The sequence below is a fragment of the Poromitra crassiceps genome (assembly GCF_964638095.1).
Source record: "Poromitra crassiceps genome assembly, chromosome: 1".
In the NCBI taxonomy this organism is placed as follows: Eukaryota; Metazoa; Chordata; class Actinopteri; order Beryciformes; family Melamphaidae; genus Poromitra; species Poromitra crassiceps.
In genome coordinates, this window is record NC_139623.1 from 109,245,636 (window position 1) to 109,317,724 (window position 72,089).

A 72,089-nucleotide genomic window follows, 5' to 3' on the forward strand; every position below is an offset into this window, starting at 1 on the left:
GCAACAGTGGGATGTTACAGATGTGGAAATGGCATTTTGATTATACAATATTGATTACATTATATGCTAATTTCCAGTATTAGCATTTCCATTAAAAAATAACAGCTTAAATACAAAAGTGTCAGTATCATGGGTTTTATAAGGTAGGATATTTTTGTATTGGGTTGGTTTGTGGAGATACTGATTTTCTTTTGCATTCTGTGCAGGTTTACAGGTTATTAATGAGTTGGCCTATTAACTATTCTTGTTTCCATGAGTTTACATTATTATAAATTAAGCACTTTGCTGCTTGGGACAAAAAGAAAGGAATTCAGTTATTGATATATAGGCTTGCCTAGACCTGGATGCAGCTAATCATTAGGCCTATTAGGCCTACAGTTAATGTGAAAGGTACGATACAAATGTAATCTGATACAATTATTAATTAGCCTACATGTTAAATTGTAATAACGTAATACAAGTATCACAATATAAAAGTAATGTAACGGATGACTTTCTGTTACTTTTTGATTACTTTTGAAAAAAGATCCTGCATCTGACAGCTGGAGTCTGGGGGCATGCTCCTCAGGAGGATTTAAAAAAAAAACAGCCCTGTAATCCTCATCTCAGACCTTATTTGTTGGTTACAGCAGGCTTGCAGCTAATATATCTAGTGTCACCTGTTTATCATTATAATAACAATATTTCCATTTTTCGGATTACAGTGCACTGATATTATCTGGTTTAGTGGTTTCTAGTCTCTCTCTTTTTAGTGGTTTCTAGTCTCTCTCTTTCTTCTCTCTCTCTTGCATTGGTCCTTTTTAAGGGCCAAGTGTGTTTTTTTCTCCAAGGTTTTAGGTTTTATTTATTTGCACCTACGATAAAGTAGATAATAAGAAGAGTCAATATTTACAGTGCACAGCCACTTGCATAAATATACAATAAATAACAAAATAAATGCATTTTGAGTTGTATTCCTGCTTAGTAATAAAAAAAAATACTAAATGAAATAATGATTGCATTTTTTCTGTAGGCTAACTGAAATATATATTGAACCAGCTCAGAGTTTGGCCATTTGCTCTGTATGAGAGAGAGAGATGGAGGGAGGAAGGGAGAGAGAGAGGGAGAAATTCAGCGCTCTTATGGTATGACTGCGTGTTAAAAAGTTGTATAATAGGCTACATCTATATACTGTATGATCTATTACGGTTATGCTATTTCCAGTAGGCCTATATTTCAATAAACATGCAGCCTTGAACATGTGTTTAAAGAGCTGCTTAAACAATCTCATCAGTCTGGGAATTCTATGATGTTGGGAAACATCCAAAAATGTTTGGACCCACTGCTAATACCCCATTTACTAAATGGGCTATTAGCAGTGGCTAGACTATTAGCAGTGGGTAACGTATTACTTTCATTTGAAAGTAATAAGTTACTTTAAAAATATTACTGTCTGTGTAGAGTAACTCGTTACTTATTAACTACCTTTGCATTACTTTTACCAAAACAACAGTGCCAGCAGAATGACATCGACATCCCGGAACATCCCGAAAAATAATTTTAACTGTCTTGAAGTCAGTGTAAACGATCCAAAATTCTAAATGTTATTATTTTCCTTTGTTATCATAGTGGTTATTTGCATAAAAACACACAGTTTGATTAGGAAGCGATTGTATCTTTTTTAAATATGTGCTTTGATTAAAAATAAATAAAAAGTAACTCAATTTGTAACTTGAGTTACTTGACAAAGTAACTGGTAGGCTATCTATAATATTACTGAAATCTAGTGGGACTAAACACAGCAATGTGTGACTGGATCCTGGACTTTCTGACAGACCGCCGCCAGGTGGTGAGAGTGGGCAACCTCACCTCCTCCCCACTGACCATCAGCATAGGAGCGCCCCAGGGATGCGTCTCCAGCCCCTTCTGGTACGACCTCTACACCCACGGCTGCGTGGCGACTCAAACCTCGAACACCATCGTGAAGTTTGCAGATGACACAGCAGTTGTGGGGCTGATCTCCAGGAGCAACGAGACGGCCTACAGAGAGGAGGTGGAGGCCTTGGAACAATGGTGCCAGGACAACCACCTCTCTCTAAACGTCTCCAAAACCAAGGAGATCATTGTAGACTACAGGAGGGGGGGGGCGCACACACCCCAATCACCATCAATGGCACAGTGGTGGAAAGGGTGGACAGCTTCAAGTACCTGGGAGTCAACATCCACCAGGACCTGACATGGGCCAGCCACACCGCCACTGTTGTCAAAAAGGCCCAACAGCGACTACACGGACTCAGGCGCCTGAAGAAATTTGGGCTAAGGCCAAAAATCCTTCCTCAGGGACTTCTACAGAGACTCAACTCCCTGAGAAATGTGTCCCATTGATTGGCGAAAAGACCTCTTTTTAACTTTCTATTTAACTTTCTATTTTGTATTGTTTATATTTCGTATTTCTATGTATTTAACAAGGGCTGTCACTACTATGATAGTTCTTGTAAATGATGTTGATTGCTTGCTTGTGCTGTGGCCTCACCTCCTTCTCTGTGATTGGCTGCATTGCAGCTTCCACAGATGCACTCCATCTGCTGATGTTTTTTTCAAGATGATTTGTTTGACCACACCTATATATATTACCCATTGTCATCTGTTCTGATATACACTGATGATGGCCTAAGGCTGAAACGCGTCTGTTTTGCCCTTAATAAAAAAACTCAAGATTTACTCTAATTCGAGTGCTGTTGCCTACCTCTGTTTCTGTGATCTCCCTGCAACCTGCACCGATTGAGCTGCTTAAGACCTGGAGCTGTGCGAGCTATTCCCTTGCTGCATACTTCTACAGAGGCACCATTGAAAGCCTGCTGACTGGCTGCTTCACCCAGTGGCGTGCCTGACCAAGTTGGTGCCCTAGGCAAGATTTTTGCTGGTGACCCCCCCCCTGCCCCCTCGTGGGCAGGGTGACCCCTGCCCACGAGGGCAGCGCCGAAGAAAATTTGACGTTTTTTGGACTTTCATCCATATTTAGAAGAATATTTAATTTTAAATTAACATTAGGATTATACTGTTGTGATGTCATTATTCAGTATCTTCTCCTTTTCTCACTCACTTTCATGTAAGCACCTGCTCTCCCTTTAGTCGTTTTACACTACAACAGACAGCAACACAGGCATAAACACTGAACTTATTATTATTATTATGGAAAACCAGGTTATGATGAAAATCAAACACTTTTGAAGAGAGCACAAACTGTTTTTTAATGCATCTTGTTGGTGGTATAAACACAAGACAGCCAAATCCAACAATTTCGAAAATCCCATTTCTTGCCACCAGGGGGTGCTGCAGCACCCTCAGCACCCACCTTTCAGCTCCCTTCCCCCACTCTGGGAAAAAGCTCCGAGCAGGTAGAAGGGGGCGCGGCCGCGCAGGGGGTGGGGTAGTATGGATTAGGGACCATAGTGAAAGTGCTGCAGCCCAGGCAGCCAGAAAGCCAGAATTAGAAAAATGATTTCACTATTATTTAAAGACTTAAGACGTTGTTCTACTATTGTAAAATAATAGTAGGCCTATTATCATGAAAAAGTATTTGTAAATTATTTTTATTTTTATTTATTTTTACCCTCTCTGGCGCCCCTAACGGCTCAAGAGCCCCCACCCCTCAGTGTATTTTACTAAAAATAATGCATTTGACCATCATTTCAAGTAGAATGATACCACCCAAGCAAGAATATTTCAAGTGTTTAAAGTGCTTTACTGAAATATTTGGACCATATAATGATAATACAATTATCTCAACCTTAAAAGGTTACATATAGGTGCCAAAAAGCCATAAAATCACATCAAAGAACAAAGAAAAACAACAACTATAATTCAAGTTTAAACAGTAAGTGTGCAGCTGTAGCATTTATTAAAAAAAATTTTTTTTTTTTTTTTTTTTTTACTTTTCAACTGAGCATGCAGACAATTAAAATAAGGGTGCAATGCATGCTTTTGCACCCCCGTAGAACCGGGCCTGCCGAGCGCCCAGCGTACTCTGGCACAAACTGGACCGTTCGTAAATTGGGAGCGCTGTTGGAATACAGCATATGGTTATTCAAAGCGCTACACTCTCGGAGTGGCAGAGTGCACTCTCCGCACGAGCGTCAGGGCCCGCTATGATATCTGTTAACTAAAATACCCCCCCCCCCTCACACACACACCTAGTTTTCACCTTAGTTCACTATAATACCCCTGCTCTGAACGTGTATAAAAGGGCTTCCTGCTGCTGCAACATTTGCTTACGGCCATACCACGTTGAACACGCCCGATCTCGTCCGATCTCGGAAGCTAAGCAGCGTCGGGCCTGGTTAGTACTTGGATGGGAGACCGCCTGGGAATACCAGGTGCTGTAAGCTTTTTAACTTTCTAAGCAGCAGAGGGTGCTCTGCTGCCTCTCCAGGGGAGACAGAGCCTTGAACACCATTGCTGGCCAGTGGCAGTGCAGTAACCTTTACAGAGACCCCGCTATGACATGTTAAAATGGCTGCTGTGGAAAAGGTCTTTTGAGTCAGTCATGTAGACATCCCAGTCTCAAACATGATGCCTCCTCATGCTTGTTTTTTATTTTAGTTTTGTAAGTCTACTGTAGCGTTTCAGGTAATCCAAGTATTACCTGTAATGTGATGTGCAACATAAGTGTCTGGATTGTAGCTAGGAACTAAGGTGTGTGGGTGTGTTCCTAGGGGGAAGGGGATATATGTGACCAGCGGCCGGGGCGGAGGCCAGTCAGGCCAGGGTGGGCGAGCTGACCGGGTGGTTTAGAGCTAGCAGCGAAGCTAGCTGCTAGGAGCGTGTATTGTGAAGACAAGAATAAAAAGCCTGTACCAACTTCAAGTCTCCAGTTCCTTGGACGAATACCCATTTCGTTACATTGGTGTCAGACAGTAAAGCGGTAACGCCTCTAATTCGGCCGAGAAGGGAGAGGGTGAGAAGGAACGGCAAAAGAGACGGGTGGTGCGGCTTTTTGGCTCTAGAAACTAGCGCTAGTAAGTTAGCTACCAGGGGTGCTAACTGCTAACTGCTAGCTGCTAAAACCACGTGCGATGGTGCGCGGAGAATCAAGTATCTCCGGAGAATGGCCATCGGTGAACGGGAGGAAAGGAGAGCTGACGGCGGGGATCAGCTCGATGCTGGCGGGCATGGAGGCCCGTGTGTTGAGAGAGGTCGGACGGCTGGTGCAAGAGACTCCTGCCTGGGCAGTAGAGGTGATGCGGGCGCTGCGAGAAGTCATGCAGCGGGTGGACTTGATGAGCGCGGAGGTAATGCAGCGGGGAGAGCGGCCGGAAGAGCCACGGAAGAGACTGTGTTGGACCTGCAGAGAGCCGGGCCACGTGGCGAGGTGGTGCCGATGCGGTTCCGGGAGACGGACCGGGTATGCGGGACAACGACATGGACAGCAGGGAGCCTGCTGGGCATGTAGCGCGATCGGACATCTAGCCAGAGAGTGTCCAGAGGCTGTCGGAGATCGGGGGACAGCGGGAGAAGAGAGACGTGCAGGCGGCAGACAGGTGAGACTCTGCTGGACTTGCCAGTCACCGGAGCACTTGGCCAGGGACTGCACTGAGAGTGTGGAGGCCGGAGGTGAGACGCAGGCTGGGAAGAGCGTGAACAGCCAGAGGGAAGAGAGGGACATCGTCTGCAGCGTTGTTACAGTCGGGAGAGCGACGCTCGTGTCTCCGAGTGAGCGAGAGGGGTTACCGCCGGGGGAACCGGCCCAGCCTAACCGCTATACACCCCCTAACGTTGCACTGCGGAGAGCCGAGGGGAAGATCGACGCCGGTGGTGTTCGCTCTGCTGTCCTCAACCCTGGAGGAGGGGGACGGAAAAACGAGCGGAGAGCCGAGGGGAAGATCGACGCCGGTGGTGTTCGCTCTGCTGTCCTCAACCCTGGAGGAGGGGGACGGAAAAACGAGCGAGTGCGAGGCCGGGAGGACGACGCCAGGGTCAGCTGGAGAGTCGACGGGCGCGAGTGGAGACCGGAGGACGAGGATGTCGATCCGGTGCTCGTTCGTGCATTTGCTACTGGAACAAACAAAAAGGGGGGACCGAAAAGAGTGCTTCAGGGGAATTGGTGAAGCTGGGAAAAGGGGGGATGGAAATGGGGTTTAAAAGAAAAGCTAAGGAAAATGTGGGGGCTTGTGTTTGAATTGAATGTGTGAAAAAGAAGGAAATAATGAAAACTAGACATTATGGAGTGCCTAATGGGAAACTAGACATTATGGGGGTACCTAATGGAAAACTAGACATTACGGAGTACCTGATGCAAACTGGACATTATGACGGGGGTGTTGGAAAAAAAGAAGGGACTAATTGTGGGGAATTGAAATGTTGTGGGGTTTGTGGGAATTAGATTTTGATGTGGTGATGGGAAAAATATTGTGTTGGGTGTGTTTTGGTACAGGGGGATATGTGTGGGTTGTGGGTGTTAACGTGGGCGTTAACAAATGTTGGGTGAGGAGTGTGTAGCGTTTCAGGTAATCCAAGTATTACCTGTAATGTGATGTGCAACATAAGTGTCTGGATTGTAGCTAGGAACTAAGGTGTGTGGGTGTGTTCCTAGGGGGAAGGGGATATATGTGACCAGCGGCCGGGGCGGAGGCCAGTCAGGCCAGGGTGGGCGAGCTGACCGGGTGGTTTAGAGCTAGCAGCGAAGCTAGCTGCTAGGAGCGTGTATTGTGAAGACAAGAATAAAAAGCCTGTACCAACTTCAAGTCTCCAGTTCCTTGGACGAATACCCATTTCGTTACACTACAATACCGTTTCACTTTTTTTCCTAACGGTTAGTTTTTATATCTGTTAACTAAAATACCCCACCCCCCTCACACACACACCTAGTTTTCACCTTAGTTCACTATAATACCCCTGCTCTGAACATGTATAAAAGGGCTTCCTGCTGCTGCAACAATTGCTTACGGCCATACCACGTTGAACACGCCCGATCTCGTCCGATCTCGGAAGCTAAGCAGCGTCGGGCCTGGTTAGTACTTGGATGGGAGACCGCCTGGGAATACCAGGTGCTGTAAGCTTTTTAACTTTCTAAGCAGCAGAGGGTGCTCTGCTGCCTCTCCAGGGGAGACAGAGCCTTGAACACCATTGCTGGCCAGTGGCAGTGCAGTAACCTTTACAGAGACCCCGAGAGCACCAAGAGATGAGTTACTGCTAAAATGGTAAACACACACACACAGACACACACACACACACACACACACACACGAAGGGAACGGAGGAGTGGAGCTGAGAGCAGATAATAGTGAGCTGCTTGTATAAGTGTATCAGTTAGCTAACTGCTAGCCAGTAGCATGTTAATTCATACAGAAAGAGCACACTCTGCCTTTGAACTTTGAACCATTGAACAGCCGCACTCTCATTTTCGTGCAGAGCGTCAGATTGGATTTCCGAACATACATATATTTGTCCAAAAAAAAAACTGGGAACTGCCCCATACCCGGAAGTTGAAATTAAATCTCTAACTCTGTTAGTTCTGGCTGAAAACCATAAGTCAAATTAATGCAGGTTCTGATCTGTCCACCAAATGGAAATCCATTCTGCTGACAGACAGAAGCGAGAAACAATTTTTGTGCTTTACGGGCCACCATAGAGAGCAGCACGCACGGACCGCCCACAGATCAAAACCAAAACATTCGATGACTTCTCAAAAAATGAAGTTGGCTACGGTAGTAGGTTAGTGTAGTGTGGTGATTGAAACGCCTCTCTAGAAGTGTCCTAGTGTGGATTTAAGAAGATAAAACTATCACAAATAAATGTCCAGGCTCGGGCTTGGTGGTTTTTGATGCTTGACAGCAGCATGGCCTTGCTGTCTCCAAAGTCTCCGCTGCTGTTCTGGTTCCTTGTTGCTCATCTCACTCTCATTGAGGCTTCAGGGAGACAGAGGCGGCGGACAGAGCTGACGGGAGACCAGCGCGCCGGCTATGAGCTGCTCGACAACACGGTGGTCACTCTGAGCTCCAGGAGGAACCACCGCCACCACGCCGAAAGCCCCGGCCTGGAACCTGGGGACGCCGCTGCCGCGTTCAGGGTCTGGACTCTGGACGGGGAGTTCGTGTACCCCCCGGGCGATGTGGGGGGTGGGGGCTCTCTGATCATCCACGCCTTCACCAATAAATCGGCGTTTGTGGAGAGCCTGTGGAGCTCTGACGCGTCCCTGGGCAGCCTGGTGCACGACCTGCCGGGCAGCGCGCAGGTGCTCTTCCTGTCCCTGGACGACTCTGCGACAAGCGACGCGTTGTGGATGAGGGAGCAGCTGCACCACAGGGCCGTCCTGCACAGGTGACCCACAGCCTGCGGAGAGACACACAGTTGGGGGGGGGGGGGGGGGGGGTGTCACTACAATTCAAAGTAGTAATAGCATAATGGAGAAATACTCGTTATGTTCTGCATTCAAAAGTTTACATAAGTAGCCTAATTTTTAAGATTGATGCATTATTTTAATATTGTAGGTACTGCTGTTTAGACTCTAAAACAATACATAGTATTTTATGAGCTTATGATATGTTTTACATGTAAAACCTTATTCTGCAAAGTAGTAACTCCAGCCCTCCGATAAATGTAGTGGAGAAAATAGTACATTTACCTCTGAAATGCAGTGGAGAGGAAAAGTAACTCTCTCACAAAATGAAAATACTTAGTGCCAGTAGGCTTATCTCAAAATTGTACTAGTGTGCGTCCTGGTGGCTCACCTGATAGCACGCGCAACACGAACCGGCTGCCCCGGGTTCAAATCCAACCCGCGGTCCCTTGCCACATGTCATCTCCGCTCTCTCTCCCCACCTTTCCCGTCTGTCTACTGTCCTATCTAAACCAAATAAAGGTGAAATGCTCCCAAAAAAATCTTTAAAAAAGAATAAGTACTTAGTCAGTGTACATTACTTATAATTTGAGTTCTAATACCGTTGGAGCACGCAATCACTGCCACAGTCGCACAGAGTTGGCATGCAGCCTCTTCTCTCTCTCACAGAGGGCTTTCAGACAGTAGCCCACTTCCCTGGCTGATTCCGACTCCCCTCAGGTGGGCTCCATCAATAACTAATGAATGGAGCTGTCCATGGTGCTGAACCCGTTTTTGGCCACTAATTAGCAATTTTTGCACATTTAGTCAGCCCTAATAACCTAATTGAAAAATCTGGCCCTGTCACCACCTGCTGGGGACTCCTGCCGGTACCCGTGCCAAATAGAGAGTCACTTCCTGCTTTTATCCCTGTACCAGCATGTGAAAAATATGAATGGTGGTGAACAGAGCGATACGCTACCTCTTTGATCCCGTTTGAATTGTGCCACGGGAGTAACACACGTCATGTTTGTCAATGTAAAAGATAACTCTGCAAGTCGAGAAAGTCGCAGTTTGTGGTAAAACAGTGGCACTATAAGTTATAAATCAGAAAGACTATACGCACAACCAGTCGGGTAAGTGACGTCTCTCCCGCCAGTCCATTGTTGATGGTGTGACGTATAATGTGCGACATGAGATGTAGTTGATTCACAAAACTAAAGCTTATGTTTCAGTTTCAGGACAAACTGCGACTTTCTTGACATGCATAGTTATCTTTTAAATTGACAAAATTTAATCATGTGTACCCCGTGGCACAATTCAAACGGGATCAAAAAAGTAACGTCTGTCTCCGTTCACCACCGTTGTATTTTTTCTGACGCTGGTAGAGGGAGAAAGGCAGGAAATGACGTTCACTTTGGCTCTCTATACAGTATGAAGGCTTTCAGGCCGACGGTGTCAGAGGAAAATGAAACAGACATAGTACAGATATCATACATACATATGTAGGTTTGCTCATTTATGTGTAAAATAGTGTTTAGAAAGTCAGGACAAACTCTATTAGAAGTGGAATTTAATGGAATTCAATCCTGTCATTCCAATCCAATTCTAGTTTGGTTTCCTTAGAGGTGGGTTTTGCTATTTACCATGCGTTACCATCAGTGTTGCGCAAGTTACTTTCAAAATGTAATATACTACATATTACTAGTTACTTTCATTTGAAAGTAATAAGTTACTTTACAATATTACTCTCTGTGTAGAGTAACTCGTTACTTATTACACTACTTTTTCATTACTTTTACCAAAACAACAGCAGCAGCAGAATGACATCGCCGCCCCGGAACCATCCCGAAAAATAATTTCAACCGCCTTGAAGTCAGTGTAAACAATCCAAAATTCTAAATGTTATTCTTTTCCTTTGTTATTGTCATCTATAGTGGTTATTTGCATGAAAACACACAGTTTGATTAGGAAATGATTGTATCTGTTTTGTGCTTTGATTTAATAAAATGTAACTCAATTTGTAACTTGAGTTACTTGACAAAGTAACTGGTATAATATTACTGAAATCCTATAAGTAATAAGTTATATTACTGAGTTAATGCTAAAAGTAATATATTACATGTAATATGTTACTTTTGTAATGAGTTACCCCCAACACTGATTACCATGCATTCTCTATTTACCATGCATTCTCTATTGGTATTGTATCCCTCCCCCCACCCAAAAAATTTAATAAAATAAATCATCTCTGCAGGAAGAAAGAGGTTCTGTCCCGGCTGCACTTCTGCCCTGTCCCGGTCTTTGCTCTGGGAAACTGGATCCCCAGTGTGCTTTACTCCTGGAGCTGCACAGGACACAACTGTGGTCTCTCCCAGGCTGTGTTCACCTCTCAGGGTAAGAGACTGTGTTGTGATCAGTCTGTTAGAACAGCAACATAAAGAAATGCCTCGTGCAGCTTTAAAGGCAAATGTTTCCTGGAGATTCTCTCTACCTTCTTCTCTACCATTGAATACATGTGGTGGGTAACCTGACACTGCCAGATGGTTTGTTACACAGAACCATCTGGGACTTCATCTTTGAAGCTGTTTTGAAAAGGCCAGGTGTTTTAAAAATACCTGGCAGGTGTTTGGATGAACCATCTATCACCGTGACTATCATGGGCTCGCTTCTCACTGTCATCACACCTAAATCCCACCCATAATGGGTCTCTGGATGCTGATTGGTTTGGCTAATTGCTAGCACGGAGTTAACCAATATAGCATGGAGCATGGCTAGATGGATTTCTCACGTGATCGTGATCTCGCAAATCCAGCTGCCCTGCAAGGTTAACCTTAAAGAGCTGCTGACACAATCATTTCATTAGTTTGAGTTTCAGCGAAGAGTTTTATTGTCACATCACATTATGATCAAAATCTTGTTTCAGAGGCTTCCACCCCGAAATATATACATTTGTATATGTGTTTTGGCCTTCAAACACCCATATTGGTTGAACGGTCCGTGGTGATGATAATAGTATTGATAGATTCTATTGCAACCATGCACTAAAGTGAAAGTGATAAATTGTCTCCGACAGTTGCATGTCATGCCATTTTGAAAGAACAGTTAAAATTGTCATCCTTTTTATTTAAAGTCTTTTAAAGTCAATACGATGTGCGTTCATAATACAAAGAGAGCATAACCAAAATAATAAAAAATATAAATGACTCGTATAACTTTGATACTTATACTTGAACAAGACCAGGCAAGCCTAGTTAAGCCGGACCCAGACTCCTGTCCTGTTGTGCAAGTTCACATAAGAGCTCAAAGTTCAGTTCACACAGCTTAAAAATAGATAGTTCACGTTCATAGTTCACAATTTTGAATTTTGAACTAAATGGCAAGATCAATCTGGGTAGGGAAATTGAAAAGCAGCGCTTGCCCTTCCTTCACTACCACCACTGAGGTGCCCTTGAGCAAGGCCCTAGAACCTTCCTATCCCTATGGCCCCTTTTCCCTTCCCCCCAACACACACATACACACATCACCCACACATACCCCTTAGCCACTAATCCTACCCACTAGGGTTTAATCCCGGGAAACGGGATTCCTGGGAAATGCCATCCAACCCATTTCCCGTTTCCCGGAAAATTAATGACGGGAAACCAGGATTTTTTTTTTGTATTTTTACATGCAGAACATATTGGAATAGGCCTATATTTAGAAATATGCCGACAGTTTACTTTCTTAAATGATGTAGCCTATGTTTTAAAAGAACATGTAATATATTAGGCTACTGTAAGCATTGTAAAGTCATTAAATGATCACGATGTAGGCCTATATGCATTTCGGAGACATCAAAGTGAATCAATCAACCAACAATCAATCAATTTTTTATTTATATAGCGCCAATTAACGAGGTATTGCAGGCAGATTTTAATACTAGCTTCTCTGACAACAATGCTATAGCCAGTAATTTGAAATTTGATATCCTTTGCAGAGTGGAATTAATTTCTGATTTTATTTCGGCGTGTTTTGGCCATGCGCCTTTGTGCGCTGTGCGCCGGTGGAACACACACTGAAAGCTTATTGCACATAGCCTAATAAACAAAAATCCCACAATGTTTGTTTTCTTTTCTCTACACTTCTGACTTGCTTGAGGGGATTGTGCCAAGACCGTTAATGCAGTAGCCTACGAGACGGCGATTGAGCACCGTGCAAACTTCACCAGCGGTGAAAACGACAATCAGCCCAGCCGTGCGCCCTCGGTTCATGTGCCCCAGGTTGGGCAATGGGCATGATGGTCTGGTAGGTTGTAGGCGATGTCCCTGCACAGAGGGGTGGAGATAGTCTGATGAGCCGTGCTCCGGTATGCGGTATGGAGATGTCTGGGCACGGCTGGAAGACGAGCAGTGCAGCCGCCAGAGCGCAGCGGAGCAGCCCATATAAAAGCACACGGTGCCAGGTATCAGACAGCATTGATCTTGTGCGTAAAGGAGCGTGAAAACGGGCTGATCGACACGTTTACGGCTCCATTCCTTCCACGGCAGTTTCCACAACTCTCTAAGAAAATGTTTAGCCTAGGCTACTACAGGATTTATTCATACGCCAATCCAGGCGATTGGTGAATTATATAAACCCTAACGGCACTATATAGCCTAATCATATAGGTACAGCCTACATACAGCCTAAAAAGTTAGTTAAATTGCGATGTTTTGCCTTAATTAATAAATATTAATGGCACCAAATAATACATTCGTCAGGTTGGGAACTAATAGGTATGTATAAAAATAAAAATAAACTACCAATTTCCCGGGATTCCCGAGAAAGAGGGCTTCATTTCCCGTTTCCTGGTATGGCTCATTTTCAGGAAAAATATTAAACCCTACTACCCACCCCTCACCTGTGTCAGGCTTCATTCAGCTGCCTGCTGCCACTCAACACCCACGCATGCATGTTTCAACAATGGGGAGTCAGTCAGTCAGTAAGCCCCTGAGGCTCTTCTACATCGGCCCTTCTGGGTCCAGAAACAACCTAAGGAGTTTCATGGTTTTTGTCAGCATTTCTTTTCTTTTATTATTATTTTCTTTTATTATTATTATTATTATTAGTAGTATTATACCAAAATCATATTCAATTTTCTTTTTGTAATGATCATCTTTTTGCACACAGTGTGGAACATGCCAGTGATCATCAAGAGACTAGACGCCAGATATGATTGGCTGATGGGGCGCTGGGGTCAGACGTCGTACCGGCTGGTTGACGCGGGAGACGGGTGCGAGCCCTCGCCCTCGGTGACGGGTGCTGTAGCCTGGGTGTCCGAAGGTCGCTGCTCCTTCTTCACTAAGGTTTGTTGGTGTTACAGTCTGTGGGAACAACAGGAGAGGAGAGGGTCTCTTCACTAAGGTCTGTTGGTGTTACAGTCTGTGGGAACAACAGGAGAGGAGGGGGTCTCTTCACTAAGGTCTGTTGGTGTTACAGTCTGTGGGAACAACAGGAGAGGAGGGGGTCTCTTCACTAAGGTATGTTGGTGTTACAGTCTGTGGGAACAACAGGAGAGGAGAGGATCTCTTCACTAAGGTCTGTTGGTGTTACAGTCTGTGGGAACAACAGGAGAGGAGAGGATCTCTTCACTAAGGTCTGTTGGTGTTACAGTCTGTGGGAACAACAGGAGAGGAGAGGATCTCTTCACTAAGGTCTGTTGGTGTTACAGTCTGTGGGAACAACAGGAGAGGAGAGGGTCTCTTCACTAAGGTCTGTTGGTGTTACAGTCTGTGGGAACAACAGGAGAGGAGAGGATCTCTTCACTAAGGTATGTTGGTGTTACAGTCTGTGGGAACAACAGGAGAGGAGAGGGTCTCTTCACTAAGGTCTGTTGGTGTTACAGTCTGTGGGAACAACAGGAGAGGAGAGGGTCTCTGGTCTCAAGTCTAAATGTAAAGTAGAACACCGAGTGAAATCAAAACAAATCAAGAGCCCAGTATCAATGTCATATATATTTTTTACTTGCACCTACTACCCCCTCCTGGGGCATAGGTCGCCAAAACAAGGCCGTTCCAGCCATCTCTATCCTGGGCTTTCCGGTCCAACTGTTAAACAGAATTTAAACTCAGTCGTCTGCTGGAACAAATCTTATCACTTTCAATTTGAGTCATTTTACACAAAGACAACATCTCAAGTCAAGACTTTAGGCACCTTTTCAATTGATCAAAGTACTGTACAAGTCAAGTCCCAAGTCACCACAACCCAAGACAAGTCTGAAGCAAGTAAAATTTGTGAGAGTCTGACAAAGTAAATGTAAGTAATCTATAATCTATGACTGCTATCGACCTCTACAAGTCCCCACACATCATTTGGAGATACTGTATGTATTCTGGTCATTTTGTGCTATGGAGCAGTAAAAGTCCTACTTATTGCCCCTTTAGAATAATGGGTTTCAGTCACAATATACAGTAAAGGGCATGATTGTAACTGTGAATTGATTTGTGGACCTGTTTGCCGTTTCCTCCAGGTGCTCAGCATGGCCAAGTCCAACGCCTCGGGTGTGCTTGTCTACGCTCTGCCTGGTAACCCTCTGCAGGACATGAACTGTTTGGGGGACGAGTGTTCGTCACCGCTGGCCATCCCCGCTGCCATGGTACCTCTGGAGCCGTCCGTCGCCCAGGCGCTCAGGTAAGACCAGAAGGAAGGAAGGATTAAAGGGCTCGGACTCCTCACTTTGAAACCATAACATCCGTAACATACTGGATTAAGTGTTCTCTTCAAAGATTAAAGTAATAATCTGCAACATTTACAGATAAACAAATGTATGTTCTGCTACTCTATCGCTGATCTAAATGTAACACAATCCAAACTATCCACTTGATGGAAACTTTTACATTGCCTGTGCTAAACAGCTGGTGTCTGGTAGCTCTTATCTGGGAAAAAAAAATCCTCTGGCGCACAGGAATGCATTTTTTGTCTCGGATTTGTTTGCTAGAAACTTTTCTTCCGTTCTTCCCGATTTGCGCGAGTATATTTTTTCTAATGTTGGTCATCTCTTTCTGGAATTAAACATTTCCTTTGTTTCCAGGTTTGAGCAACTGGTAAACGTTTCCTTCCAGAACACCCCGTCCCCAAACTTCTTCATCGGTATTGACCACCAGGGGGCACTGGCTGAGATGGGCTGGTTCCTCTACCCCACCTTCAGGTTCATCAACTGGCAGGCCCAGTGGTAAGAACAGACGGTTAGAGAGACTGTCGCGTGAGGGCTCAGGTTTGATCCCCGCAATGGCCTGAGTGTCCTGCTAAAGTGTCCTTGTGTAAAAAACTGAACCCTGATGGTCACTCTGTCTGAGAACGTGGTAAATGGATGGTAAATGGACTGCATTTATATAGCGCTTTTATCCAAAGCGCTTTACAATGTGCCTACATTCACCCATTCACACACCGAAGGTGGCCAGCTGCCACGCAGGGTGCTGGCACAGCCATCGGGAGCAATTTGGGGTTCAGTGTCTTGCCCAAGGACACTTCGACATGTGGACTGGAGGAGCCGGGGATCGAACCACCGACCTTCTGGTTGGTGGATGACATGCTCTACCTCCTGAGCCACAGCTGCCCCATCTAGTAACGTTTCAAATGGTTTAAAATCTAATATTGAATGTAATGAGACACTGTGGATTGTGGCATTTATTTGCGATCTCTGCATCTCGGTTCCATTTCCAGGTTTGAGTTTTATGCAGATCTCCAGACCAGACTTCGCAGTCCGGCGCAGGTGGTTTCTGTCTTCGATAAGGTCCAGATGCAGGGAGACAGAGGAGCTGTGGCTACAGTCAACCTGCCACTGGGTAACTTTAGCAATAATAAGCATATAAAATACCAGTTTTGTTTTGTTTTGGGCTGAAGTCACTTATGGCCAGCACTTCGTGCCAGTATTGAATACATTTTTATTTGACCATTTTCATTCCAAAAAGTTACAAGGACTCAGTGTTTCCCCAAGTTTGACTCTTGTCAGGGAAATGCCTCTGATACAGCATTTAGACAGATACTTTGTGGGACACTAAAACTATCCTTTGAAATCCAAACTACACTAACAAACCAGGAAGGAAGAACATATTTAGGTGATGGGACTTATGGAAAGTCCGTGTATTCAGTTCCTTCCAAATAACACCACATAGGGAGAGGATATACTGTATCACATGACATCAGTCATGCTAAGCTTTTTTTTTTTTTTTCAAAGTTTTTTTATTCGTTTTCTGTATATTATACAAAATACAAAATACAGATTTAAATACACTTGACACTTTTAAACAGAAACCCATCCCACAAGAACCCCTAGCCTATTACACCACATACATCATGTCATACATCACAGTATATCAATACACAAAGACACACAGAGGAAAAAGAAAAAAAAGAAAAAACACAACAAAAACAGATTAATGAAAATAAATATGAGAGAGGGGGGGGGGGGTAAATCTATACATTTGAAATGCTTGAAGCGTCCATTTTCTCTACCTGGTCCAGGACTGGCTGCCAGATGGTATAAAAGTCGAGAGCACAACCCCTTGTAGCGTATCGGATTTTTTCTAGGGTTAGATGATGCATAAGATCTCTGACCCAGTGATTGAAAGTTGGAAGTCATGCTAAGCTTTTTAATGCTACTTACATTGTTGTATGGCTGACTGCAGGCTTGCTGGATGTGGAGAGCTTGGAGCTGGATGCCTCCCTGTCCTGTCCGGGCAGGAGAGATGCATCCTGCGCTCACTGGGATCACACAGTGCAGCTGTTTGTCTGCTGCGATAACTTCAGCCCTTACTGCAACACAGAGCTGGGACGCTGGATCACTGCCTTCCGCAGGTACGTACCATTGACAATGGTACATATGGGGGTGGTGTGAAAGACTGACCGTATATACTGTCTATATAAAAAACACAGAAACATGGTCTCTGTGGGTCATTAAAACAAAAACAAAAAACTTGAATTGTCTAAATTGAAGGTCTCAAAAAGTATGAAAGTAATAATCCGAGACATTTTCCTCCAAATAAATGTCAGTTTTTTGCTCTGTATCGTCGATTGATATAATACTGATTTAACCTCTATCGGCGCTGGCTGACTGTTAATATGGCTCTGTGTTGTTTTGGTAGAGGTACAGGCCACTGGCTGACTGTTAATATGGCTCTGTGTTGTTTTGGTAGAGGTACAGGCCACTGGCTGACTGTTAATATGGATCTGTGTTGTTTTGGTAGAGGTACAGGCCACTGGCTGACTGTTAATATGGCTCTGTGTTGTTTTGGTAGAGGTACAGGCCACTGGCTGACTGTTAATATGGCTCTGTGTTGTTTTGGTAGAGGTACAGGCCACTGGCTGACTGTTAATATGGATCTGTGTTGTTTTGGTAGAGGTACAGGCCACTGGCTGACTGTTAATATGGCTCTGTGTTGTTTTGGTAGAGGTACAGGCCACTGGCTGACTGTTAATATGGCTCTGTGTTGTTTTGGTAGAGGTACAGGCCACTGGCTGACTGTTAATATGGATCTGTGTTGTTTTGGTAGAGGTACAGGCCGCTGGCTGGCTGTTAATATGGATCTGTGTTGTTTTGGTAGAGGTACGGGCCACTGGCTGACTGTTAATATGGCTCTGTGTTGTTTTGGTAGAGGTACAGGCCACTGGCTGACTGTTAATATGGCTCTGTGTTGTTTTGGTAGAGGTACAGGCTGCTGGCTGGCTGTTAATATGGCTCTGTGTTGTTTTGGTAGAGGTACAGGCCGCTGGCTGACTGTTAATATGGATCTGTGTTGTTTTGGTAGAGGTACAGGCCGCTGGCTGGCTGTTAATATGGATCTGTGTTGTTTTGGTAGAGGTACAGGCCACTGGCTGACTGTTAATATGGCTCTGGGTTGTTTTGGTAGAGGTACAGGACCACTGGCTGACTGTTAATATGGATCTGTGTTGTTTTGGTAGAGGTACAGGCCGCTGGCTGGCTGTTAATATGGATCTGTGTTGTTTTGGTAGAGGTACGGGCCACTGGCTGACTGTTAATATGGATCTGTGTTGTTTTGGTAGAGGTACGGGCCACTGGCTGACTGTTAATATGGATCTGTGTTGTTTTGGTAGAGGTACAGGCCGCTGGCTGGCTGTTAATATGGCTCTGTGTTGTTTTGGTAGAGGTACAGGCCACTGGCTGACTGTTAATATGGATCTGTGTTGTTTTGGTAGAGGTACGGGCCACTGGCTGACTGTTAATATGGCTCTGTGTTGTTTTGGTAGAGGTACAGGCCGCTGGCTGGCTGTTAATATGGATCTGTGTTGTTTTGGTAGAGGTACGGGCCACTGGCTGACTGTTAATATGGCTCTGTGTTGTTTTGGTAGAGGTACAGGCCGCTGGCTGGCTGTTAATATGGATCTGTGTTGTTTTGGTAGAGGTACAGGCCGCTGGCTGGCTGTTAATATGGATCTGTGTTGTTTTGGTAGAGGTACAGGCCGCTGGCTGGCTGTTAATATGGCTCTGTGTTGTTTTGGTAGAGGTACAGGCCACTGGCTGACTGTTAATATGGATCTGTGTTGTTTTGGTAGAGGTACAGGCCACTGGCTGACTGTTAATATGGCTCTGTGTTGTTTTGGTAGAGGTACAGGCCACTGGCTGACTGTTAATATGGATCTGTGTTGTTTTGGTAGAGGTACGGGCCACTGGCTGGCTGTTAATATGGATCTGTGTTGTTTTGGTAGAGGTACGGGCCACTGGCTGGCTGTTAATATGGCTCTGTGTTGTTTTGGTAGAGGTACAGGCCACTGGCTGACTGTTAATATGGATCTGTGTTGTTTTGGTAGAGGTACGGGCCACTGGCTGACTGTTAATATGGATCTGTGTTGTTTTGGTAGAGGTACAGGCCACTGGCTGACTGTTAATATGGCTCTGTGTTGTTTTGGTAGAGGTACAGGCCACTGGCTGACTGTTAATATGGCTCTGTGTTGTTTTGGTAGAGGTACAGGCCACTGGCTGACTGTTAATATGGCTCTGTGTTGTTTTGGTAGAGGTACAGGCCACTGGCTGACTGTTAATATGGATCTGTGTTGTTTTGGTACAGGCCACTGGCTGACTGTTAATATGGATCTGTGTTGTTTTGGTAGAGGTACGGGCCGCTGGCTGACGGACGTCTCGCCTCTCCTCCCCCTGCTGAGCAGCGGCAGATGCACCTTCACCATGAAGACAGTGCCGTGGGCCATGCCATGGGTTGTCTCCCTCAACCTGAGGTTCGCTGCCAACCAGACAGGTACATAAAGAACATCTTAAAACCTACAGTAAGACTGAAACCTGTAATTTATTGTTTTAGGGTGTAATGGGTTGGTAGCATTATTGGTGCACTCATTATTGCTTGGGATATGTATCAGCAGTGCAAAACTCATAATGTGGGTGTCGCCATACTGATTATGGCAAAATCCGTGACCCAAGTAATGCCAGCTCTGGGTTTTTTTTAAAGGAGAGCACACACATCCACTCTGTGTAGCAGGTGCAGGACAAACAGGCGATCAGCATCAAGAAAAAAGTAGTAGTAGTAGAGTCCGCACAATGCATAGACTTACTCCCAGTCAATTTATTGGACAACAAATCACTGCAAAACACCCGGAAACCGCAGCAGTTAACTAGTATGAGTTGTGCCAAACAAACTTTCATATCTCAAAAACTATACAGGACATCGCTTATATTTTGACATTCTGAGTGAGAGCAGAAGTAGCTCAAGAGTTTGATGTATAATATATGCACGTCGTGTTAAACTTGTGTGAACTGTCGCAGTTTTTAAAATGTACACCGCACTGCTGGGGCTAGAGAGCACTCAAGGCTCGATTAGGGCATTCACAGACTAGTCGACTAGTAAAACCACTGGTCGACACTGTGCTTAGTAGTCGACTAGTCGTTTTTTTTTTGTTGTTTTTTTATCTTTAATCTTTAAGAAAGAACATGAGGTATTTACACGACATACATGGACTATCATATCCCATATCCCCCACAAAGAACATCAAAACACAACAAAACAAAACAAGAAAACTGCATAAGATACACAATAATCCAAGAACAAACAAGACTATTGGACAAACAACCAAACAAAAACAATGCATTCAAAGTAAATACATAGTTCTTGCCCTGTTGGCAGCTAGGAAATGCATAGCTTTAAATTGGAAAGCATCCAATCCCCCAGCTGTAGTTCACTGGTGGAATGAACTCTCAAGCTACCATATGTTGGATAACATTTACTACAAGAGCAAAGACAGATTCTTAGACATCCCCAAAATATGGCAACCACATACAGAGTTTGACTTTAAGAACTTTTTACCCCAGTGTCATTAGGCCTATCAGGATAGGAGCGGAATGCATTGTTTTTGTTTGGTTGTTTGTCCAATAGTCTTGTTTGTTTGTTCTTGGATTATTGTGTATCTTATGCAGTTTTCTTGTTTTGTTTTGTTGTGTTTTGATGTTCTTTGTGGGCGATATGGGATATGATAGTCAGTGTATGTTGTGTAAATACCTCATGTTCTTTCTTAAAGATAAAAAAAAATAAAATGGACTAGTCGACTACCTTTAGGGACGACTAGTCGACTAGTAAAATTCACTAGTCGTGAATGCCCTAGGCTCGATCCGTAGGGTTCCATTGCCGTTTCTACCCAGAAACACGGTTTGTTTACCAAAATGCTGCTCAGCTGATCCCTCGTATAGTAATCCTTGCAGCAGTCGAACAGGAAGATGAGCAACTCCTCATGTGTTCACTATAGTTTCCTTCCTGTTAGCTCTAGTTAGCTTGTTAGCATTAGCCGCGGTAACGTTACTTGGTTTTGCTAGAATTTACTCTTATCGTGCTTATAACAGCAGAGTGGCACGCACACCAAACGATGCAAACAATTTGGCGCTGGAAGTTAAATAAATGTCTGTTGCTTTGATTGAACCTAGAACTACCAAGACTGAAATGGAAAATTAAATGGATAAAGTTAGGCTATTTCTCCGTTTGGGTTGGTTTGCCAGATACAGCAATGGTTCCAGCACAAAGACTGCTCAAAAACCACCAAAATGCACACAAAACCACCCAAGCAATGCAGGTCTATTGGAGACAGTCTGGCAACACGGAGTCTGATGAGTGCTACCTAAAAGCGCATGGTTTTTGTTTACATGGTGATGAACATAAATATTGAGGTAGGGAACAATTTTAACTGGGACTTTGATGGAAGAAATGCATGTACAATGGAAACTTTTAGACATATAATACTGCTATAAAAGCTGATATAAGAGGGGGGTGACATAAATACTGCTACAGCCTACCAGCTGCTATTAAAAAATAAAAAAAAATAAAAACTGGCATGACGACCTCCTCCCCCCCCACACATCAGACACATCAACATTCAATAATTAACAAAACATTCCGGTGTCACCCAACCAGCAACACATAATACAGCCTACATATAAACTGCAGAGCATAGGCTACACATGTATCTATGGGTCAGTGTGGGGGAAAACGCAGGCCTGGCGGAGATCTGCACTCCACCGAGTGCACTTTTCTAGTTGTGGAATATTTCAGTATGAATTAATATTGTTTAATGTCCTTTTGTTCATCTTTTATGCTACCGGCTTGTCCCGTTCAGAAGGACGGGTCTCCAAAGCCCAGACCTTCCTGCAGCTCTTTGATCTCCTGGAGGATGGATTCCTTCTGCAGGTTCAACTTGATGACATATTTGTACGACTGTTCTGCTTCCACTCGTCTGCCAGACTTGAGGCAGACCAGAGCCAGGTAGCCCCACACCTCTGCGTCCATATTGTTCAGAGTGTTGGCCTCCGCCAGCGCATCTTCAGCTGTACTCAGATCTTCAACCCGGTAACATGCGATGCCCAGGCCCAGCCAGGTGCGACAGGAGGGTGCGGAGCTGCAGGCCTGCAAGTAGATCTTTTTGGCTTGCACAAACTGTCCGTACTGCAGGTAGAGGTGTCCCAGGCGGAGGTAGACTGAGTGTATGTCCGCAGGCTGCTGCAAGAAATCCAGGCTTTTCTCGTATCTCTGCTGGGCCTTCCTCAGCTCTCCACTCAGGAAGAGAACGTGACCACTCAGAGCCCACACATCCGGATCGTGGGAGCTCAGCTGCAGCGCCTCCTGCAGACTGGTGTTGGCGCTGGAGTAGTCAGCCTTGAGCAGCTGCAGTCTGGCCAGACAGACGAGGTAGGAGGAACTCCGGCCTCCCTCTGCACACAGCAGCTCCCGGGACAGAGCCCTCTGAGTGGCCTGTAGAGCGTTGTTCTGCAGCAGGAACTGCAGCGTCTCTCTGTAGATGGTGGTTGAGGGTCTGGGTGGGGCCGGTCTGGAGTCCCGCCTGCGTGTGCCTCCGGGCCGAACGCCCGCAGACGCACCTCTCTCCTCTCTCTGTGTGTCCCTCTCTGCCTCTGCATCTTGGTCTGGCTTCACACTGAGAGACTGACAGGTGGCCATGGCCTCCTCCTTCCTCTCTTTCTCATCCTCTTGCTCCTCCAGCTGTGCTCCTGCCATCTCTCCTCTCAGCTGCCTGCTGGCCTCCACAAAGGCCCCCTCAGCGTGGATGTGGTTGTTCTGACCCTCATGGAATAAGCCAAACAGCGTCCAGGCCGCCACGTTGGCCGGCTCCACGCTGGCGGCTTGCTCCAGGAAGGTCTCGGCTTCTTCATAGCGGCCGGCCTTCTCTGCCAGGATCCCACACATCATCAAGCTGGGCTGGTGGGTCTCCTGGTTGGACACAGCCTGGCGGTAACACTCTTCTGCCTTCAGTTGGTCTCCAGTCCGCATGCAGAAGCTTCCCCATTCAAACCAGTGGGAGGGTTCAGCCGGCTCCCTGATCAGCAGCTCCTGGTAGTACTGAGCAGCTGACTGGTAATCTCGACTGAGCTCAGACTCTCTGGCAAAATGTATGAGTTGGGAACAGCTGAGCTGGAACTTCACCGGAAGCTCCTCAACATCAGCTGACAGAGTCTTGTTGAGCGCCTGGTGCATGTGATCCACCAGGTAGACGTAGAGCTGGCTGATGAAGGCCTGCAGCTGCTGTGGGTCAGTGAACGCCTCGGTCCGAAGCATCTTCTCACGCACAATCCTCACCACAGAGTGCTTCATCTGCTCCTTGAAGGCAAAGTACTTCCCAGAGCAGTTGAGCTCTCCCAGTAGGTGAGCCTTGCGCTGCTCCAGGGTGCCGGGGTCCGGGGGCATGGCTCCGGATCCGAAAAGATCATGGTACTGGTCCAGAATCTGGACCGCCAAACTGGACACCTGACTGTGGAAGTCCTGCACGGCCCTCTCTGCTCCAGCAGGGCGCTCAGGCAGTGGAGGTCTGAGAGGGATCAGCTCCTTCACCTTTTTGGTGAGCTGCTCTGGCGGTCTCTTGTGCACCAGCGGTTTCTCCAAGGTGATCTCCATGATAATGTAGGTTTTGGCCTCCGCATACATCTGTCCCTCTGTGGCGGTGTACCCTGACTCGATCTCGGTCACGCTGCCGGCCGAACTGCCACGCTTCTTGGGTGGCTGGGTGGCTACTCTGCTGTCTGCCTTCACAGACCCCGGAGCCGAGCCGCAACCTTTCACCTGAATGGCTCCTGCCTTCACCTGCTCTCTCAGCAGACTGATACGCCGCTTGGTCTTGTCCAGCAGCTCAGCCTCACAGAAGGCATGTACTCTGTAGGCTCCTCGGACCCGGGTGGCCCCAGGGTACAGCAGGGGCCCCAGGTCCACATAGGCCACACCGTGGAAGGAGATCTGCTGCTTCTGTCTTGCAACAGGAGACGGCTTGCCTGTCTTTCCTCCCTTGGCCACCTGAGCTGATGACATCATCATCTCCACCGGCCACAGCCTGCTCTCACCAATCCTCCGGCACAGGCTGGCTGCTCCTCCTGCATCCAAGAAGCAGCATCTCTCTGTGTCCCAGCTCACTCTCTTCTTCAGGGTTTCTGCCTCATCGCGAAACCTCCTGTCCTTTGTGCCTCTCAGCTCCCCATCCTCCTGCTCGATGGGCTCTTTGTGGATGGAGGTGTGGTGCAGAAAGTGTGCCCCCGGGGCCAGTGGGACACCCGAGGCCGGCCTCCTCCTGGGTCGGCCCTCTGCCTCCCTCTGCCCCCCCGCCTTCAGCAGCCCATCACAGAACAGTAGCACCTGTTCTTTCTTGGTGGTCAGTGGGACCTGTAGAGCGGTGATGTAAGTGGTGGCTGGCTGCCCTGGCCCGGATGCCACGCTCCACACCTCGGGGACAGAGTAGGCGGCCTCCACCATCACCTTCAGCAGGTTGGAGGCCGCCAGCATGTCAGGGGACAACAGGGGCTGCACCACACTCACACACACATCCAGGGATGGCTGCTTAAAGCTGGAGTCATGCGAGGCTGCCTCTCCTGGAGAGTCATGCACTGGATGCAGTGGGACTGTGCAGGAGAAGCTGCTTTGACCATGAAGCAGAGGCAGCAGGTCGACAGCACCTTGGCCCAACACAACCATCTTGTCCTGCTTCTGTTTCTTGTCCTTGGGCAGGATCTCTGTCAGCGTCAGGATGACGGGCTTGTGGGCGAGGTCGTCGAGGGCCTGAGTGCTGTCTGAGCAGAGGAAGCTGCAGGCGAAGTTGTAGTCCACACTATGCTCCATGGACACCTCCTGCTGCCTGGATGACTCTCCCAGCACTACGCCATCCCGCTCAGCCTGCACAAAACTCTCTAGGCTGTCCGCTCTGCTGCCCCGCAAGTTCTTTCCACAGACGACAGTTATCTTCACAGGCACAGTTTTATTTGAAGCAGTTGGTTCTGGCTCCATGTTGGACACAAAAACTAAAGGCAAATCAGCGGAGTCTAATAATGGTGTTGCTTCGATGCCGTGGCCACTAGGGGCCGAAGACATAATCAGCGATGACATCACAATTGCTTCAGTGACATCACTGATGACATAATCACCGATGCCATCATCACTGATGAATGATGATATCACTCACGTGCACTTCTTTTGCATCCACACACCCACTCGGCCGGCCACCTGCACGGCCACAAACTCTCTTACAGACGGCTCGGCACCTCGTGGCCACGCCATAAAAAAGCTTGTTCTCTAAATAGTTATGTTACTCTTGTGATCATAAACATTGAAACTAAATTCTGAGGCTGTTCTGTAAGTAGGTTGTAAAAAAACAAGACCGTCTAATAACAGTGTGGCTTCCACACCGTCAAAACTTGACATTGTGTGTGTGTGTGTGTGTGTGTGTGTGTGTGTGTGTGTGTGTGTGTGTGTGTGTGTGTGTTTACTGTATGTATGAGTGATGACATCACTCGGGCCGAGCATGCTCAGTTAAGCAATTGTGTGCCGATCAGTGGCGCCGGAACGAGTTTGCAATAAGGGGGACACAATTTTTTATTTTATTTTTTCTTATTTTTTTCTTATTATTTTTTTTTTTATCTTTTTTTGGGCGACGTTTTTTTGTCGCCCTTATGAAAAATTGACATTTTTATGGACGTTTGGATGATTTTTAGCCATATTTAGATGAATATCTCATTTTAAATTAACATTAGGATTATACTGTAGTGATGTAATTATTCAGTATTTTTCCTTTTCTCACTCACTTGGTGACCTGCTCTCCCTTTAGGTCATTTTATAATTACACTACAACAGACAGCAACACAGGCAGAAACACTGAACTTGTCATCTCAACACAAAAATAAAATAACAATAACCGTATACGATTATAGCAGCAGCCAATCACAGTGAGTGCAGTACAGAGTCCAGGTCTGTCTGTCTCTCAGGTGTAATAATCCCACAATGATCACGGCTTTAACAAGTGTCACAGGCTGTGTAAACAGTGTAAAGTGGGCTCTCTGTAACTTGATCCCTGGGTCTGTCTGTCTCAGGTGTAATAATCCCACAACGATCATGGCTTTAACAAGCATCACAGGCTGTGTAAACAGTGTAAAGTGGGCTCTAAGCGTCAGGGGCAGTTGCCCCCTCAGATTTAAAAAAAAAAAAAAAAATTTTTTTTTTTTTTTTTTAGGGGGACCAAATTTTAAGGGGGACAAAATGTCCCCATGTCCCCCTTGTTCCGGCGCCAGTGGTGCCGATGATGTTACATTGACATCATCAGTGCCCGAGTGACATCATCGATGATGTCACAATGTCAAGAGTGATGACATCAGTGCCATTGTGTGGCCACAGTGATGTCAAAATGTCAAGAGTGACATCATCAGTTGAGCTTTTGGCCACCATCACTGCATGGCCACAATGATATCACTGATGGTGTCACTGGCCACTTTCTTGTGCACGGCAGTTCATGCCAGTTGAGCAGGTGTGCGTGCGAACCACACTAGAAATGAGCGCACGTAGTGCACAATTTATTAGACTCCCTCTGTCAAGTGGCCATCACCTGCTACCTCCAGCCACCAGGCCCAGGTAGCCTACCACCACCTGCTACCTTCAGATTGCCTATCATCACCTGCTACCTCCAGCCACCAGGCCCAGGTAGCCATCCACCACCTGCTACCTCCAGCCAGGTTAGTCAAAATGCTGCCTAAAGGGCCTAAGAACAATGTGACTATCAGTGAAGTGAAAGATGATGTTGAAGAGCTGAGGAAATCTGTAGACTTTATGTCTGATAAGATGGACTCCATCGTTGAACAGCAGAAAACCCTGTTGAAGCTGGTGGGGGAGGTGTGTGCGTTGAAAGAGCAGGTCCATAAAAGAGATACCAAGATTGCTTTTCTTGAAAGCCATGTTGCTGATCTTGAACAATACACCCGCATGAACGACCTGATTGTGAGTGGACTGGATACCACTCACAGATCCTATGCGAGTGTAACCACCACAGAGGAAGCTGGCGCAGGGAATCGCGAGGCTGAACAATCTTCACTGGAGAACCAGGTAGTGGATTTCTTTGAGAGCAAGGACATGACCGCAGTGACATTGAAGCATGTCATCTGCTGCCACGCAAGGATAAGAAGCTGAAACCAGCAATCATCATTCGCTTTGCAAACAGGAAAAACAAGGTAACCCTGCTTAAACAGGGGAGAAAGCTTAAAGGTAGTAATGTTTACATGAATGACCACCTGTCAAAGAAGAATGCTGATATTGCTGCAAAAGCACGATACCTACGTAAGCAGAGCAAAATCCAATCTACGTGGACCTAACTGTAAGGTCTTCATTAAGCTCAATGGCCAGACACCTGAAGAGGAGAAGGTACTGCTCATCCGGGAGCTCAGCGACCTGGACATGTACCAATGACCAATTTGAGAACTGAACCGCTGCATCCAATCTGTCTGTCCAATAACACATGTAGCAAATAACTCTATATCATCATGTCATTAAACCTTCCAGGAAAGGGACTCAATATTGCTCACTTGAATATTTGTAGTTTAAAGGAGAAAATTGTTGATCTTTCCATATTGCTTCATAGTAACAATATACACATTATGGCTATCTCTGAAACTCATCTGGACATGTCTATTAATAACTCGGAAGTTGATATCCATGATTACAGTATTTATAGATTAGACAGAAACAGAAGTGGAGGTGGTGTGGCCAAGTCATATACCAGTTAAAGCTAGAAATGATCTGGGGAATTCATCTCTTGAATCAATATGGCTACAAGTCCACTTGCCTAATGTTAAACCACTGCTAGTTGGATGCTGTTATAGACCACCTAGCTCTAAGGTCCAATATCTTGACGATATATGTGATATGCTCCAGAGAGTTGTTGATGAAGATAGAGATATTTTTCCTTGGTAATTTGAACATTGACTGGTTATACAAAAAATGTTATTTGAAAAAAAGAATAATAGCCTTTTAATGAATGTAGATACAGATGGTGAAATCGTCCACTAGGGTATCAAGTACTATATCTGGGACTTCATCTACATGTTTAGATCATATTTACACCAACGTTCATGAGCTGTGCTCCAAGGCTGTTTCATTTCCAGTAGGATTCAGTGACCATAATATGGTTGCGATCGTAAGAAAAACCAAAGTATCTAAATCAGGTACCAAAGTCCTATATCAGAGAATGTATAAGTCTTTTAATGAGGAGGCCCTTTATCAATTGCATAAAATAAATCAATTGGGAACAACTGCATGCAATTGAGGATACGGATGCTGCATTGACCCTGTCCATAGATAAGCTTCTTGAAGTGATAAATATACATGCCCACTAAGAAAGTTTACAGTACGAGGTCATTCTGCTCCTTGGATTGATGATGAATTAAGAAAGACTATGACTCAAAGAGACAATTTAAAGTTGAAAGCTACAACATCCAAAGATCGAACTGACTGGATAAATGATAGGAAAATTAGAAATAATGCAACCAAATTAAATAGGTCTAAGAAAAAAACATATTTCCAAAACAAAATGTCTGAGTATAGGAATAATGGAAAGAAAATATGGAATATTTTTTATAATATACTAGGAAGATCAACCCCTTCATTAATTGAAGCTGGTGGTGGTTTTATCACAAAACCTTTAGAAGTTGCCAATTACATCAATGATTCCTTTATTCAAAAGGTGACTAATCTAAGGAGCAAAATGAATAACTTGAGAGATGATATGTCTGTCAATTTGATCAAAGAAAATATTATGAAAGATAAGACATGTATATTTGAGCTGAAACCAGTCTCCTTAGAAGAAGTCAAAAAACTATTGAGGCTGGTGAAAAACAACACACAATTTGGTCTTGATAATCTTGATGGGAAGCTCATTAGAATAATGGCGGAACATATTGCAGTACCGGTTTGGCACATTTTCAACTGCAGCCTTAGGCGAGGTGTCTTCCCTGAATCATGGAAAGCGGCCAAAATTATTCCTTTAATAAAAAATTGTATGAATGCTTTTAGTGGGTCTAACAGTAGGCCAATTAGCGTCCTTCCCATACTTAGTAAAATACTGGAAAGGATAGTGTTTGATCAAATGTTACAGTACTTTTCCTTGCATGGTCTAGATTCTGTTTTCTATTAGATTCTGTGTTAGATAACTTTCAAACCAATGAATTGCGTTTTCACAGAAACCATACGCACATAGTTTTTTCAATAGAAGTCCATGATCAATTACGTCAAACGCAGCGCTGAAATCAAGGAGAACTGCACCTACAATGTTTTTGTCATCAATATGACTACGCCATGCATCTGTCATCTGCGATAGTGCCGTACCTGTTGAGTGGCCTTTTTTATATGCATGCTGATGGATCGAATGTCTATTTCATTACGTTTACATTACGTCATTTGGCAGACGCTTTTATCTGAAGCGACTTACAATAACACATTTTTGTCAGCAATAGAGCAATCAACTATGCAACACAGTCTATGACACCTACATCTTCTGAAGGAATAGTGGTACAAGTTTAGCTTAGGTTAGTTTTTTTTTTTTTTTTTAAGAGAGAGAGAAAGAAGTTAGTTCAAGAAGGGCCCAGATGGAGCCTGAAAAGGTGAGTCTTTAGTCTTTTCCGAAAGATCGGCAGTGATTCGGCCGTCGTGACCGAAGGTGGAAGCTCGTTCCACCATTGAGGTGCCAGGGACGAGAAGAGTCGCGAACGGGATGAGCGACTTTTGAGCCCCCGTAGTGGAGGAGGGGCGAGGCGTCCTGCGCTGGTGGAGGAGCGGAGGGAACGGTGAGAGATTTGGAGCCTGACCATAGATTGTAAGTACAGAGGGGCTGTCTGGTGTACTGCCCTGTAGGGCAGAACCAGTGTTTTGAATTTAATGTGTGCCGAGATGGGAAGCCAGTGAAGGTCCCGGAAGAGGGGAGTGACATGAGAGAATTTGGGTTGGTTGAATACCAGACGGGCTGCAGCGTTCTGAATGAGCTGAAGCGGTCAGATGGCTGTAGCAGGTAGCCCAGCCAGAAGATAGATGACATTTTTGTGTTATGGAAGGGTAACACAGAACAGTTGCATGCATTTTTTGGTTATTTAAACAATTGTTCTGAATATCTGACATTCACTATGGATTATTCACCCAACCGCATTAGTTTCTTAGATCTATGGGTTATACGTGAGAACCACACGTTGTATTCTGATCTTTTCATTAAATCTACTGCACGCAACAGTCTCTTGAGAGCTGACTCTTGTCATCCTCTTCCTTTAAAAAACAGCCTTCCATATAGCCAATTCTGTAGAGTAAAAAGAATCTGTAGTAGAAAGTCTGATTTTGAAAGAAACCTTTCTGACATGAAAGACAAGTTTAGTTTAAGGGGGTATAAGGCAACTCAAATAAATACAGCTGTTAAACGAATCAACGACAGACCCAGGGATGATCTCTTCCAGAGAAAAGCTAAGACCAAAAATCCCTCCATCATTTTGACCACCCAATATTCTAAATGTTCTGAGCAGATTAAAGGGGTTATCAATAACCATTGGCATATACTCAAAACGGATACTAGTTTACAGAACATCTTTAATGATCCCCCTTTGGTTGTTTTCAAACGAGGTGTTAATTTAAGAGATCGTTTAGTTAACTCCGATTTACCCCCTATTTCTGTTGTGCCTTCTCAAACAGTGTTGGCACCTATTCCAGATGGTAACCGCCGCTGTGGGGCTTGTGCTCAATGTAACTTCACCCACCGATGTAGCACCTTTCAGCACCCCCACACCGGGAAGCCCATCCCCATTAAAGGGGTTATCACCTGTTACACCAAATCAGTTATTTACCTCATCACCTGCCCCTGTGGTAAGTCCTATGTAGGTAAAACCAGCAGGGAATTAAAAACCCGTATTTCCGAACACCGCAGTACCATCAGGTGTAAGAATCTCAACTACCCTGTAGCAGCCCATTTTGTAGAGGAGAATCACCCCATCTCCTCGCTCAGATACATTGGGATAGAGAAGGTCTCCCTCCCTAGGAGAGGTGGGAACCTAGAGAATCTCCTTTCTAGGAGGGAGCACTTTTATATTCACTATCTAAACACCTTATCTCCTTTTGGTCTAAATATTGATTTTGAACTAAAATGTTTCTTATAATTTTTCCTTACAGGGAAATTGACGTCACTAGGCCTTTTCACTGCATCGGTTGACTAGGATGTACTGTTTATGACGCCCCCTAGGGGTCTGATGCTCACTTTGCATCCTAGGGCTTGTTTGTAAATACTCTGTAAATATTTTGTAATTTGTCTCCACTTGGAGCTGTATTAGCCTTGTTTGGCCCACTGTTTTTTTTGCGGAGGGCCTCTTTCGCAGCGGCCATTTTGTGTCTTGGGTGGAGGTGGCGTGGGTGCACTAAAACCTCAACCAGGGTCTCCTGTCTTTGGTTCATTTAGGTGTTCCGGTCCTGGGTCCCTGGTTGGTGGGTTGGTTGCACCTCCTTCCTGCCTTTTGGATGCAGGGTGGCAGCTGTGAAAGAGGTCCATTGTAACTTTGTAACACCATCTCCTTTGTGAATTCTCACTCTGGATGGTTTTTACCATTCATTGTTTGTTTGGCTGTAAAGATTATATATTGTAACTTTTTGTCATTGGAAAATTGTGCTTTTCACACTTGGATCACTTGTAAGTTCTCATTCACTTGCAGTGACTGACTGATCCTAATTGATTGGCTGCACCTGATTCTAATTGATTGGCTGCACCTGTGGTCTAGGTGTGTCTCTGTTACAAGACTGTGCTCTTCACCTTGTTTGTACATGACTTGACAAAGGCCACCAGGCCGAAACGTTGTCTTTTTATTAAATTCATTGCATCGGAGCCAGAGTGTGCGGTTTCTACTCTTTTTATAGATTCTTGTCCGTCACCGGCACCTCGCTGAGATTTTATGGTGTGCATTCTCTCCATTTTTGAGCCCAGCCAGAAGAACATTGCAGTAGTCGTTGCAGAGAGATGACAAGTGCCTGGACCAGGAGTTGTGTTGCTTCCCTCGTGAGAAACGGACGGATTTTGCGGATGTTGTAGAGGGAGAACCTACAGGAGCGGGCAGTTGCTGCGATGTAGGCTGAGTTGGACAGCTGATTGTCAAGGATCACTCCAAGGTTCTTAGCTGTTTGAGAGGGAAACACAGTTGTGTTGTCAATGGAGATGGAAAGGTCGGTGAGGAGACAGTCTTTCCCGGGGAGGAAGAGTAGCTCTGTCTTACCAAGATTCAGCTTGAGATGGTGGGCAGACATCCAAGCACCAATGTCTTTGAGGCATGCAGCGATACGTGCCTCGATTTGGGTGTCTGAGGGGGGGAAAGAGAGGTAGAGCTGAGTGTCGTCAGCATAGCGGTGATAAGAGAAGCCATGCGATGAGATCACATGGCCAAGAGATCTGATATAGAGAAGGAATAGCAAGGGGCCCAGGACTGAGCCCTGGGGTACACCTGTGCTAAGAGTACAGGATCTGGATAGGGATCCTCGCCATAGAACCTGGTATGAGCGGTTAGAGAGATAGGAGGCAAACCAGGAGAGTGCAGATCCTGAGATGCCTAGATCAGAGAGAGTAGAGAGAAGAATCTGGTGATTCACTGTATCAAAAGCTGCAGACAAGTCAAGGAGGACAAGGACAGAGGAGAGGGATGAGGCCTTAGCAGTGTGTAAGGCCTCAATGACTGAAAGGAGAGCTGTCTCAGTAGAGTGAGAAGCCTTGAAGCCGGATTGTAGAGGATCCAGTAGGTCATTCTGGGAGAGATAGAGAGAAAGTTGTTCGGAAGCAGCCCGTTCAAGGGTTTTGGAAATGAATGAGAGAAGAGAGGCAGGTCGGTAGTTCTGGATGGCAGTGGGGTCAAGGGAGGGTTTCTTAAGGAGTGGCCTGACTCTAGCAGTCTTTAGAGGAGCTGGCACAAGACCAGAGGATAGAGAGGAGTTAATAAGGGTAGTGAGGAAGGGAGATATATCAGTGGAGATGGATTGGAAAAGAGAGGAAGGGATAGGATCAAGGGGGCAGGAGGTGGCACGGTTAGACATGACAAGCTTAAGGACCTCTTCGGGGGAGAAGGGAGAGAAAGAGGTAAGTCCTGTAGCAGGGGTCAGAGAGTTGGAGTCGGGAGTATTGCAGCTATTGACTGGAGGGGGGAAGGAAGAGCTGATGTCATCTACCTTCTTAGCAAAGAAGGTTATAAAATCATCAGCAGAGAGGGAGGATGGTGGCTTGGTGGGGAGGTGAGGGAGGGTTGAGGAGAGAGGAGAAGGTGGAAAATAATTTGCTGGGGTTGGAGGCAGAGGACTGAATTTCACAAATGAAGAAGGAGGTGTTTGCTGTTGAGACAGCAGATGTAAAGTTAGAGTGGATAAGGTGAGATCCCTGGGGTTCTGTGTTTTTCTCCATTTCCTCTCAGCTGCCCGAAGCTCCGTTCGATGAGTTCACAGAGATTCAGACAACCAAGGAGCAGGGGGAGAAGATCGAGGAGGTTTCGAGGTGAGAGGGCAGAGAGAGTCAAGAGCAGAGGAGAGAGGATAAAAGAGTAGTGGAAGCATCCTGAGTGGATAGGAGAGAGAACTGCTCAGCTGAAGGGAGCAGGGACAGGACAGCCGAGCAGATGGATGTCGGTGAGAGAGTTTTTAGGTTGCGTCGGGTGGTGATAGTATGAGTGGGAGCTGGGAGGGGGATGGGAGGGTAGTTTTTCCACCACTAGTAAATTAGAAGGTCCCACAAGGGAGCTGCTTAGGTCCACTATTGTATTCTATATTTACCAATGATCCTCCTGAAAAAAGCTTCAATGACCATGTACTGTATGCTGATGATTCCACCCTTTACACAGCCTCTAATAACATTGAAGAACTAAACAGTGTTTTGCAAAGTGAACTTGATCTTGTATCTAAATGGGTGGAACACAATAAATTAGTACTTAACGTAGCTAAAACAAAATGTATAGTTTTTGGTTCTAGCCATACATTAAGTAAAGCGTTTAAATTATCCCTTGAGATGAAGAAGGTAGCGCTGGAACAAGTCTCCTATGTGAAATTACTAGGTCTAACCCTTGATGAAAAGCTGTCCTGGTCTGCTCATGTCGACAATGTAGTATCAAAAATGGGGAGAGCTGTATCTGTTATCAAGAGATGTGCCTACTTATTGAATGATCCCTCTAGAGCACAGGTAATTCAAGCATTGGTGCTATCTCACTTAGACTACTGTTCGATGGTATGGTCTAGTGCAACTAAGGAAGACATTCATAAGTTACAAATTGTTCAAAACAGAGCTGCTCGCCTTGTTCTGAAATGCCCTTACAAAGCTAATGTTAATGTTATGTATAGTAAGTTTCAGTGGTTAAAGGTTGGGGATAGGCTTTCTTATAATCTTCTCTCCTTTTTTCATAACATTTTTATACAGGCCAAGCCTACATCTTTATACTCTAGGATCTGTCATATTGAAGATATTCATGATTATTCAACAAGACAAGTGTTGAATAACACTTGTCTTGTTGGACACTAGACACTTGATCTAGTGTCTAGGAGATTACTTGTATTGCCTTCCACAAATTTAATATCTACCGTAAATTCCGGACTATAAGACGCACCGGTGTATAAGCCGCGGGACCAAAATGGACTATTTTTTTCTTCTATAAGCCGCACCGGACTATAAGCCGCGGGTGTTTTGATGTTTAATTACCATATGAAAGGGTTCGTGCACAGAGAGGAATGTCGGGAAAGAGATCGCTGTTTGGGGAAGCTCCCATTTATTAACATTTCAACAAAACAAAACAAAAGTCAGGTCACTAATCCCCAGACAAAATCACACAACAATAGGCTACCGTATATGTGCAGCAAACCTGTAACCAGAGAAGTCAAGTCACTAATCCTCGTCTTCCTCTTCTTCCTGCGTACTGAAACCACCAAAGTCCTCATCTTCAGTGTCGGAAACGAACAGGTTCAGGGTGGCTTCGTCAACCACTCTCCTCTCTCCTTCAGGTGCCATGGCACGAGTCCGATACCTCACGAGTCCGAAAAAAGAGGCTAACTTCCCCCAGACCCTAACCCAAAACCTAACCTCTCCCACCCCCACGCCTAAACCTAACATCCCCCAGACCCTAACCCAAAACCTAACCTCTCCCACCCCCACGCCTAAACCTAACCTCCCCCAGACCCTAACCCAAAACCATGAGGTGTCGGACTCGTGAGGTATCGGACTCGTGAGGTATCGGACTAGGGGGCAGTCCCCGTGGCGTCATCCTCTTCATCCCGCAGCAGTCCAGCGTTTTGGAACCCGTTGGTAATTGTGGATGTTTTCACACTCCTATAATATTCCGTGATCTTCCTTTGTGTGAATTCGCCGAAGTTTGTGATTTTCTCCTGATAGTCGGGAGGGAGTTGTTCAGTAGTTCTCCCCCGGACGGACAGTCCCTTTTGCCCAGGTTACGCGCGGCTGCTCTGTTTGATCGGCGGCTGCTCTCTTTTAATGCGAGATTGACTGCTTTCAACTTGAAAGCTGCCTCGTGTGAATTTCTGCGTACCTTCCCCATGGTAAGTGAGAGTGTTGCTTCTACTGCTCGTCTTGTTGTGAATATTCCTTGATCTTCCTTTGTGTGAATTCGCCGAAGTTTGTGATTTTCTCCTGGTAGTCGGGGGAGGGAGTTGTTGCCCGAGTGGCCGTTTGCTTACCGTAATTACCATATGTAAGTGGTCACGCACAGAGGGGATTGTCGGGAAGAGATGGCTGTTTGAGGAAGCTCCCATTTACCGTATTACAACATTTCAACAAAACAACATAACACAACACCACCGTTGTTTATTTTTACAGTGCACACAGTGTCCGCGGTGTGGTGAAAAGAGGGCAAGAGAGGAAATTAAAACAGAAGTGGATTTATAGTTAGAAAGAGTGCTAAAAAAGAGAGATTTTTTTTTTTTTTTTTTTTTTTTTCTGAAAAAATCCATAGATAAGACGCACCGTTATATAAGCCGCAGGGGCCAAAAAACGGGAAAAAAGCCGCGGCTTATAGTCCGGAATTTACGGTACTCAAAAATCTGTTATGTATAAAGCCACTGCATTATGGAACAAGCTGTCTGATACTATGAGAAACACCCAGTCTTTAAGTCTGTTCAAAAAAGATCTTAAAAAGAGTCTGTTGATTGAACATTGATTTATGTGAATCTGAATTTGGTGTTGGTGTTCGTTAATTTTTTATTTTCTTTTATGTTTATCTGTAAACTGTTTTAATCAAAAGCAACCATAGTTGGGTTGTGGTTATATTTGAACAAAGCTTACATAGCATTACCTCATTTTTTTGATGATTTAAGCTTTAAGGTATACAAACTGTATTTGAATAATTGTATCATTTCTTTTTTTTTACTTTTATGTTGTGGACCCCAGGAAGAATAGCTGCTTCCATGTGTGGCAGCTAATGGGGATCTAAATAAACAATAAACAATCACAATTACTGCAAGCCCTTCTCTGTCACAGGTAATCACATAGAGAAGCTCCGCCCCTTCAGCGTGATGTCATTGTACAGTGGGGGAACCTTTGACAAAAACTACAACAAGAGGTACCAGCCAATCAAATTCCTCGTCCCGGCCTCAACCAGAAAGGTAACGGACCAGACACTGCATACTGTAGATATAGAAACGTTTCTATATCTATGCTGTATCATATACTGTGTATAATGTACACAGTATATGATACAGCATAGATCATGGATATATTATATCTATGATAATACAGGCTTACTGTAAAGACTTACATATTACATCAACACGGTCTGTGTCCAGGTGGAGCTGCTTGCTGTCATCACAGGTCACGGAAGTGATGAGAATGGCTGCGGAGAATTTTGTGTCACTTCCCACCACTTCTTGATCAACGGTGTTTTCAACAACACTCGCATATTCGACTCTGCCGGTGAGGAAAATACACTCTTAAAGGAGCATTGAGTAATCTATGACCGTTATCGGACTGGCGATCAGGAGGAATTACAACAAGATGATAGAAGTTAGCTCCTCCTAGTCTGCCACAGCTCTCCACCCAAAACCATTCCCATTCCTTTTGCCAAGATGAGAATTAGCTGACATAGCCTACAGTACACACTGAATTGGCTAGTTAGCTAAATTAGCATGAAAGGAAAACGTTGCCGCCAGCTGGTATGCCTCGTTAAGGCTCTCGATCCACTGCCTACAGATTGGTAAAACAAATCTGTAGCTTGAATAACAGCCATGCGAGTCAATGCAGCATCCAAGATCTGCTCTCTTCCTCGAACCAGTAAGTAGAGCAGATAGGCTCCTGAAGCCGCGCCCCAGAGACAGAGCATTCAAAAAACTGCCATTGTTTTTCACACGATATCCAGATGTCAGATAGAGCTGGTTGAAAAGCGGCAAACTTTTCACATGAGCGCTAATGTAGCTAATTGTTAACTAAGTCCATACATAGAAATGTTTACTTAATATTCACAGCTCACTCTCAAATTAATATTCATGTCTTAAAAATGATCAATGAATTATATTTTTCAGAGAGCATCTCCTCTCTTGTTTTCTATTTATCTAATCTAGCTATTAAACAGTAATTTCCTTTACTAATGGTTGTATGTCCATATCTTTGCGTCCGTGGTGGGTAACCGACCGTTAGGGACGGCTGTGGGCTGTGCCATGCGGGTCAAAGAAGGAGCGGTGCCTAACGAACATGGCACATGGCTGTATGGGCGAGGGGGCTGGTGTGACGGACTGCAGGTCAACCCCTGGACCATTGATATCACCACACAGGTCTGATCCCCAGCCACAAACAGGCTTGATGTTCTCCTCCTCCTCCTCCTCCTCCTTCTTGAAGTGCATCTGTATCCCTGTAAAATAAAATCTCAAAAAAAGGAAAGCCTACATAAAAAAGTTTTTTTCCCCTGCGGTGATGTGATGGGAGGTTGCAAATATAATCTTTTTATTTTATTTAACATGATATATTCCCCTGTTTTCCAAATATCACAGTTTTGATACTGGCACTTGTATCATTGATTCAGATATCTTTTACCTTTTTATGTAACACTACTACCCCCCCCCCCCCCCCCAAATATTTTATTTTCAGTTTTTTTCAGACACAGGAAAAGAAAGGAAGGGAAAAACACAACAACAAACATCAACATTACAACGTGGTACTACCAGTCGCATAATGTGCTTATGTATTTGTAAGAAATAATGTGTATGGGATCCCGCACAAGGGATCCTTGAGATACCCGCCGAGCGAGCCAACTGTTAGGGGCGGTGGGTGACTTGCCCGGCTGGTTTCTGTTGGACGCCTTGCGTCTTACAAGTATATAAGCACCCTATGGAGTAGCACCACATTATAACTGTTGATATATGTATGTTTTTATTTTTTTTCCTTTACTGTGTCTGAGCTTGTTCATTTTTGTTCATATATTGTTAAAATTGAAAATAAAATATAAAAAAGGGGGTTTCAAATATATGTATACTCTGTGTCATTTTGTCCTCTTTAGCTGGACATGAGCGGGTATGAAGCCAACACTCTCATCTACTTGGGCCTGTTTGACGGACGGGACCCGAGTCCAGCTCAGGACCCCGGCTACATCACCATGTCCTCTTTCCTCGTCTTCTACAAATAATGCCACTCTGTGAAATTACACATTTCTGAATGTAGATCTACGATTGATGTCGAATTGATGTTGAATGAATCAAGTCGAAATTAAATTTCTATTTTCCTACTTGTGCTTTTTTGTTTCCAATAGTTGCAGCCTGTTTCATGAACTCACATAAATATCAGTTGCTGAGCTCATCCACGCCCAAGATGCTTTACAGCTAAATAGGCGCTCCATACCCATTTTATCCCTGAAGCCAAAGATGGTATATTGTTTCCGAGAACCTCCTCTCCTGACTAATAAGATTGAATTGACTAATTAGATGTAATTGAACCCAGGTCTCTGCGGTGGTAGCCAGGTGAGTGTTTTTACCAGTATCAAATTAATAAGGGAAATCAATAAGGGATAATGGCTTTTACTTCACCTCATTATTGCACTTAATGAAAAGTGGAATGTCCCCCTAGTGGGTTCATAGTCAACTCACTTTGTTAAAAAAGGGGTTTCAAATATACTCTGTGCCATTTTGTCCTCTTTAGCTGGACATGAGCGGGTATGAAGCCAACACGCTCATCTACTTGGGCCTGTTTGACGGACGGGACCCGAGTCCAGCTCAGGACCCCGGCTACATCACCATGTCCTCTTTCCTCGTCTTCTACAAATAATGCCACTCTGTGAAATTACACATTTCTGAATGTAGATCTACGATTGATGTCGAATTGATGTTGAATGAATCAAGTCGAAATGAAGTGAACGTCCTCTCCTGACTAATTAGATGTAAATATGTCTTTAGGTTGTAGGACGTGCCACTTGGTTGTAATTCCTTTGTGCATATTGGAGGAGAAACAACTTTGACTGACACAAGATCGACCTCTTTTGGGCTATTTCTTTGTCTATGACACTGTTGAGCTAATTTGCATGAGCCAAGATGTGGCAGCTTCTCCACAAAGAATTAAAATGTCTGAATCTTCTGAAAATCAAGCCAAATTCATTGCTGTTGTGCAAAAACTTAATAGCAATTCGTGTTTTTCTTTCTTGAATTCAAATTTCAATGAGTTTGATGAGTGAATGCTTTTAAAAAGCTATTGTAAAATGTTTAAAGTGGGTGGCTATCCATTAGGGGGGGATTCTTCTTTGTGAGAAAGGATTTCTCTACATGTGGGTTTTCATGAGACAACAGCGATCCATTGGTCTAATTTTGATCTTTAATGACATGACATTACGGTATGCAGTATTAAAACAAATACACATTACCAAAAAATTCAGTTAAAAAAATACATTATTACATTATACAAAAGGGTTACTTCTCTGAAGAGAAAGGTTAGTGGTAGCATAACTGCTCAACAGTGTGTATGTAACATTACATAGATCCTATTGGTCTGCATTAACGTTGCCAGTGTTTCTGTCTACTTGTATTTCCCTCTTAGATCCCCAATTTATTTAGCTGTTCACCAACATTGATGGATAAATCATTCTGGCAAAGAGAAGAAGCCATATAGTCCCTAATAGAATTGTAACCCTTTAACCCTGTCTTATGCTCATTCATTCAAATAATGTCACTTTTGCAACATGTGGTCCATTTCCCCCATCCTTGTCAAAGTAAGCATAAAATACTAAGGCAGTGAAATTGACATTGCCGCAAACTCACATGTACCTACATGTACATGTACAGTAGGTGTGTGTTAGACCTTGACACAGGCTTTTCTGCAGCTCTTCTCAGTCTCAAACTGGTTGCCGTTTCCTCGACAGCCTCCAAACCAGAACTGCGCGCAGGCGTTGGCTATCCCGTCGTAGTACCACTTCACCACATAGTCCCGGCACGGACCCGGGTCCAGGACTTGGCCGCAGCGCTCCTCTGGGGACAGCAGAAAATATAAAGTGTCACACTCCAAACCGTGTGAGAATGTGGGTTTTTGGCTTTTTAGTTGAGTTGTCAGATCTCATTATCTAAACACTATAAATTGGAGTGATGCACATTCATGGGTAAAGATAGAAGTTGCTTACTTTCAGGTAATGCGTCAAATTCACATTGATTCACATGATTTGGATTGGTTATACAACTGTAGCTCCATGGGCCTTTGAAAGAATTTAAGAATTGATTTATATGGCGGCCATTATTATTACTCCTCTCAAATATCTATCCATTTCTTAAGTCCTTGTAAACCTAAATATCTCAGTTTGGCTGTAAGATGTTTGTTTGCACAAAATTTCAAATAAAGTTAAAACCTTCATACTAAATACTAAGTATCTACAGTATATGTAGCCAAAGCTAAATCCCAAAATATCAAGTCAGTTCAGCTTGTCTTCAGCAGCTCATGCTCATCTGTCTCAGGTTTTCAGGATTTTACATAAATGGCAGCGAGAATGGCAAACTTTTTTCTCCAAGAACAGACAGGAGTTATAGTTTTATATACAGATAATATTTAGCCAAATGATTCCTCAGCCAATTACTTACCTGACACAGTGGGTGTTGGTGGAGGAGTTGGAGGCGACAGCAGAGGTGGCCTCTCCTGGGTGGTTCTCATAGTGGGGCCCTCCGGTCCCCTGGCCCCCGTCACCACCATGCTGCGGGTGGAGATCTTCATCTCAGACGGGGGCAGGAACTCTGTGACGGGCTTGAAGGGCTCTCGGTCAAAGAAAGGGAATCTGAGTGTTTCTGTGGTGGTCCTCTCATCCGTCCTGGCTCTCTGGGCAGTGACGGGCTCTCTGTCGGGCCGCAGTGCCGGAGGCCCAGGCTAGAATGACAGAGCGAATATATTGCAACAGTTGACACCATTGACATATGGACGACACATCTCCACTTCCTACCGCTATGCAAAAATGAAGCCAAAATATCATGTTTCAGTGAGCTGCCATCTTGCTTGTTTGACGTCATTTTGGACCAGAGTCTCCGGAGTAGAGCTGTCAATCACCCTGTAGGGGCCAAATCGGAAAAGCTATGTTTGAATACATTTTTGTATATTTGTCGTGATGATGATTGTGAAGGATGATGCCACCGTTGGCAATGATGACAATGACGAAAATGTGTGATGTCACTTGAGCAACTGTGACATCATTGTTGATGTCATGAGTGATGTCATTTGAGCAGGTGTGATGTCATCAGGGGTGCTACATATGCCAGGCAGGACCAGGATACTGTTTTAGTCTTAGTTTCAGACAGCGTGCATCAAGTTCGGAAGCAAACTGTTTTTTGACCGTGTTTCACCGTACTTCAACGGGGAAGCTAACTATTGGAGTTAACTAATTGGAAGCTAATTGTAGCTATAAGTCACCTGATTACCTTCCTGCATCTGCCTGTCCTGGTCTGAGTCCTGTAACGAAAAGAACAAATACGTTCCTGGGGCCTGGTCTGAGTCAGTAAGTAGCCCTTGGGTGAGCTAACATTCAACCTACTGTACGGTTGAAGACGAGTCAAAGCCCTTTCTGCTAACCACGCTGAGTGAAAAGAAGTGGCAATTTAACAAAGTAAAAACCTGAAAATTCTGCTATACAGCCCTTTTTATATCGTCAAATAGCTCATTAAAAACCAACTTATCAGAAAAATGAGCACTTGTACATACATCAGCGTGATAAGAACTAGCTAAAATTACAGAAAGCATCTTTGGGAAAAATTTTTATATATTTTGTTTTAATATTTTATTTTCAATTTAAACCAACAAAAACATATATAAACAGTTATAATGTGGTGCTACCATCCATTATAAGGTGCTTATATACTTGTAAGAGATGTCGCGCATGGAGTCCCACGCAAGGTGTCCAACAGAAACCAGCCGGGCAAGTCACCCACCGCCCTTAACCTCATCGAGGTAGGCCAGAAACGGGTCCCAAATAGTTAGAAACTTTTTAAGTGAGTTGGTTCTCAAGGATATGAGCCTCTCCATCCTTATAACAGAGATCATGTCCATCAACCACAGTTGGAAAGAAGGTGAAGAGGGGGACTTCCATTCCCTCAGAATTAGTTTTGTGGCAACAGTTGTCCCCAGTGTCAGAGACCGCTGCACAGCTGTGGGGAAGTCCAGAGAGGTCTCCGAGCAGCCGAAGATGGCGAGTTCTGCCTCCGGCCGAAGGGTGATTTTGTAGGCCTTAGAGTACCAGTCAAATATTCTGAACCTGTGCAACTTGTGCTTAGAATAGTGAAGACGATAAGCAACTTTAAATTGAATCAGCTGGTGTATTGACTGAGCAGAGTTGTACCACAGACAAACTCCTTTCCCATATAATGTCAGATAATTCAATACCGAGTTCCCCCTGCCACGCTTAAGGGAAAATGTATTTGACGTGTACTTTGTTTAGTTTGACTCATGTCCTGTCCGCTAACATGGAGGCGGCAGGATTTATGACACAGCCAGCCACCAGAGGACAATCAATATGTTTTGGCTTCACTTTCTGGGAGTTGACATGATGTCAACTATGTTAATGTTTGAAACTAGAGAGGGGATGACATGCGGCAAAAGTCCCAGACCGGATTTGCACCCTCTATATTGTGGTTACATGGCCCATGCCCCGGACTATTGGACTGGACCACCAGAAGGCACTATTTCCTAGATTTATTCTCAGGTGGTCTGGGGACTCAAGCCAGCCAGCACCGGTAATTTGTGAGTAAATAAGAGAGGCAAAGATGATTAGGGAACATGTAGTCATAATGGAAGATACTAGACGTTTTGGCACATTTAGCATTTTGTTTCTTCTGAGGATTGCCTTCTGACAAAAGTTGTGATCCAGCCTAAATTGGTCAGAATAGGAGGCCTATGTATGTGGTTTCTTCTTCTCACCGCCATATGTGCTATCCTGAAGTCTCCATTGAAAGAGGGTGTGTCAGTGTCGGTCCTGTATGGGGGTTCCCGGACGTTGCCGGAGACCTCAGGGGTTCCTGGAGACAGTCTGGAGCTGGGGATTGGGCTGAACAAACGGCTCTCTTCATACTCACAGATACGGCTCAGCAGCTTGCCTTCCAGAGCTGGAAGACAAACACATACAGTACATTTCAATCTTTGTCCAGGGGAGGCTTGCTGAGCACATGTGACCTTTTTCAGCATTGGTCAGCTTCTCATACAGTTACACACACACACCAGTTAGGAGCTGTTTAGTGCCTTGCTCAAGAGCCATGTGACAGCAGATGTAGGAGGTGATAGCATTCCTCATTCTCTGATGCCATACAATGTGTAATCCATTCAAGGCTGCTCTAGGCAACTTCACTTTAGCGTCATCAAGTGGCAGTGGATGATAATTGTTTGAATCTTTGCAACCATCATTGGTGAATGCAGCTTTGACTGGATGTGGCACTCACTCCCTGCTATGAATGGAGTTTCCTCACTTATTCCTCTGTGCTGACATAATTTCCCGCCAGTGACCATACCTGAAATTAATTTGGGCAAATACTCTCTTTTCCTCAGCGCCTTGCTCGGTGCGCCTTGACCCCGCCCACAACTTCCATTGACTTCATGCTTGGCAGCTTCACGCTTGGAAAATAGAACTGAATCCTGAACGATTGCTTCAGCGCAGCTTCAGCGTGGCTTGAGCGTAGCACGCGCATGGCTGGTGTGAACGGCCTCGCCTATTAACAAGGATGCCGAAATGAAACTTGTGGCTTCAGCGTAGCATCAGCGCTGCTTGAGCGTATGGTGTGAACACCCTGTAAGTTATTGTGATTTGTGATTATCATCTGCGCCAGGAGATCATGTTTTCAGTTGTGTGTGTGTGTGTGTGTGTGTGTGTGTGTGTGTGTATGTGTTGTGTGTGTGTGTGTTTGTGTGTGTGTGTGTGTGTGTGTGTGTGTGTGCGTGTGCGTGCGTGTGTGTGTGAAGGTGTGTGTGAGTGAGTGTGTGTGTTCCCTGTTGCTCTGTAGAGAGCAGTGAGGGGAGTCGGGGATTGAGAGTGTTTTAGGTACATGACACCAGCTTTTAATGGACCCCAAGATATAAAACGAAACACTGGGCCTTTTTTTTTTTTTTCTTTCAAAAATTTCCCCCCGATTTTTTTTAATCACATTTTTATCCCCCATTAGTGCTCATTTTAATGTATTTGATATGAAGGAAACCCCCAGGGGGCACGGGGAGAACATGCAAACTCCACACAGAAAGGCCCTTTTGACGACCAAACCTGGGCGGTGGGCACTCGAGGACATGCGGACGGGCACGCACTCCTTCAGCGCTCACAGCGTCCCAGGTGGGAATCGAGCCTAGGACCTTCTAGCTGTTAGGCGACAGCACTACCACTGTGCCGCGGTGCCCCCAAAACACTGGGACCTTTAATAAGCACATTATATGATCATGCACGCAGCTCACCTGGAAGCGCTTTGAAGTCGTCGATCAGGTACACGTGTTCCCCGTCCGGGGCGGAGGCCATGAAGTGGAGCTCCTTGCTGAACTCCTCGTACAGCGGGTCGCTCTGGTTCACCACTCCGACCACAAACATCTGGATGCTGCTGCCATGCGCCTCCCTCACCGCCCGCTCCAGACTCACAGAGTCCCTCTGGTCGGCTTGGCCGTCTGTGATGATGATGGCCACCTTCCTCACGCCCGGCCGCGCCGCCATGAACACCTGAGGGATGCCGCTAGGTTAGGCTAGGGCAGGTTAGGTTAGGCTAGGTTAGGCTAGGTTAGGCTAGGTTAGGCTAGGGCAGGTTAGGTTAGGCTAGGGCAGGTTAGGTTAGGCTAGGTTAGGCTAGGGCAGGTTCGGCTGGAGATGAGCTAGATTATTTGCTGCCACTGTAGGTAGTTCAGGTTAAGGTTAAGTTTAAGTTTAGGGTAGGTTAGAGTGTCTCTGTCTTCTTGTTCTGTTCTCTATCTCTGTCTTCTCCCCTGTTTTCATTCTCTCTCTACTCTCTTATCTCTCTCTCCACTGTCTTCTCCCTCTCTTCTCTCTCTCTCCACTGTCTTCTCCCTCTCTTCTCTCTCTCTCTCCACTGTCTTCTCCCTCTCTTCTCTCTCTCTCTCCACTGTCTTCTCCCTCTCTTCTCTCTCTCTCCACTGTCTTCTCCCTCTCTTCTCTCTCTCTCCACTGTCTTCTCCCTCTCTTCTCTCTCTCTCTCCACTGTCTTCTCCCTCTCTTCTCTCTCTCTCTCCACTGTCTTCTCCCTCTCTTCTCTCTCTCTCCACTGTCTTCTCCCTCTCTTCTCTCTCTCTCTCCACTGTCTTCTCCCTCTCTTCTCTCTCTCTCTCCACTGTCTTCTCCCTCTCTTCTCTCTCTCTCTCCACTGTCTTCTCCCTCTCTTCTCTCTCTCTCTCCACTGTCTTCTCCCTCTCTTCTCTCTCTCTCCACTGTCTTCTCTCTCTCCACTGTCTTTCTCTCTTCCCCTTTCTCCCTCTCCTGTCTTCTTGTTCTGTTCTCTCTTCTCCCTCTCTTCACTCTCTTCTCTCTCCTCTCTCTGCTCTCTCTCTCCTTCTCTTATCTTGCTGTGCTTGTTTTTTTTATAAGCTTTATATAAGTTGTTCAATTCCATTTATTGATTGTGCTTAGCTAGACCTAACTAGACACATTCTCTCCGTAAAGTCCTCTGACACATGCTTGTGAATTAGGGCTATACAAATAAACTTGACCTGGTTGGCCTGCTGGATGGCGCTGCCGGTGAACGTGCCCTCCCCTAGGTAGGTCATGGAGCGCACGGCGGTTTTGATCTGGTCGCGGGTGGCCTCCTGTCCCAGGCCCACCACCACCATGTTGATGTGGCTGTAGAGGACCACGCCCACCCGCGTGGTCTCCCTGCTGACCGAGGCGCGGTCGATCAGGCCGTTCACAAAGTCTTTGATCACGTTGAAGTTGTCGGGCCCCACGCTCTCCGAGCTGTCAATCACAAACACCAGCTCCAAGGGGCTTTCACGACACTTCACGCCACAACCTGTGGACAGGCATCAGAGAGAAAGGTAAGGGATAGATCAATATAGATGGATAGTTCATCACCAAACACAAATTTGGGGTAAAGGTAGTCATGTACCCAATGACTCAAACAGTTTAAAGTCAAAATTCAACATCACTGATTCTCTTACAAAAGCCATTTAGTATCAATTGTCATAACTGATTGAGCACTTACTACATATTGATCTCACTATTTTGATGATTTCTTCCCTCTGTGAAAGATAGCAGGTATGATACTCTTAGAATTGGTTGGTCACAGATTTAACGTTTAATTTAAGTTCTGTTTAATGATCTAGTTCAATGAGTGAGAAGTCAATGAGTAATACACAGCACTTACTGTAAGTCCAGGCTCTCCTTTGTCTCCCACTCTACCCTGTGATTCAAGAGAGGAGTTATTGCTGCATCAGATATTCACATATGAACGATCATTATGGAATGACTAGTCTGACACAGAAATACATCCAGTACCAGCGGTCCGGCAGCTCCTGGGTCACCAGGATCTCCGTTGTTTCCCTTTTTGCCTTGGTCACCTCTGAACCCTCGGTCCCCCTGCAAGAGGAAAGCAAGGCTTTGCTTAAAATTTGGATTTCATCTGTCAACACTGAAGTGTTCATGTCTATCCACTTTGACAAAAGAGCAAAACTTGAAACCTGAAATTCATCATCAGCACCTCTAAAATATCAAGGATCCAATCTGTGGTACCAATATAACAGCCAACTCTTGCTATCTTTGTAAGATTTAGTGTCTCTTCATATTCCATGATGAATCTGCTGATGGTGCTGTAGCTCCCACCTACCCATCTATACTTCCTGGAGGGGAAAGTTTGTCAAAACGGATGTTAAGGCGGGACATCTGCTCATTTCGCCAATCAACTGCTTCGGTTTTGTTCACGTGTCATGATTCATGACAAATGTAAACAAAATCGAAGCAGGTGATTGGAGAAACTCGTGATTTGTTGAATACCATAGAACTTCCTTCCGGTCTGAAGTGTGTGTTTTTTCCCTTTGGAAGATGACAACTTCCTCTGGGCGAATTTTAATGGCTGAAGTACAGACTCTATGGAGCATTTGAATATTTGGGAAGAGATAGACTGGCTTAAGAGACTAATGGTGCTGTGGTGCAGCAGGTTCACATCACCTTGTCTCCCTGTAGACCCTCTCCTGGAGGACCTTTGGGGCCCTGGATCCCCTGATACCCAGACTCCCCCTGGAAACATGGAGCACAGAGCGTGTCACAGAGGAACAGAAAACTAGATGAAGCTGTTGGGAGGAAAACGAGTCGTATAGCAGTCTCATTCAATATAATGAAACGATAGCCCAGTATACCTGCTCTCTCTATAGGCCTATCTGCTCTCACCCAACCCACTTTACTGTAACGTCCAAGCAACTAACCATCTATCACCAACTGATATAGCAGTGATTCAACCTATATCCAGCTGGTGAAAGCTTCCACATTTGCTGCTCTAAACAGCTGTAGTCCTGTCTGGGAGCTTGGGGAAATCCTCTGGTCCACAGAAAGTGATGCATTTTATGTTGCCGATGATATTTCAGTCCTTCGCCTAGGACATTCCTGACCAATCACAGAAGAAACTAGGACATTCCTGACCAATCACAGAAGGAACTAGGACATTCCTGACCAATCACAGAAGGACCAAATTGCTTGACCTACTTGGGTACAGATAAAAACAGGCGAAGTGGCATCCTCAATCCTTCAATCAATCTGCCTCCTCAGAAGACATTTTCAGTAAGAAATGAGCACACTGAAGAGTAAACAAGCATGATAAGTGACGTCTGGGTTTGGGTCTGCCAGCAGTACCTTTTGTCCTTGAATGCCCTCTCCAGGTAGTCCCTGTGGACCAGGATGACCTATCGGCCCAACTGAACCCTGCAAGAGAAAAATATACTTATCTATCTGGACACCAACTGTTCTTACTTCATTGTAAGGATTACATACTCTGCCCCCAATGATATGCAATACAATGTGTTTTCAACAATTGCAGGTTTGTCATTATTTCAAACAGGATGGATACCTTTGGACCGACGTGCCCAATTCCTGGCAGCCCGACAGATCCAGTAGGTCCAGGCAAGCCTCTGTCTCCCTGGAGCAGAAAACAATTATCAAGTCAATATCCATGAGAGATTATTGTGAACACAATAATAACACCTTAGATTGGATTAAATAGGGCAGGTGGAAAAAAAAAACTTTGAGGGGCTCAGAGAAACATTTAGCCTCAAAACAAACCAAAGATAGAAACACACAAATGAACAAAGCAAAAAGTCAAGATGAGAAGCAAAGACAACTGAATTTAATCAAATAACTGAATCATGACTAGCCAGTGGCGTCGTCAGCCCTGGGCTTCCGGGTCTAGAGCCCCGGATGTTTCTTTCCTAGCCCCGGAGGTTATGAACAGCCTCTCAAGTCAGTGCTTGCAGCGAAATCCCCCTCTTTCCCCCGTCGAGTTGGTTTTTCCCATGATGACGCATCATGGAAGAAACCAACTCAGTCAGAGTGTACGAACCCCCCCAGTAACTCCTGTGAAGGTATTTTATTAAGGTACACGCTTCCTGTAAACCTAAATTCTGATGGTGCCGTTTTTGTATCATATGGTACTTTTATTTTGAAACTTAGAGCGGACGTAGTGATGTTATATCTACGCTACTTGACGTAAGGTGTGCTCACCGGCCGGAAGTGAATTGACATGAAAAAGTTAAACAGACGGTCGCAAAACACATGTCGCTCTTCAACCTACGGTTCTTTATCTAATCAAAAGCGCCTAGCTGGAATTGGGAACAAGGTATTGTTTGTTGTAATGGTTTAATGAAGCAGTGATGTGTGGTTTTGTTAACTGTGAAGTGAAGGCATTGTTATTGTGACAGTCATGCTAACGTTAGCTTCTATAGACATTGGAGTGGATGGCTGTGGCTTCATGCTGATGCTAGCGTTGTAGCTTGTATGGTTAATAATATTCTGTGGGAAGATATTTTCTGAGATAAATGGGCCTTGAGCATCAAGGCCCATTTATCTCAGAAAATATCTTCACAACTAAACAACTAAATAACATAAGATCATTTCATAGTTGTAGCTACTGTGATGCTGTGCATGTTGGTGCATGTCATTTGTTTGAATAATTTCATAGTGAGATGATGAGCTGGTGTGGAGAGGAGGTGGTGAGGAGTGAAGCAGAAACATTATGTAATGACACACTATGACAATAGTAACTGATAATTTGGTCCTGCATAGCCTACTGATATTTTCTGTTTGTTTTTTTCTCATCTCAGCCTGAGGGGAGTGGAGCAGAGCAAAACAGAGGACACCAGACCACAGCAGAGGAGAGGAGAGCAGAGTTGAGGAGACCAGACCAGAGGATGAGGAGGGGAGGTGGTGAGAACTTCTTGTACAGTAAGTGAAAGAGGCTAATGCTGACATTTATCAATTCATGAATTTGCTAAGTGGACTCCCGCCAGAACCCTATCAAGGACCTCTGGTGGTCCCTGGACCTCACTTTGAGACCCACTAATCTTGTTCTTCTGTATTCATCTCAAATGAATCACAACATGGGTATTTACGGATTGGAAAAACCAAAATTTTTGAATTGGGGGGGAGGGGAGACCCCTCCCTCCTTACCCCCCCTCCCCGTCGGGTTACCTGGCTAAAGCCCCCAATGTCTTCAGGACTTAGAAACGCCCCTGACTAGACCATTCTGCAACAGAACACTACATGGCAGAAAACAAGAAAGTCCAAAAATGTCAAAAGAAAATTTAATTAGAGAGTATCCCTAATGCAAAATGAAATAATTATGTGAGTGTGGTAATGAGCGTTAGCATGTGCCTGAAATTCAATCTCACAAAAAGGCACCATGTTGTTCTTTTAGTGCAGTTCCTCGAATGGCCACTTGAGGCTGGCTCCAAAGGGGATTCATTTCCCATTCACCCTTATTATGTTAAAATGGCCAACTTTACAGCAGAATTAAACATGTTTCCAACCTGGTTAAAAGAAGAAGCTCTGTATGGCTAATTTCACCATTCATGACAACTGAAATGTGGTGAATTTTTATATAACTCCGTTTAGAGTAAAATAGAAGATAAAAAAGAAACCATTTTGGCTGTGAATGACAGGTCGCCTGTCCAGCTCACCGATCATGGACCAATAGCAGGTGGCGCTGCAGCTCTGTGGGAAACCCCTCTCGTCCAAATTCGGCTACAAATATGTTACCTCTGGCTCCAAAAAACCAAGATGGCAGCTGCTAAAATGCCAAACCCGAGGCTTCAAAGCGGGACTCCAGAAATCAATGGGTGACGACGTCACACTCACTACATCCATCTTTGTTACAGTCTATGGTTTCCTGTGTAAATGTTACCTTGGGTCCAGGTAAGCCGATGCCCTCTGGTCCGGTCTCTCCTGACAGGCCCGGAGGTCCGAAAGGTCCCTGAGGTTAGCAGGAGGGACGACACACAGACAAGTGTGGTTATTACAGTCAACAGTTGACTATTTGACTAGGCTTATTGTTTGTTTGATTGTTTTTTCTGTTGAGATTCATATAACATCAGTCAATAATATTGAGTATGGTTTCTGACATTTTTTAACCTCTTAGATTCAGCCAACTTATCTCTTATCTCTCTTATCATCTTATCTTTGTGAAAGTTGCCTAATCCCACCTATTTTATTAAGGCTGTGTAAAGCTGTTTTAAATGTGCCCTACTAAAGTTTCATAATTTCTTCTTAAAATATGTTGTCACACAAAAATGTTAAACTAGACCGACGCTGCAGGTCTGTTCAACATGCAAAAAGGAAGAAACACCAGAAAGACCTTTTACATTTCTGCCTTTTTTCATAAATTAAAAAAAAAAACACACATACAACACGTGGTCGTGTGTTTTCATTATGAAGAAGCCAAGAAGCATATCCACATTCCACAGTACAGAAATCAACTAGTCAGTCGGTTGTCTAAATGATCAGTGAACTAATCAGTCTCCAGAAAGGTCTATATTTAAATTACCGTAAGCTGTGTTGTGGATGTTGATTTCTTTTTTTTTTTACCTTTGTACATCCCTAGTTGCGTGAGTGTAAAGCAGTCATGTCCAAAGTCCGGCCCGGAGGTCAATTGCGGCCCGTGGACCGACTTTAAGTGGCCCTCAGCATGTGTCTCAAAATATACTATATGTGGCCCTCCACCCCATTCAAAAAAGTTTGGACACCCCTGGTGTAAAGTGATGATGGGGCTGTAAAGCAGCAGGTTGATACTCACGGGAGGACCAGGATGTCCTTCTCCTTTCAGCCCAGGACGCCCAGCAGGCCCTGGTGTCCCTCTGTCACCCTGCAAACCACAACACACAGTGCTGTGTCAGCACTTCTCTCTGTCAGTTATGTGGAAGCTAAAGCTGAGGCAGCAGGGGGGCAGCATCCCTATGTTCCCTCAGCTCTATGAATTTAGTTCCCTCAGCCCTATGTTCCCTATGAATGTTTTTCAAATGTGGCCCTATGTCGCCTTAGCGGCTAAGGCGACACATTCATGAGGGAACATAGATAGGGCCTATCTATGTTCCCTCATGAATGTTTTTCAAATGAGGCCCTATGTTCCCTCAGCCCTATATGTTCCCTCATGAATGTTTTTTTCTTCAAATGAGGCCCTATGTTCCCTCAGCATCAGGGTTAGAATGTAGGGTTAGGTCCCAAGATGGCAAAGACATGACCTGCGCTACTCTGCCTCTGATTGGGTTAGGTTTAGGCATGGGGAGTGATGATTGGTTAGGTTTAGGCATAAGGAATGATAACATGACATAATTGACTGAAAGTTAGGGTAAAATATCAGGGTAAGCCAATCAGAGGCAGAGTAGGCAGAGTAGGCCTTCACCATTCTGGGAAAATAAATATTGTGTTAGGTACTGATCTGAGGGAACATAGGGTTGAGGAAACAGGGCTGAGGGAACATAGGGTTGAGGGAACATAGGGCTGAGGGAACATAGGGTTGAGGGAAAATAGGGTTGAGGGGCCATAGGGCTGAGCGAACATAGGGTTGAGGGGACATAGGGGTGTGGGAACATAGGGTTGAGGGGACATAGGGGTGTGGGAACATAGGGATGAGGGAATATAGGGTTGAGGGGACATAGGGTTGAGAGGACATAGGGCTGTGGGAACATAGGGTTGAGGGAATATAGGGTTGAGGGGACATAGGGTTGAGGGGACATAGGGCTGTGGGAACATAGGGCTGAGGGAATATAGGGTTGAGGGAACATAGGGCTGGGGGACATAGGGCTGAGAGGACATAGGGCTGTGGGAACATAGGGTTGAGGGAATATAGGGTTGAGGGGACATAGGGTTGAGGGGACATAGGGCTGTGGGAACATAGGGCTGAGGGAACATAGGGTTGAGGGAACATAGGGCTGGGGGACATAGGGCTGAGGGAACATTTGGTTGAGGGAACATATGGTTGAGGGAAAATAGGGTTGAGGGAACATAGGGTTGAGGGAACATAGGGTTGAGGGAAAATAGGGTTGAGGGAACATAGGGTTGAGGGGACATACGGTTGAGAACATAGGGCTGTGGGAACATAGGGCTGAGGGAACATAGGGTTGAGGGAACATAGGGTTGAGGGAACATAGGGTTGAGGGAAAATAGGGTTGAGGGAAAATAGGGTTGAGGGAACATAGGGTTGAGGGGACATAAGGTTGAGAACATAGGGCTGTGGGAACCTAGGGTTGAGGGAACATTGGACTGAGGGAACATAGGGTTGAGGAGACATAAGGTTGAGAACATAGGGTTGAGAGAACATAGGGTTGAGGGAATATAGGGCTGAGGGAACATAGGGTTGATGGAACATAGGGTTGAGGGAACATAGGGTTGAGGGAACATAGGGTTGAGGGAATATAGGGTTGAGGGAACATAGGGCTGAGGGAACATAGGGTTGAGGGAACATAGGGCTGAGGGGACATAGGGTTGAGGGAATATAGGGTTGAGGGAATATAGGGTTGAGGGAACATAGGGTTGAGGGGACATAGGGCTGAGGGGACATAGGGTTGAGGGAACATAGGGTTGAGGGAACATAGGGTTGAGGGAACATAGGGTTGAGGGAACATAGGGTTGAGGCGACATAGGGCTGAGGGGACATAGGGTTGAGGCGACATAGGGCTGAGGGGACATACAGTAGGGTTGAGGGAACATAGGGTTGAGGGGACATAAACACGCTCCCACTGGCAGGACAGTAAACTCACCTTGGGTCCAGTTAGGCCTGTTCCTGGTTCTCCCACAGGTCCAGCTGGACCTTTTGGACCTGGATCTCCCTGTCAAAACCACAACCAGATGAATGAAGGAACCTTAGCCTGCTGCAGATGGCTGCAACACCTTTGCTCCGTGCTACATGTGCTTACTTTGGCCCCAGGTATGCCTCGCCCTGGAGGTCCAGTTGCACCTGTTTCTCCAATATTTCCTGGTTCTCCCTGAAGAGGAAACACTTGTTAACACTCAGTTTATTTATTTATTTGGTTAATTGGCTCCACCTGGAGCAATGCTCTGCCAGAGCATTGCATTTTGATTTTGATTTTTTACAGACAACAGTTTTTACATACTAGTGGACCCCTGGGAGTTAGTCTCGCTGGCCAGCCTCCCCTCCCTACCGTGAGAGGAGTCTGGCGCCGCAGGTCTCTATAGTGGGATTGCGATGGGCGCCGCTTAGCGGCAGTGCCCTTGGAAAATAGTTTCCAACAATTCAACTTGCCGTTTTCAGCATGTAGCAACGAGCTAGCGTGTATGTTTCTGCCGTTAGCTTGCTAGCTAGTTAGCATTGTTGTTTTCGCTGAGGCGGCAGGGCACTATTTACAGCGACACACAGGGAGGAGGGAGCGGAAGCCGCTCTGATTGACATGGTCGGACAGAGTTTGTAGAGCCACTGAAACAGTCGCTCCAATGCGGAGCAGCTGTAGAGCAGGGGAGGGCTTATCCCAGTTGCCTGTTTCCGTCGCGCCAGACTCCTCTCACGGTAGGGAGGGGAGGCTGGCCAGCGAGACTACCTGGGAGTTAGACACCCCCACCCCCCCGGTCTGGAACACAGTGGTCACCAAAGCCTCCGCGACTCAAATTCTTCTTCTTCTAATGGCTTTCCGGCAGACTGGATGCCTTGCGGGCACATTGCTGCCTCTCACAGAATATTAGAGAAATTCCAGACTCTGGGCTCCGGCTCCTCCTCAATGTTCCTCCCTCCGGCCGCCTCGCTCTCCTATTCGACCTCCGTATTCCCAGACCTCTCGGCCCTCGTGCCTGCACGCCCACCTCCCAAGCTGCGAGACGGCCTCTCATCACTAATGATATCACAATATGTATAGAATTAGTGATGTCATCATTGCTCGAGTGACATCGTACATCATTAGGTAATTGGGCAATCATTAGGTAATTAGGACAATTAATCGCCCCTAATTACCTAATAATAAAAAAATCTGGCAATGTTAGTCACCCGTGTAACCGAATGAATGTGAGTCCTCGTGAGTCCCGAGTGGTAGCAAGGAGGTTGTTTAAACTCACTCCCCCAGTATAAAGGCACGTTGACCAGCTCCACCAAGGTCCAGTGGTTAGCGTGTCCGCCTCGCAAGCCGAAGGTCGACAGTTTGAATCCACCCCTGGGCAAACCCTTAACATGGGTTGCTGCAATTACCACCAACAGAACGCCGTTACACCCTCAGTGGTGGTCTTTATACTTCCTGAAAGATTCAGCCCAATCGCACGTAAAATGGCATCGCTCACTCACACACAGACACTTCGCATTCTTATTAAGGATGCACATTAACCCTGAGGAGTAGGCCTGGGCCGACTTTCGGAAATTGTGATATTCGGGAAATATCACAATTTTTAGAATTTGCTTTCAAAGGGTGTAGCGGGCTCAGTTTTAAAGCCACAGTGAAGGTTCTGGTATCATATAAAACTAGAAGACCTAAGACATCAATTGGTATCAACCATGTCATGCTAGCTTGTCAGGAAGGTGGCTAAAATAACACACCAAAGTCCTTTGGAAATTTGGTACATAGTGGTACTTGGTCTGAAAAGTTTGGGAACCCCCTGATTTAGTTTGTGAGGAATGAGAAGGCTAGCAAGATGACATACAGTATCAGGAGTATAATTAACACATTCATTGCCAACAGTTTTTTTTTTTTACTGTAGGTAGCTTCTGCCAAGTTTTTTTTTTGAGGATTCTGGCTCATCTTTCAAGAGCCGAGGATTCTTTTCTGTTAGGATTTTGTGAACACAAAATATCTCAAAAGAACTAATAGAATGTGTGCTTTCTCTGTCTAAAAGAGTTAGTTTGTAGAGTTAGTAGTTATGTAGGCATTAGCAGTTGAATACAGCATGGTTTCAGCGTCTGAAAATGAAAGGTGAGAAAAATGCCTTTTTGTGAAATTCGATAGAACAGTCACTTTAACCATTTATTTTTGGCATCAGTAAGACGTCAGACATCTAAACAATAGTTTTGAACAGTAATTTCCTCCATAACAGCAGGAAACCCCCCTCTCCTTCAAACTCCTCCCTCCGTGTGTGTTCTCCTCCTCCCTCCGTGGCTGCAGCGGGCGTGTCACAAGCGAGTTTCTGTTGTCTGTGCTGCCTCGTCGGGCGAGTCTGGATGGGCTCGCTCGTTTCTTGGGGTTTCGGTTGAGAGCTTTGATGAAGCTTTTGCGATTCTGGGCTTTATGCTGCGTGTTTCAAAGTGTGTTCCACCCAGTCTATTTTTGGAACCCCCCACCGTTGTGCGCCACCGTTGTGCTCCAGCGCGAAAGCGTTTTCGCCTACAGTATGAGAATGGCTTCCTCACGCTTTTCCCTGCAGTTTTGGCCCGGCTTTCAATAGTCTGGAGAGCACTGTCGCCACTTAGTGGGTCGGTGGAATGGGTTGTACACGTTCGGTGGCTCCCATATTTTTATAGGAGATGTAAAAGGGTTAGATCAACGTCCCACCGTCAAATCTTTTTTTTTTTTTTTTGACGAGTCAACTCGCCAACGGCAGTCAACCGTTGGATTTTTTTTGACGAGTCAACTCGTTGACGGCAGTGAACGTGTTAAAAATGTTCAGTCTAAAATCCCTTCTCTGAAAATGGATTACTGTACTTCACTCATTATGCATGTTGTTTATGTTTTATCAATCTGTTTATTTATTGTTATAAAACGGCTCTCTCAAATCAAGCAATCTGATTGGTTCACAGCCATTGTATAAATCCAGTAACCCACTCCAATAACCCATGGCCATGGGTTATTGAGTTGCCATGGCAACTCTCTTACTAAAAGGCTTTGGTTACCTCAAATGACAATGTAGAAAAAACAAATGGCGGAGACAGCTGTCAGATCCTTGTGAATCGATCTTCGCTTATAACTTTACTAATACTTCGCAGAAAATTATGTTTTGTACAAGAATAGACGCGGACTAATGTCTTCTTTGCAAAAAAAAGGCTGTTAACCCCGCATTTAACCCCGTAACGTTAGTTGGTGTCGGGCTTTGCAGAAAAGCTCTCAGCTTCTCAGCCAGCGCTGAGAATGAAGCGCTGCGCTCGAGCTGCGTGTCGGGCTTTCCAGAAAGCTCTCAGCTTCTCAGCAAGCGCCAGGATTGGCCAATGTCAACTTCAGTCTCCAGAACGATCCAATCAAATCACCCGCACGTTCTTGCGGTCCCGCCTTACAGTAGTGTTTCAACTGACTCTATCAGAATGACATGCCAGTCGGACTTATAGTATTAGCCTATTATTATTATTATATTATCATACTTGGAAACCGTTTTATAAAAGCAATATAGCACTCGAGCAGCGTGTGTTGTGGCATATATCCCGCTGTTCAGCTGTTATCCCACGAGGCCGCAGGCCGAGTGGGATAACAGCTGAACAGCGGGATATATTTGCCACAACACACTGGCTCTCATGCTATATTGCTTAAATATACTATACTACTGATTGGGGTTAAGTATCCTGCTTCAGCGGTTACGGCCACAAAAGGGATCGAACCCCGGGCCCTGTGGGTACGACGACCTCACTCACCACTGGGTCATCATCATGTTGTTTGTTTCACCCATTTTTAAGCGTTCTCAAGATCTTTACTTGTAGAATGTTGACATTTCAGAGAACAAAATATTATTTTACTTTATTAGTTTATTATTGGGTAATAATTTTTCCTACATTGCTATATAATTTTAGGATTAAAGCCCTTCACAGCATGCGTATACGTACCTTGGGCCCCATCGGCCCCACAGGTCCAACGGCACCTGGCTGGCCTCTAGAGCCTCGGTCCCCTCGGTCTCCCTGGTAAAATGACACAAGACTGTTGAAATAACACGATAACTTATGAAGAAGTCTTCAGGCAAACAATGTTTGTGTCTTGAGTGTGCAGTGACAAGTCTTTTGCTTTAGAGTCATGTTTGTGTGTTTTGAATTTTTCTGAAAATACAACAACAGTTGTATAGTCAATCCTAACTATTTAGAGACTAAAGACAGTTTAGAAAGTAGACCACATGTGCAGGTTTAAACTACTAGGAATCTCGTGCGCAGTGCGCGCTCAATTCCTAGGGTGGAGACTCTGGACTGACAGACACCGTCGACCCACCTAGACGCCATCATGCAACTGTGCGCCATTGGCTCATACCAGGAAGGATTTATTACATCACTGATGACATCAGAATTGCTCGAGTGACATCACTAATGACATCAGAATTGCTCGAGTGACATCACTGATGACATCACAATTGCTCAAGTGAATAACTGATGACATGACATCACAATCGTGACACACCGCCACCACACCGCCACCCACTTAGCCAATTTTAACTAAGGAGATTCATGACTGCAACCTACAGCGTTTAGATAAAAATCTCAGATAAAAATATTACCCGAATATGATCTCATCTGACAACTCAAAATGGATTTATATGTTTTTCCGAAGACGTTACAGTATACAGTTTGAGTGTAAGACATGGTTCCAATACCTTCTCTCCCGGGATACCTTTCCCAGGAGCCCCATCAGGCCCCTTGTCCCCCGGCAGCCCGATGTTACCCTGCCATCATGTGGACACAGTCAGTGAAACAGCAGCCAAAAAGACACTAATGTTGTCACACACAAAACCCAGAGATAACTGTTGTCTACCATTACATTACCTTTTGTCCTGGGGCTCCATCCTCTCCTGAGAGCCCTGGAATACCTGGTAACCCCTCTGTCCCCGGGTCCCCCTGTGGTCAGGAAGTGAACAGAGTTGCAGTGAAATCATGAATGAATGAATGAATTCCAATTCAACTGAGAAATTGGAATAAAAACTACAGAAAACATTACCGGAATTGAATTAGAATTAACAATACATATTAGATAACTGCTTTTTATTTCAGCAGATGATCATTTACTATAGGACGAATCAGCGTGACGTCACTGCCACCCAAAAATGCGTAACCCCGCGGCAGTTAACTAGTATGAGTTGTGCCAAACAAACGTTAATATCTCAAAAAGTATACCGGTACATCACATCACTTATATTTTGACATTCTGAGTGAGAGCAGAATTAGCTCAAGAGTTTGATGTATAATATATGCATGTCGTGTTAAAGTTGTGTCAACTGTCGCAGTTTTTTATTGTAAACACGGACAGTCGGCTAGAGTCAGACGCTCAAACTCAGGTTCCATAGGGTTCCATTGCCGTTGCCACCATGGATGTATTAAAAGAACTGGATAGGGGATGAGCCACGCCCACCCATGCATTCGGACGGAGGCTGCTCACTGGCGCATGAAGTCATCATGGGGGGGTTTTCTTCCTGGTTTTACTTCCTGACCATGCGGCCCAAGGCGAAGTGCACATGTGTGCCATGACGTATTCCATGACGTCTCCCACCCCTCCCACCCATGGATGTATTAAAAGAAGAAAATACACCCGTATACGGCTCTTAGTGGCCCCATTTTTTTTTTGATAATTAAAAGAGTCGTTTTATACTTTGAGTGACACCCGGAAAAAATTCCCCTGGGTTTAACAGCTGCCCATGCAAGTGGATGGGAATTTTCCTTTCTGGGCTGCATGGCGTCACGTGACTTGCAATACAGAGCTTCGCCACCATGTTCAAATGGCTTCACAGCCCAGCGCTATTCCTGGGGGCTTGGTTGCCACCCAGTGACGCGGTTTGTTTACCAAAATGCTGCTCGGCTGATCCCTCGTATAGAGTACCACAGGGATGATGTATTTTTGTAGGCTTAACCAGAAATCGCCAACATGTTAGTTCGTCGGGGGAAAATGTGGATTTCACTTAAATCAATGCATCAAATAAGGTCTGTGTTTTGGGGGGTTTTCTTTAGAATATTTTTTATTGCAAATCAAGGTACAGTTGTGCATTGGTAAACAGTAAAGCAATCATATTTTAATTTTTCTACAAGAACAACAACGATAACATGCAATTTGGAATGTACAGAGGGCTGTACCATGATTGTTGTACTGTATAAGAAGATCCAGGATCTGTCCCTTGATCTGGTTTGGCATACCCAGATAATTGCCATCTAGCTGGATTCTAGTTAAGTCATACCACGAAAGTAGTTATCAACTCGTTAAGTGGATCCAGGTTTTTCTAATCAAGGTGAGAGAGCATGCACATGAAATTGCCCATGCACAGGAGCTTGTGCCCGCAAAAGAGGCGTGGTTTTTAACAACTAGCCAATCACAATGCAATATGGACTGCTCCAGCTTCTACAGCGCCAGACACGCCTATTTCATTCAAACCGCAAATCGTGAAGCTTTACTATGTAGGTCAGAATCAAAATCCGCGTTGGATATTATTAGTCTGTTCCCTGTCTAAAGTTACCACTTTTATTCACATCAGTAATTTCTTTGAAGAGCGGTTTCTGCCTCCACGTAGGCTATCTACAGCAGCTCAATTCACCCTCTCAATAAACTCAATAAAACCTGCATGTCTTTTTTGCGAGTGAAAAGGTTATCAATAAAAAAAATAATGATAATAAAATTAAAAAAGGCTGCTGAACTGAATCGACAAGGTACGTGCGGGCATACATTTCATTTATAAAAAATAAGCTATTTTGTGGTCACATATAGGCTATTGGCAGCAGAGTCGCATATCTCCATATTTCATACAATCTTCTGAAGAAGACGAGAGTTGACTCGTCGAAACTGTCAAGGTAAATAAATAACATCTATAAACCTATGTCTGAACACAAGAAAACAAAAACATCTATCATACAAGGACTATGCTGGAAATAATATGAAATTCAATCACATCATACAGGCCAAAAGCAACACAGTTGCAGCTGCAAAATGCAGGAGTAGCCTAGATATGAATAATCTGTGTGCAGGCGATCCCATATTAAATTGCTTAGATAGTAGTAGGCTATTCTGGCATGTATGACCATGTCCAACCCAACGTCAGCCTCAGCTCCGTTGCGCACACGGCACCGTGCGCCTTGGAGACGTTTATGTAACCTTTTTATGCCGGTTTAGTGATATTTCTCCAATTACCCTTCAGCTGCAATCGATTGGTGGGGTCAAACAACGTATCTAGCCTACTTGAGAGCACAAAAATGAATATATAAAAATTCCAAAGTGGTAAGTAGGGCTTAATTTAAATGTAGCCTGCAACAAGTGCAAGGCTTCAGTCCTCGATTAATTCAACAGGCCGTTATTGAAAATAAGAATTTGTTCTTAATTAACTTGCCTGTTTAAATAAAGGTTGATGATGATGATGATGAACAGGAGCCATGTTTTTATGCCTCCGCCGCCGGCGATAGGCCGGAGGCATTATGGATCCGGGTTGTCCGTCCGTACGTATGTCCGTCCGTACGATGTTCGTTAACGCGATATCTGAGGAACGCCTTGACGGAATTTAATCAAATTTGCCTTAAACATCCACTTAGGCTCAAGGATGATCTGATTAGATTTTGGTGGTCAAAGGTCAAGGTCACTGTGACCTCTCGAATGCCATTTTCAAGCTTGTTAACGTGATATCTGAGGAACGCCTTGACGGAATTTCATCAAATTTGCCTTAAACATCCACTTAGGCTCAACGATGAACTGATTCGATTTTGGTGGTCAAAGGTCAAAGGTCAAGGTCACTGTGACCTCTCCAACTCCATTTTGAAGCTTGTTAACGCCATATCTCAGGAATGCCTTGACGGAATTTAATAAAATTTGCCTCAAACATTAACTTGACCTCAAGGATGAACTGATTACATTTTGGTGGTCAAACTTCAAGGTCACTGTGACCTCACAAACGCCATTCCCAAGTTGGTTAACGCAATATCTCAAGAACGGCTTGATGGAATTTCTTCTGCTTTGGCTCAACTTGGACGCAAGGATGAACTGATTTCATTTTGGTGATCAAAGGTCAAAGGCCAAGGTCACTGTGACCTCTCGAATGCCATTTTCAAGCTTGTTAACGCGATATCTCAGGAATGTCTTGATGGAATTTCTTCGAATTTGCCTCAAACGTCCACTTGGACTCAAGGATGAACTGATTACATTTTGGTGGTCAAAGTTCAAGGTCCCAATTTCCAAGCTCTGTAACGCAACATCTCAGGAGCGCCTTCCAATTTGCCTCAAATGTCGATTTGGACTCAAGAATAAACTAACGGCGGAGGCATAAGTCCACGTTGCCGTCGTCCTAGTTTTTTCTTTTTCCTTTTTTTTATTTTTATTTTTAATTTGAATGTAATGTATTTTTCATATGGGGACCATATGAATGGCGACTCGCTGTTTCCAGAGAGCTGATTGGTACTGTAAGCAGGTGGGTCTTTCATGGGTTTTGATCTTATCCTCTGAACTTAACCTGCTACAAAGCAGGTTAGCCGTAGAGCATAAGTTGCTATGGTGATCTATCTCGGTAAGAAGTTAACTAGCGTTGTGGTACGGCAAACCTAGGGTTAAACCTGAAGTTACCTCGCTAAACTACTAATCTTGGTACAGGCCTCAGCTCTCCTTTCTCCCTTCCTTAACACCAACACACACAAAAAACAGAAAACAGAAAACAAAAAACAAAGCAAAAACAAAACAAACTAAAACAAAACAAAACATAGAAACACACACACTCCGATATTACTTTTTTTTTTTTACAAAAAGAAAAATGTATGTACATAGATATATATATATATGGGGTGGCTGTGGCTCAGGAGGTAGAGCGGGTCATCCACTCATCAGAAGGTTGGTGGTTCGATCCCCGGCTCCTCCAGTCTGCATGTCGAAGTGTCCTTGGGCAAGACACTGAACCCCGAACTGCTCCCGATGGCTGTGCCAGCACGCTGCATGGCAGCTTGCCGCCTTCGGTGTGTGAATGGCTGAATGTAGGCACATTGTAAAGCGCTTTGGATAAAAGCGCTATATAAATGCAGTCCATTTACCATATTGATTGATTGATAGCTTTATTACTGACTCATGGTCCATAAAAAAAACATACATAAATACATAGATACACACAAATAACATATAAAAAATATACATTTCGTTTAAAAAAACTGGTCAAATAAAAAAACATTAAAATAAATTCATATACAGGCTTTTATGCCAGTGTGCCCTGAGACTGGACGTGTAGCGAGTGCAGCTCTTCCCTGGGTTAGTGAGAGCCACAATGACGCTGTTTCCAGACACATCCAGTCTACACATAAATTTGTACATGAGATTCCTCAGTACTGCCTGAAATGTGTTAACTCGTGCAGTAACAAACATCTCACTCGCACTGCACCATCGAGGTCTCTTGAGAATCATCCTCATTGCATCATTATATGCCACTTGTAGTTTCTGCAGGCTTGCTTTTTTTTAACTTGACCACAAGTGGGCAGTGTAAAGCGGAGTACAATAGGCTCTGAACAAAGTCACCTTTACATATGAACACATACTGAACTTACGTGCCAGGGTGTTTGCTTGTGCATACATTCGGCGGCACTGTCTATAAATATCATCATCATCAGTCATGTGTTCAGTGATAATATGTCCAAGATACTTTACCTTACTGTTTACACAGAGATCATTATTGGACAACTTAAAATCAGGAAATATCTGATGCTTGTCCTCTTTGGTTCTACTGATTAATATGACACTCTTGCTGGCATTGTATTTTATATCATTTTCCAAGCCATACTCGGTGCATATTGCAAGGAGCTGCTGAAGACCAGCGCTACTCGGGCTGAGGACTGCCAATGTTCTCTAAAGAAGGCTAGCACAGATTGATTTGAAACGTGGTTGAAATAAGCTGGGTGTTAATGGTAAAACTGTTAAAAGACATGCTAAGAAAAAAAGTGTTTATGTTTTACTGAAGTTAAAATAAGGATAACTTTAATTCTAACAAGGGGAAGGAAGATGTAGTATAGTGGATGATATCGCGAGAGTAGAATGACGGGATTAGACCAGGATAGAGAGACGGGGAATGATGACGTAGAATAGAATGGACACTGAGCATGACTGAAATAAAGCACGTTAAATAATACTGCTTCTTGATTGAATGACAACACAACATACATTAAGGATAACAAATTCCTTGTCATCATGGACAAAGTGTATTGCAATAGACCAATCCACGCCAAGCCTTATCACATCTATGAATGAGTCAAGCTGCTTGTTCCAGAGAATTGCAACACCCCCAGGTATTCTCCCTCTAACAATCCCCAGGCTGAGATCAGTTGTAGATTCTCCCGCACCGTGGAAGTTATCATTGAGACAATTTAATTTTTCCAAGTCCTGTTTGGCGGAAAAGGTCTCTTGCAAACATAATATATCACAATTGGCTAAAAGATTGTCTACAACAATGCGGCAAGCTTTATCCCCTGCGCACTGGCCCATACGCAGGCCACGACAATTGTATGAGACAATACGCATAGTCATTATCTTAACTGGTGAGTGCTGTGTTTGCCCCGACAGCTCCTGCCCTGCGCGGCTCATAGAACTGCCGAACGTGTGCCCCCTCTGGCCAGAGCTCCGGAGTGTACATTTCACCCACTTCGTTGCACTCAGCAGATATTTTGAATGATCCAAATCTACCGTATTCAGTGACAATCTTTTGGCAGATGACTTCTCGGCCAAGTTTCAGGGTATACCATACCATACCATATATATATATATATATATATATATATATATATACACATTTATACATCATGAGAGACCGGTCGGTAGGTTTAACAAGATACTTTATTTAGCAAATGGCATGCATGGCAAATACTTTGGCGTATGACTCCATGGTAAGATGGCGCTCCTCTTGAGGCAAGAGGAGGGCTTCTGTATGAGCTAGGATATGACTCCATTGTAAGATGGCACTCCTCTTGAGGTGAGAGGAGGGCTTCTGTATGAGCTAGGATAGAGAATCCCCCCCCCCCCCCCTCTGCTCTGGGGGCAGGGGCGGACTGGGATCATAATTCAGGCTGGGCATTAGATACCAAGCAGGCCAGGCTGATACGGGCCGACGCGCGTAAATTTGGGCCGTTTGGAGCCCAATTTGGGCCGTTTGAAGCCAGATTTGGGCCGTTTGAAGCCCAATTTGGGTCGTTTGAAGCCAGATTTGGGCCGTTTGAAGCCCAATTTGGGCCGAGTCCAATTTTACAATGAGATGCACCCACTTTAACCCTGAATAAAGTAGTAAAACCACTAGTAAACCAGTAGGCAGCGCCTGGCCTGCTGTTCAGTGAGTGGCCTGACTGCGGGCACCAATTATTATTTTTTTGCCAGGCCACCGGGCATTTACCCGACGTGCCCAATTATGCAGTCCGCGCCTGTCTGGGGGTAATAGGCAGCAGTGATGCCAACTGCTGCTATGATGAGGTGGGGGGGGTGATGTAGGACCCTTGCTACAGTATATGTACTAGGATGGACTGGTGACGACTGACGTGATGACTGACGTCACAACTGACGTCATACTGGACGGGATCAATTGACGTCATGACTGACGTCACGCTTGGGCTTGACTGACGTCACGGGCTGATCAGGTAATGTGAATATGGCGGCCTTCCTGATTGAAATTTGGTTGAAACCTCACGTCAATCTTGAGAGACCGGTCGGTAGGTTTAACAAGATACTTTATTTAGCAGGCCTTAGAGTACCAGTCAAATACCCTGGCCTAAAATCCGGTCAGTGAAGAGCAGGACCAGAATGTGTGAGACAGGGTGCTCTCTGACACGCGACACCTGACACATAGTGGTGAGACAGACGGATAGATCCTGTGCAACTTATGGTTAGAATAGTGAAGACGGTGAGTGACCTTAAATTGGATCAGTTGGTGTCTACTATTAACTGAGCAGAGTTGTATCACAGACTCCTATCCCATATAATATCAGATAATTCAATGCCAAGTTCCCCCTGCCACGTTTCTCTAATCTTAGGGTTAGGGTCTAAACTTTTACTTTATGCATTTAAGTGAAATCCCCATTCTAAAACCCTATTCACTTTTCCCCTGACGAACCCAAGCGCTACTTCCGGATTCATTCCTGCGGTGCTCTATTCAAATCAATGGGAGATATAGAGTGATAGTTCAGTAGTGCAGCAGTGGTACTTACTTTGGGTCCTGGCTCTCCCACGCCTCTCTTCCCCGGCGGTCCAGAATCACCTGGGAAACCCTGGTTCCCCTGTTCATACAGTAACACAGAGAGCGGGATATTTCATATTTGCTCTCACCCTGTGTCTTGATTTTGAATACAATATTGGAGGGGTCAGCAACCTTTTTGATATGAAGTGCCATTTTCAATTTTGCTTGTCAATCAGTGTGCCACACCAAGATTAATGACCCACACATCAAAATTTAGCGTTATTCCTTCCAAAATCAGGACATTGAAGTGTACACAGCACGGTCCTTCTCTGTCTTGCTCGCTGGCATTTTTCATCTGTTTTCTGCTGCCGGCAGAGCAATCTAGTAAGAGAGTGGCATCTTACTGCTCTGCTGCTGCCATGGAAGGCAACCAATCAAAGGCAGAGAGTGAGTCACTACCGTAAATATCCTAAATAACATGCAGCGCAATTGCAAATGGCTGTGAAGTAGGTAATTTGACAGGGTACTTCAACATTTCTACAAAAAATCTCAATTGCGCACTTATTGCTGCTGTGCGCTGCCGTGCCAGTGGTTAAGCCTTCGCGTGCCAGAGGTGGCACCCATGCTATAAGTTGCTGACCCCTGCAATATTGGTAGAAAATTGTATGGTTTAGATACTGTAGTAAAACGTCCAATAAATGCTGAGTCTGAGGAGTTTGGTTAGTTTAAAAAGGACTATATGTGAAAACACCATCACTTAGACGCTACTATCTACTAACTAAGCATCAGAGACCAGGACAAATCAGCAAATGTAATGCAGGTCTCCAATAGATTCTCAGCAAAAATGGTTGATCTGCTTGTTAAACATGGAACAGTCTGCGATTCATCACAATTCTTCTTCATGAATGTCAAATGATTGTATCTTGGTGTGGAAACCAAACCAACCATCCAACGACAGCAGCCTGTCTGATGCCTCCGTGACTGACAGGGAGGAAGCCGCGCTGCTTCAAGCCGACAGATGTTTGACTGACAGGCCAGCAGCACTCCACCAGGAAATTGTGCAGAACAATTTAGAACATAATCAGACAGACTATCAGCTGCGGTATGAAGTGCACACCTGTCTCCATTAGTAGCTTATGATGGTTTCTGTTTCTCTTACCTTCGGTCCAATTATTCCTATACCTGGAGCCCCTCTGGGGCCTGTGGGTCCAACTGGGCCGAGATCACCCTGAGGGAAAGAAGAGTGTCGTAAAATTTTTTTTATTACAAATTCATCATCTGTTCAAACTATTTGCAACTTTGGCAGGTAAACTATCACTTTTAAAGATTTTTAAATCTTACCGTACATTTTTAAATCTTACAGTACCATGGGAGGAGCGCCTGGAAGAAGCATTTGAGAGGAAGCTCACAAAGTATGACAGTCTGGTCCGAGTGTCGGCAAGGTGGCTGGAGAGCAAGATGCTTAGCAGTAGAGGTCGGGTGCAGGGGGTTTGCAGCCAGATCTCTATACAGAGCCTTTAGCTCATTGGGCATTGAGGGAGAGAGGAGGAGATGAGCCATCCGCAGACCGCAGTACAACCGATGCGGCAGAGAGAACCTCAAGGTGGCTATGCCTCAAGAGAGGAGAGCCATGGGGGCAGAGTAGCAAGTTTGCCATCTGGACACAAGCTTGGGTCTGATCAGCCTAAGCTGGGTCACCTGGAAGAGGGTGTATGATGTTGAAACACCCAATGATTCCAGGAACATCACTGAAGATGTGTCCAGGAGTATCAGCAGATATATCTGCACAGCTGCAGCCTGACCTAGACAGTGACGACCAGGAAAGACTGGTTGACTACCAAGAATAGCATGCTGACGACTGGAGAGACAGTGACAGCTCGGAGAGACGGCAACCGGGGCAGAAAGGGCTGGCAACCCAATCTGTGTCCACCGTGAGGAGGACTCCCATATCAAGCTACGATGAACCTAAAGGAGAAATACCCCCAGGGGTGCCCGAGAGGGAGGGAGAATGAGCACCCCAGTCAGACGGATGACACGTTACTTGACCAAGGCAATGGACAAACGACAACAAGCAATCAGTGTGCATGTGGCAAGATCTGTAAGAATGAGCGGGGCCTAAAGATCCACCAGTCAAAGATGAAGTGCTTGGTGAGAGTAGGAGCGGCACAACGCAAAGGCAAGCAACCTGGTGAGACGCAGGAGGAGCCAGGGCGGGAGTCTGTGCCCGGAACCTCCAAGTGCCGCAAATAACTCCCCATAGCATCCAGTCAGATAGGAAGAGGATCAAGTGACCAGCAGCTAACAAGGCATCTCTATGGAACCAGCTAGACAACGACGTAGATCAGATTCTGGAGACGATTGCAGGGGAAGACGTCGACAGGAAGCTCCAAACTATGACTGCAATCACTGTGAGCCTCGCCTTGGAAAGATTTGGAAAAGAGGAAGGGAAGGCCGAGAGAGGACATTACTCAAAGAACAAGAGGGAGGTGAAGATCCACATCCAACATCCGACAGGAGTTAAAGACCTTAAGGCGCCAGTACAAGCAAGCAGGGGAGGAGAAGCACGCAGGACTGGCTCAGCTGACAGGCATCTTGAGGAAGAAGATCATGGGGCTACGTCGAGCGGAGTGGCATCGGGGGCGCCGCCGTGAGAGAGCCCGTAAACAGCCAATCCTTACAAATTCACCAAAGAGCTATTGGGACAAAAATGCAGTGGCAGGCTGGCATGCTCGCAGGAAGAGATAGACCACCACATGAAGCAGACATAGAGTGATCCAGCATGAGAGCAGGAGTTGGGAGAGTGCAGGACCCTGATCAACCCCCCCGAACCAAGCATGCAGTTTGATACATCAGAGCTGCAGCTGAGCGAAGTTTGGGAGGTCGTACAGAGAGCAAGAGCGAGTTCTGCGCCAGGGCCAAACAGCACCTCATACAAGGTGCATAAGAACTGTCCAAAACTCCTGGTGCGCTTGTGGAAGATCCTGTGGGTAATCTGGAGAAGGGGCAATATCCCACACCAGTGGAGAGCTGCCGAAGGTGTTTGGATCCCTAAAGAGGAGAACTCCAAGCGGATTGACCAATTATGCATCATCTCCCTGCTGAATGCGGAAGCCAAGATATTCTTCAGTGTCATTTCCAGACATCTCTGTAGCTTCTTCCTAAAGAACAACATCGATTCATCGGTCCAGAAGGGTGGCATCACAGGCATCTCAGGGTGTTTGGAACACACAGGAGTGGTCACACAGCTCATCTTTGGAGGCCAGGGAGAACATGGGTAACCTGTCAGTGCTGTGGCTGGACTTAGCGAATGCATATGGTTAGTGCAGCTCACACTGGTCAAACACCATGTGCCCAGCAGAGTCAGAGACCTCATAGCTGACTACTATAACAACTTCAGGCTGAGAGTCTCCTCTGGAGCAGTCACATCAAACTGACATTAGATCGAGGTGGGAATAATCACAGGGTGTACCATCTCAGTGATCCTGTTCGCCCTGGCAATGAACATGCTCACAAAGTCAGCTGAGCCAGAATGCAGAGGGCCCAAGACAAAATCTGCCCACCGCCAACCACCCATCAGGGCATTTATGGATGACCTGACCGTTACAACAGAGTCAGTCCCAGGCTGCAGGTGGATTCTGCAAGGGCTCGAGAAGCTGATGGAGTGGGCCCGGATGAACTTCAAGCCAGCCAAGTCACAATCCATGGTGCTGAGAAGAGGCAAGGTAGAGGACATGTTCCAGTTCATTGTTGCAGGTACAACCATCCCAACCATCACGGAGAAGCCAGTAAAAAGCCTCGACAAAGTGTTTGACAGCTCCTTGAGGGACACAGCATCCATCCAAGCTACCTGCAACGAGCTGGATGTCTGGCTGAAATCCATTGACCATTGTGGACTACCAGGGAAGCAACAAGCTGCAACTACCCATCAGATCCTTGGAAGAGGAATTCAAGGTGACGAGGGCCAGGGCCAGGGAAGTGTTGCTGTACCATGAAGCAAGAGATCCAAAGGTGGCCAAAGCTGGAATTCAGGTAAGGACTGGGAGGAAGTGGAGAGCAGAGGAAGCTGTTCTGCAGGCAGAGTCACGGCTCCGTCACAAAAGGCTGGTGGGAGCGGTGACGTGAGGCAGAGCTGGACTGGGATCTTTTCCAAACCCCCACATTGACATCGCTGAAGGGAAGGAAAAGCGATGCCTAGTCCAGGAGGAGGTGAGAACAGCAGTGGAGGAGTAAAGGACCTGCAGAACAGTGGCGATGAGCCAACAGGGAGCATGGACCAGATGGGACACTGCCATGGAGCGGAAAGTGACCTGGGCTGAGCTGTGGAGGGCTGAGCCCCATCGGATTTGGTTTCTCATCCAGGCGGTCTATGATGTGCTTCACAGCCCATTAAACCTCCACATATGGGGCAAGGCAGAGACACCGGCCTGTCCACTTTGCTCAAAGCGTGGAACCCTCAAGCACATCCTAAGCTGCTGCACCAAGGCACTGGGAAAGGGCCGGTACAGATGGAGGCATGACGGGGTTTTGAAGACCATTGCAGAATCCATCAGCGCTTGAATCGAGTGGGCAAGAAGACAAAAAAGAAGCCATCACCTTCATCAGAGCTGGGGAGCAGCCAAGACCTTCTGCGAGAACATAAACAGGAACACTGGCTTCTGCAGTGGACTGGCAGCTGATGGTAGACCTTGAGAAGCAACTCAAGTTCCCACAGCACATTGCGACCACCACCTTAAGACCTGATGTGGTTCTGGTGTCGGATTTATCAAAGCAAGTCGTGCTCCTGGAGTTGACAGTACCATGGGAGGACCGCCTGGAAGAAGCATTTGAGAGGAAGCTCACAAAGTATGACAGTCTGGTCAGAGAGTGTCGGCAAGGTGGCTGGAGAGCAAGATGCTTGCCAGTAGAGGTCGGGTGCAGGGGGTTTGCAGCCCGATCTGTATACAGAGCCTTTAGCTCATTGGGCATTGAGGGAGAGAGGAGGAGACGAGCCATCCTCAGTACAACCGATGCGGCAGAGAGAACCTCAAGGTGGCTATGGCTCAAGAGGGGAGAGCCATGGGGGCAGAGTAGCAAGTTTGCCATCTGGACACAAGCTTGGGTCTGATCAGCCTAAGCTGGGTCACCTGGAAGAGGGTGTATAATGTTGAAAGACCCAATGATTCCAGGAACATCACTGAAGATGTGTCCAGGAGTATCAGCAGATATATGTGCACAGTTAAAACCAATTTTGCTGGCATAAATTTGCTGGTGGTTTTCAGAGTTATTGCTTTGGATTTGAGCTTAGATGTGACCATGTCAACTTTGCTCGAGTCCCAAGTCAGTCTCAAGTCAACCCCCAAGTCTAAATGTATTACCAAGTCAAGTCCATGTCATTAATGTCAAGACACAAGTCTAAATATATTACCAATATATATCACAATTACAATATATTACCTAAATGTATAACACAAAGTCAAGTCAGAACAAGTCGAGAGTTCAGTATCACTTTAATAGCTTAAAGTTATTGTTGGGTTTTAACCCTGAATAGCTGGATAAACGAATTGGCCGCTACAGGGCTCCTGCCAGAAAGCACTTGGGACACCAGGTGGGGTTCAACACGTTTACTTGTGGTAAAGGCAGTCACCGACGGTACAGTGGTTTACAGTTTCTGGAAATAAAAGACAATAAATGCTATATAAATATAACAGTTCTGAAATATCCATCATGTTTCATGTAGTTAGGGACAAACTGGTAATTGTTGAGAATTATTAACTAAAACGTACAATTATAGGCTACAGTGCAAATGGAAATAATAATCCCCTCACATAGTGATAACAAGGCCCAGAATTAACCCCCCTTAGCTAATAGCAGAATGACTAATTAACAAATAGCCTAAAAGGAGTTAGCTAGCTAGCCAAACAATTAGCATCCTTCATTAGCAATCAAACTACAGCGCCCATCTTAGCCACACAACACAACACAATAGTTTCAACTCACATCTTCTCTGACTGTTGTACAGGCAACCGCCGTAGTGAAAGGAAAAAAGGGAGGTTTTATCCCTCTGACAGGTTTCTAGCCGTTTATAGGTGCTCCACGTGTGTTTGCTCGTTTCTGACTGCTTCTAGCAGCTTCCACGGACGTTCATACCCGCGGTTAAGTCAGCCGCAATAA

At 45.2% G+C, this 72,089-nt stretch overlaps 2 protein-coding genes across 2 annotated transcripts; one reads left to right on the forward strand and one right to left on the reverse strand.

The window, feature by feature from the left end:
- Window positions 1–7,649: 7,649 nt before the first annotated feature.
- On the forward strand, window positions 7,650–38,707 carry LOC310778769 (uncharacterized protein). The gene is made up of 12 exons (XM_083639216.1): window positions 7,650–8,298; window positions 10,554–10,693; window positions 13,448–13,623; window positions 14,787–14,947; window positions 15,348–15,488; window positions 15,980–16,101; window positions 16,945–17,113; window positions 19,385–19,527; window positions 36,545–36,669; window positions 36,850–36,976; window positions 37,697–37,830; window positions 38,553–38,707. The coding sequence occupies exons 1-12, from the start codon at window positions 7,802–7,804 to the stop codon at window positions 38,676–38,678; spliced, it is 2,061 nt and encodes a 686-aa protein (XP_083495342.1). The 5' UTR covers window positions 7,650–7,801; the 3' UTR covers window positions 38,679–38,707.
- Window positions 21,880–25,044, reverse strand: LOC310785094 (cilia- and flagella-associated protein 70-like; the record flags this gene model as incomplete). Its single annotated transcript, XM_083646080.1, has 1 exon — window positions 21,880–25,044. The coding sequence occupies one exon, from the start codon at window positions 25,042–25,044 to the stop codon at window positions 21,880–21,882; it is 3,165 nt and encodes a 1,054-aa protein (XP_083502206.1).
- Window positions 38,708–72,089: the final 33,382 nt, after the last annotated feature.

Bases quoted from the DNA above. Each gene is read 5' to 3' on its own strand.
- LOC310778769 (XM_083639216.1), top strand. From the start codon at position 7,802: ATGCTTGACAGCAGCATGGCCTTGCTGTCTCCAAAGTCTCCGCTGCTG. The intron at 16,102-16,944 runs GTAACTTTAGCA...GGCTGACTGCAG, and splicing joins TACAGTCAACCTGCCACTGG to GCTTGCTGGATGTGGAGAGC. The intron at 17,114-19,384 runs GTACGTACCATT...TTGTTTTGGTAG, and splicing joins TGGATCACTGCCTTCCGCAG to AGGTACGGGCCGCTGGCTGA.